This window comes from Sphaeramia orbicularis, chromosome 3 (assembly GCF_902148855.1).
Source record: "Sphaeramia orbicularis chromosome 3, fSphaOr1.1, whole genome shotgun sequence".
NCBI lineage: Eukaryota > Metazoa > Chordata > Actinopteri > Kurtiformes > Apogonidae > Sphaeramia > Sphaeramia orbicularis.
Genome location: NC_043959.1, coordinates 42,871,817 through 42,937,347, shown reverse-complemented (window position 1 = coordinate 42,937,347; position 65,531 = coordinate 42,871,817). Strand labels below are relative to the sequence as shown.

The 65,531-nt window shown below is 36.5% G+C and overlaps 4 protein-coding genes across 6 annotated transcripts in view; 2 read left to right on the top strand and 2 right to left on the bottom strand.

The window, feature by feature from the left end:
- Window positions 1–12,361: 12,361 nt before the first annotated feature.
- kcnk2a (potassium channel, subfamily K, member 2a) lies at window positions 12,362–33,206 on the bottom strand. Its single transcript, XM_030160193.1, has 9 exons — window positions 32,945–33,206; window positions 31,232–31,338; window positions 30,963–31,075; window positions 28,843–28,933; window positions 28,412–28,529; window positions 27,022–27,182; window positions 19,360–19,546; window positions 18,817–18,956; window positions 12,362–13,974 (listed from the first exon to the last, which is right to left on the bottom strand). Coding segments are annotated over exons 1-9 (1,251 nt in total). The 5' UTR covers window positions 32,946–33,206; the 3' UTR covers window positions 12,362–13,641.
- A 14,792-nt stretch (window positions 33,207–47,998) lies between these two features.
- cgref1 (cell growth regulator with EF-hand domain 1) lies at window positions 47,999–55,836 on the top strand. 3 transcript variants are annotated; one of them, XR_003935095.1, is made up of 8 exons: window positions 47,999–48,281; window positions 48,999–49,104; window positions 49,271–49,345; window positions 50,399–50,472; window positions 50,813–50,937; window positions 52,069–52,170; window positions 52,474–54,293; window positions 55,825–55,836. XR_003935095.1 is itself a non-coding variant. In XM_030131271.1 (7 exons), the coding sequence occupies exons 1-7, from the start codon at window positions 48,272–48,274 to the stop codon at window positions 52,750–52,752; spliced, it is 771 nt and encodes a 256-aa protein (XP_029987131.1). In that variant the 5' UTR covers window positions 47,999–48,271; the 3' UTR covers window positions 52,753–54,694. The 3 variants fall into 3 exon arrangements, 1 of the variants encoding a protein (XP_029987131.1); XR_003935096.1 differs by lacking the exon at window positions 55,825–55,836 and having other exon boundaries at window positions 52,474–53,133; window positions 54,025–54,694; XM_030131271.1 differs by lacking the exon at window positions 55,825–55,836 and having other exon boundaries at window positions 52,474–54,694.
- Window positions 55,837–56,089: 253 nt separating this feature from the next.
- Window positions 56,090–58,881, top strand: drc8 (dynein regulatory complex subunit 8). Its single transcript, XM_030129632.1, has 7 exons — window positions 56,090–56,118; window positions 56,220–56,304; window positions 56,935–57,007; window positions 57,278–57,354; window positions 57,669–57,711; window positions 57,998–58,064; window positions 58,224–58,881. The coding sequence occupies exons 1-7, from the start codon at window positions 56,094–56,096 to the stop codon at window positions 58,340–58,342; spliced, it is 489 nt and encodes a 162-aa protein (XP_029985492.1). The 5' UTR covers window positions 56,090–56,093; the 3' UTR covers window positions 58,343–58,881.
- A 493-nt stretch (window positions 58,882–59,374) lies between these two features.
- adpgk2 (ADP-dependent glucokinase 2) overlaps window positions 59,375–65,531 on the bottom strand; it is a 9,230-nt gene continuing 3,073 nt past the window's right edge. The window contains exons 3-7 of the mRNA XM_030126761.1: window positions 64,360–64,550; window positions 64,107–64,203; window positions 63,153–63,289; window positions 62,438–62,574; window positions 59,375–62,137 (exon numbers count right to left, since the gene is read on the bottom strand). Of these exons, the coding sequence (XP_029982621.1) occupies window positions 61,565–62,137; window positions 62,438–62,574; window positions 63,153–63,289; window positions 64,107–64,203; window positions 64,360–64,550 (1,135 nt within the window). The 3' untranslated portion in view covers window positions 59,375–61,564. The remainder of the gene's footprint in view (window positions 62,138–62,437; window positions 62,575–63,152; window positions 63,290–64,106; window positions 64,204–64,359; window positions 64,551–65,531) is intronic.

The following is a 65,531-nucleotide window of genomic DNA, read 5'->3' as shown; positions in this document are numbered from 1 at the left end:
TGCATAGACAAAGTAATTTCAGCTGCTTTTTCTGAACAGTTATAGTTAACATAACTACATTTCTTCATAGTTATTTTTGCTGAGTTCAAGGTCTTCCAGTGTGAAGTCACTGGTAATCTACAAAGCTGTGTTTTCTAAGAAGTTTATCCAATAATGACACATACATTAACTTACATTCAAAACCACTTTTAATAGAGTGATGAGTAAAAACATCATACCTTGTGCCACTTTCTCATCCTTTATAAACTGTCTGTCACTCACTAATGCGTAATCATAATCTATAGTTGGTGCTTTTTAGAGGTAAAGTTGCGCCCCCTTTAATTGTGCCCCATGGGACCTAACTTCACAAAAAATATGAACAACACTCAATAGTGACAGATAAATAATTTTTGAATCCAATTTCAATAATGTGACCATTTACACATGTGATGTTTGTCAGTTTAACTCTTTAAAACCTGATGTGTCATCGCTGACACCCTGTGTATATGCAGTTTGAATGGCTGTAACTCTTTCAGTGTTTGTGCAATTGGAAAAATTCCAACAGTTTCTGAAACCTGAGACATTGCGCTTTATAGGTTTTATTGGGTCATTATGGTAATTTCACTCACACCTGTACTAGAAGCTGGCGAAGACACCGGTTAAGCAGTATTATAACATGCAGTAAATTGTAAATGATTGCTAGATTGTGAAAGATCTGGAAAAGAAAGTGCTGTGGAAAAATGGGCAAACGGACTCACTCGCAGCATATTTTTGAACCTTTTAGTTAGTCAAAATAAGAAAAAAAGTCCAGGTGGACCATTTTAGGTTTAGCGTTTAAAGGGTTAAAAGATAATTTTACCGGTCATGAAAGCTGCAGTTTGTAGAAACATGTAGTTTTTTGTTTAAACAGCTTAATGGAGTGAATCTCTAGTTCCACATGATACATATCACCAACACCAGAACACCCATTACCTTTGCACATTTGAGTTCATCTCTGAATGTGAGGTGAAAGTGTAAAATCAGTATAATCTGGTCATGGAGACACTGAACAGATCATGAACAGATACAGTTAAGGTGGCATCACCTTGTTGACTCTGGTGAGTAGTTTTTATATTTATATATTTTCACTGTCTTATCGTCAGGGTTCGTATGGGTGCCTGAAATCCTTGAAAATGCTTGAATTTCAATGTCGTGTTTTCAAGGTCTGAAAAGTGCTTGAATTTTAGCTCTGTGATGTGATTTATTTATTTATTTTTAATATAAACTCTGCAAGGTTAGATGGCAAAACAAAGCTACTTACAGAGAGGTGATACTTTTTGAAAAATGTGTCCCCGGTGCTCTCAGGTCGACTTCAGATACATTTTTATCTTAATTTTTGTCTTGGTGCGAGTGTGTTTGAAGAACGGCAAGTGGCTTCCCTTTGTTGGGTAAAACTTTGTGTTCTCCTTGGATTTCTTTTGCTCTTATGACACAGAATTTCAGATGTTTACATCATAATACAAGGCATATCTTTTTTTAAATAATCACAAGTATATGTATTCCTGTAGATCTGTATTTTACCCCAGTGATAAGGTGCTGTGCTGGAAAATATTGAAAATGACCCTTAAAAGTGCTTGAATTTGACCTTGACAAATGTGTATGAACCCTGTATAGTTTAACAGTTTTACCACAAGCTGCAACTTTCTTTAACTGTAAAAATATCTCTTAAATTGACAAACATATGTGTAAATGATGTATGATTCAAACAGAGAAAAAAAATTACTCTTCTCTCACAACTGAATGTAATACAAATTTTTCCCACAAAATTCGGTCCCATGGGGCACATTTAGACGGTCAGGGACTTGAACTCTCCATAGATCACATCATACCTCATTAATAAAAACATTTCACATGCATGTTTGGACAAAGACCCCTTTAGCTGTTTTATATCAGCAACACCTTTGCCTTAAAGCGGTTGTTCCCAGCCTTTTTTGGTTCGTGACCCTATTTTAACATCACAAATTTCTGGTGACCGCAGACATTCAAAACAGAGACTTTTTTTTTTTTACTAAAATTAATTTGGTTTTGATCCTGTAATAGTTTGCTATACTATGTGGCAAATAAACATTAATTTTAGACGACATTTAGTCTATATAATGTATATTATTATGAACGGAGGCAGAAAAGCCAGGTGTAGATTATTGCACAAAATGAGAATTTGATTTTCCTTGGTCAGGATATGTACAGTCAGTCCAGCTTGGATTTACAAGGCTGACAATTAATACTGAACAAACAAGAACTGAAACTATGAATTATGAAAGAGCTGTAGCATCTGAAACTGACCACAATGAACATTTGAAAGATAAACAGAACCACAGTGCTTCAGTTTCAGCTTCACAGTTTGTCATGTTTTTTACGTATTGTGATTGTCTCTCTCAATTCACTATATATTTTTTATTAGCAAGTTTGTTTGTTTTTTTTTAATCAATTACTAGAAATTTCAGGTGACCCCATATGAATTCCAGGCGACCCCACGTGGAGTCCCAACCCCAAGGTTGAAAAACACTGCCTTAAAGCATTACATTTTTAGGTTGTCACTCAATCTCTATGCAGCTCAGTATCTCACATTTAATTCACTGAGGCAATTAATTTTATTGTATTGTTATCCTCTGTATTCCGAATTTTTAAATAAAAATCATGTATATTCCTACATTTAATGTTCTGATCATATAAATGTTCATAGAAATTAGAGTAAACTCAAAGATTATTATATCAAAACAGAGAAAACTGAAAAGTGTTTTTTTTCCCTAAAATATATTTTTAATAGAACCTCAAAACAAACATCTACACTACCATTTGTCAAACCACATGGGTTTTATTGATGAATGGGTGTTACAGAACATGATGGTATTTCCTTTTTCACAGTGGAACCTCTGAATGTCCAATAAAGACGCGTCTGATCTGAATTTAACCCTTTCATGCATGAATTGTGAGAACCTTTGTCAAGATTTATTTTTTGAGTGTTTTTATTCCTCCTTAGCCATGAAAAAAACAATGTGATCGAGTTTTTTTTTCTGTGGAGTTACAAAAATATCCATGCATGTAATTTTTGAAGTAAAGAAACATGTGTTTAAAACCCAAAATCAGAAAGTGATATGAAAACAATGAAATAAAAACATTTTAATGCTGCTAATGCTGCTAATGTCTTCTCACATTTTAACATATTCTAATGCTAGTAATTACTCACTTCATGGAGATAATATGCAAAAAAAAAAACTTCTTGTCTAACAAATAACAATTAATTTACACTCAAACATGTTACTGCAGATCAGCTTTATCAAGAACAGCACAGTTACAGTAATTGTATGAATGTCAGTGTATGGGATGGTACATAAGCATCACTGTCTTGGCTGATATGGAACTAAAACAACAAAACCCATTAATATACAAGAGAACAGCTGGAGAATAACTGTCCACTGAAGTGACCTAAGCATGAAAGGGTTAAGGAACTATATTTAATCCAAATTATTGAAATGTATTGATTGGATTAGTGGGTCAAAAGTTATTATACATTTTAGTTCAGTAGATGCTTTTTGTTACCTGTAGCTGTTAAGGTGTTTGAGGGTTAATCTTATTTGCTGTTGCTCATGTATTAAAATAGTTGTGTTATTCTTTACAGTCAGTAAAATCTGGACATCTCTATGTTTTTGCTTTTGTTGGTTGTTTATGCGATGCGCTGGCATATATAATCAGCAGTCTGTTAAATGAAGTGCATGTCCTGGTGGAAAGAAGCTCAGTTTGTGCTATTTGTTGGTTGTGGTGATAACGTAACTGGACACCAGTAACAAAAAGAACAAGAGGTAAGAAATCATAAATGTTAGATAAAGAGAGAATTAATAAATGACTAGAGTAAACTGACTTCTTTCAATCAAATGGTTGTCAAATGGGACTTCTTTTTAAGCTTTTTTTGGATGTTGTTTATTTGCTGTAGCTTTTCTAGATTAACAATAACATATTAATGGTTCAAAAATTACATGAAATAAAAACTTGGTTGATAAATGTCAAATTTTCTTCCGGTAAAACTCTCAAACGTAAGTGAAAGGCTCTTATGAAAATGAATAGACTTCTGAAAAGCAGTATATATCTTTTATTTCTTTCATCTTTCTTTCATGGTTATTGTAAGATAATGGATGAAAATATTCAGAATGAAGAAAACAGCACCAAAGCTCTGTGACAAAAGAGGAAACATTGTAAAAAAAAAAAAAAAAAATCAAATGAAATATAAGAAAATAAAATGATAACCCAGCCATGCAGTCTTATTTCTGACTCACCTCCTCCTCTTTGATGGAGATAGACTATAATATTCAGTTACATTGAAGAGTAGAGGCTGACCGCTGTCCCCAGGCCTTTTTACAGCACCTATTTAGCAGAGAATTACCTTCACATGCACAGAGCTAAGAATAGAAAGCATTACAATAGATCACCATAAAAGCCTGTGGATGCTTCAGCTGATCTGAGTTCTGTATTTACAGTGTTTTGAAACATTAACCCCCTGAGGGAAATCACTTGTTCAAAGATTTGTATTGAACAAGGACAAAACTGCAAAAGGAGGAGCACTTCAATGGGACAAATATAGAGCTTCAGCAATAAATAAATAAATAAATGAATAACTGAATGAATGAATGAATGAATGAATGAATGAATGAATGAATGAATAAATAAATAAATAAATATATTCGGTTATCTGTGTTCCACATATATTTTTGCATCAAAAGTGACAAGCAATATTTAAAGTCAGTATCATTGTTTTAACTCCACAACATCTCCTTTGTCCCAATATTATACTGTTCTTGTTTAGGCAATGAGCCCAAAATGTTATTATTGAGGTGTAATATTGATTCTTTCAGCCTGTTTCTTTTAACTTGTTGTAAAAGAAAGCATGGCAAGTTTCTTTGTGTAGCATCATTCATACACAAAGCAATTCAGAGTGCTTTGCAAAGGCCTGAAAACATATTAAGTTGAGGAAAAATACATTAAAATCATAAAATTAAGACAAAATAGATAAAAGAAGAAAAAACTAGGACAATCAAGGATAATTTGAAGGTAAGTGGCAGGAAACTATATGAGTTTTAAACCAAAACTAACTGTTATTGCCTCAGATGACAGTTTTATGAATATTCTGCTTTTTGTAAAAACCTCTGTACATTTGTATATTTCATTCATTGCTTCATTCATTTGTTCACTTCTGTCCCTCAAGTGAGTCACAGTGATGCCAAAGCGTATAACGGCTACCAACTGACAAAGGCGGGGTGCACCATGGTCATTATCCCCAGTATTAGTCTATTTGTTTAATCAAACCAAATCTTTATGCTGTTATATATTTCTAAAGAACAATAAGATTAGGTGTTTCCAAACTGTACAGTCATGGGAAAAAGTTTTCGGACACAATTACAACTTTACACAATCTCCAAAAAAAAAAAAAAAATTCTTGATATGTGCTGCCCAGGATGCGTTTCATTATTTTACTGAAACATCAAGTTTTGACCTCAATGGAACAGAGCATGTGCAGAAGGACGCATGTACAGTAGGTTTGGAGAATGGAGTTCAATGACTTAAGAGTGATTCATAATATAATATAATATAATATAATATAATATAATATAATATAATATAATATAATATAATATAATATAATATAATATAATATAATATAATATAATATATCCCAAATGCATGGGGTGTTCAAAAACAGTTTTCCACCACTGTAGTAATTTGTGACATAGTTTTAACTCAAGAGTAAGCTTCAAACACTGTCAGTGAGTCTCAATAAAGTTAGAAATACTACAAACTAAGAACAGAATTGAACTGAACTTTAAAGCTGCCTGTGTTTTCCTTCCTCTCAGTCAAACACACATCTGATAGTCATGTAAAAGCAGCTCTATTCAGCATAATGACCTTCTGGCATCATCATCGGTCCTGTGACAGAGTTCTACTGGTTGCAGTTCAGACGGCTGCAGCTGCTTAAATGAGTAAATCTAACAGTGAAATGAGTCAGTGTACTGTAGCTACTGTTGACTCTGCTCTGTACTTCCTGCTTTGATAACTTTTGCTCACGCATCATGAGACCTGCTGCCACTGGCTCACACTCATCACACCAGGAAGTTTTACCACTAATACAGGCTGTGAACTGAGTGGGTGTGAGAGAAGATACCGATTAATCTGTATCCAGATACTTCATAAAGCAGCTTTATCTCTGGATGAGCTGGTCTTCACATTGTAATGACGCTGCCCTTTTCAGCTGTGGCAAGATAGAACTGCCTTAAAAAGTACAACAACTTTTGTGTAAATGTCATCTTTATTAGCTGTTAGCCAGAAATAAAGCAAGCAAAACAAATGTTTTTATTGTCCTTAGTATCTATCAGATGGATTTAAAGCTTTAGTTTAGAATTTTTTGTGTCAGTGGGTTTAGTGCAGGAGTGTGTGGTGTTTTTCTTTTTTTTCACTCAGGCTTAGATAAAGTAAGCACTGGACCACACATTGGACAGTTGAACTGAGATATGACACACATAGAGCTGAAGGAGGTTAGAAAACACAGATATGACACAACAGATCCCTATTTGTGTATTTGTTTGTGTTTACTGTCAGTATAAAATGACTTTTTATTGATTTATTTTGCTTTAACCCATAAGGACCCAGTGTGACTTTTGTTGCAGTTTACAATTGATTTTTTCTCTCTAACCTTTCTTAAAAAGTGATTTATCACCATTTATTATAATATTATCTTCTGAATTTAGCATTTTTCCAGTGAAAATCATCTATTTTCCTATGTTTAATTAACTGATCATGTAAATGTTCATTAAAACTCAGTAAAGTTGGGGGTTATTACATCACAAACAGAGAAAACTGAAAAACAAAGTGTCTTTTTCAGTCCAGTCTCTCATGAACTGAACATAAACCCAGTGTCTCCATCCACTGTCATTGATCCGACTCCATGAGTTTTACTGGCGAATCAATGTGTAGAAGATGACAGTGTTTCCATGGTAACTACGGAGCCTCTGAACAACCAAATGGGTCATATCTGATGACCATGTATAGATGAAAAACTGCCTTTTACACCAATTATTGACATGGATTGATAGGACAAGTAGATGAAGAGTTCAGATCAGCTGATGCTTTTGGTCGACAGTGGATGTTTGGGTCTTTATGGGTTAAAGGCACCATGAGCCTGACTGAGATGGTCTACATACAGTTTAGTTTGTGTTATTTAATTATAAGTCTATTTTTGATCCTCATGCAATAAACCCTCTTGTTCCTAAATACCTCATACAACTTTATTAGAAGTTGCCATATTCACCTGTTTTTATATTTTTAAGTTTCTTTCAGGTCTGTACACACCTGAAAGAAAATCCCTGTTGTATGAGTTGTATTTACTTTGCTACTATATGGAAATCATGAGCACGACAGAACTATTCATCATAAAGTCCAGACGTATTAAGGATGATTCATGATCCTTTAGTTCAGGGGTTGTCAGTAATAATTTAAGTGGGTGTCGATAGAGGAAAATTTCATATGTACAAGTCTGTTGCATCATCACAATTTAGTGGCATTATAATTTAGTCATACATTAATGAATTTATATGTATAAATATATACTAAAGTACCATTGTCAACATTTGCACTATGTAAAGTGAATGACTTCAAAACTGTAATATTTATTAATATTTATTTTTTGTGCAGCTTTTAAAGCAACTTCTCACTGTGCACTTCACTTTGAAACAACTGATGATGCAGGTTGCACTCACGATGTTTATTTCATTTACACAGTTTTCTGAAGTGAGTGTTTGCTGAATTTGACTTAGCATGTTTATACGAGTCCATTATACAAAGAAATGAGAAAATTATCAGATTTACTGAAGATGTTCTTTCGTGTGGTGTAATTGAGTGAGTTATAATCTCTGTTTGTTTTTGTATTTTTTCAGAGGTTTTGAAGGGAGTGACGTGACATCAGTTTTATATATGTGTTCCCATTTCCTCTTATTTTTGATCATCATAAATAAAATCATGTTTGTATTGTTTAATATCTGACCCTTGTTTGTAAAAAAGAAAAAAGAGCTAACATAAGATATTTAATAAATGCTTGAGATATTAAATGATGAAGTAAATGTATTTAAGACAATACAGAGAATAGATTCTCCATCATACAGGAAAGGAGTACTTTCAGGTCATTATTGCATAGTTTGTGAGAATAAACTACATAGTTTATTGCATGTTATTTTATGCAAACCACCATTACACTGACTCTCTGTTTTATGTAGCAGGTACTGCTGTACTTCCCCAAATTTCATGAAATAGGTCAAAATATACAAAAGCAAACTATACAACAATAACACGATATATAATGATAATATAATATGAATGTGTTCTCTGAATTTATAAATGTTGATCTCACCAGAGCCATGTGACCTGCAGAGGAGAGGCTTTAGTCATAAAAGACAGAACTGGGGCAGGAGGGACAGGATGAAAAAGGTGTAAGAGGATGGAGATGGCATAGAAGACATAAGGAGACAAAAATATGAACACAGGATACTTCGACTGTAGAGTCAGTAAAAATGTTGATGTATATCCACAGGATTCTATAAGCACAGTCTCCCAAATCCTCTGCTACTCCTATTGGGAGCTGAACCTATAGACATCTACAGTATTCACCAGAGGGACAGGCTGCAGATGCTCTTAATAACTGCAAAATTAAAAAAAAAAAAAAAAGAAGAAGAAGATAACTTTGAACAGAAAGGAAACATGACCACCTTCTACAGCTCAGTGGAGGCAGAGGCTTAAGCAGGTTCACACAAATGAAGATGAACATTTTTGTTCGAAGATGGAATTGTGTTACAAGATATTTGTGTGTTTGAGTGATATGGGTTGTTATTACTGAACTATTGTCACCATCCTAAAATAATTGCCTGTCATTTTTTGCCGCAAATGACTTTTTTGCCTAAATCATCAAATACTCATTTTTACCTCCGCCAAGGAGGTTATGTTTTTGCCAGGGTTTGTTTGTTTGTTTGTCTGTTTGTTTGTCTGTCCGTTAGTGTGCAACATAACTCAAAAAGTTATGGACAGATTTGGATGAAATTTTCAGGGTTTGTTGGAAATGGGATAAGGAAGAAATGATTAAATTTTGGTGGTGATCGGGGGTGGGGGGGCCCACGGGGGGCGCCACTGATCAGCCTTGGCGGAGGTCTGCGCTCTCCGAGTGCTTCTAGTCTGGTAAAGTTTTTTGTGTTTCCTGAAAAATCGGAAAAAATGACATAGGCAATTATTTTAGGAAAGTGACAATATGTTATTGTTATGGAAAATGATCCAATCTGGCTGAGCCTACTCCATATATATCTTTTAATGTAACTGATATTGGTATTCATTTAAGTGATTCATCAATAGTTCTATGTCAAATATGTAATGTTATAAATTGAGAAAATGAAAAAAAAAAGTGTACATATATATATGTATATATATATATAGAGAGAGAGAGAGATTTTTTTTTTTTTTTTAGATGCATAACACGTGATGTGTTTTTGTATGTTTGGGTCCTGATGAGACACCAGATTTGTTTGGGTCTTGAAATGTAAAAGTTTTGGAATCTGTAATGTACTGTATTTAGTGTAATGTGCACAAATATAATGAGAACAGGATTTAGTAGAAGTTACATGTCTAGAGCCTCTCTGCAGTAGGTGTAGTTGGAGAAACAACGTTTAACTCAACTGGTGTTTATTTAAAGGGTTTATTACCCCACCCCGCAAAGGGGTATTGTTTTTTGGTTCGGTTTGTTTGTCTGTTTGTTAACACTCTAGCAGCAAAACTATTGGTTGAATTCACAAAAAATTAGATTTATAGATTGCCAGTGACCCAGAGTAGATGTCATCACATTTTGGGAAAAGTAGGTCAAAGTTCAAATTTTTTATGAATTTTTAAAATCCTTGTTTTCCCCTATTTATTTATAATGGGTGAAATTTCAAATCTATGCAGCAGCAAAACTACTGGTTGAATTCATACCTCCAATTTTTTTTTTTTTTTTTTAATGAATTTTAAAATCTTCCCATTTACTTATAATGGGTGAAATATGTGCCAGGGGTGGGGTTTGTTGTGCCTGGCACCACTTGTTCTGATTTTATGTTAAGTGAGTTAGATTTCACCTACATTTGCCCCCAGTTTGGAGAAGCAGATCTGCCATAGATGGCAAAAAGACCAATGAACAGGTGTAGATGTGGGTGGCAACCAGATGAGTTTTATCTAGAAAGAATTAATATTAGTTTAAACAAGTTGATGATGGAAATAGAAGAGTTTGTCAGTTTATGTGAGAAATGCATCAGCTTTTAAAACTCCAGATCAGACTGTGAGGTCTGTAAAAACACAACACACACGTTCAGAATTAAAATCTAGTATATTTTCAAGTCATTCATTGTAAAACATGTTTGTTACACTGTGTTTAGATCAGATCATCACTTCTGCAAACTTCATTACAGTGTGTATAAATACTCTACCAGTACAAATGTACAGTATAAAAAATACACAGCCTTCACAATGTGAGTCATAAAAAGCAGAAACTGATCAAAGAGTCAGAGTTAGTTTCATTTAACGCAGCTAAAAAAGATGATTGTGTAAACATGTTTGCTAATAAAGCATTGGAGCAGAGAGAAGGCTTAAAACAGTTTAGTACATCTACTGTTTGTTATTACTGAACCATTCAGACACTTTGCTAATGCAGAGATTAAAAAAAAGCTTTACTAATATGAATCTAGTAAAGTCTAAACCACTGTAGATGGCTTCAGCTTGGATCAAAGTGCCTGCTGGGTTTAAATGGGAACAATTACATAAAAAAATCATAAAAATAAAGAACACAACTGGATCAAATTGCAAACTCAAGTCCTCATAGAATAAAAGGTTTTTCAGTATGGTTCTAAAGGTTTGGGTTGTCATTAGAGGGTCAGATTCTCTTGTTTTCATGTTAAACTTTGAGGTTTAATTTAACGCCGCCTAACATTAAAATCAGAGCCTTCTGTTTGGATGGACTGTTTCGGCTGTGTCTTTAAGGGTTGTTAAATCAAAGTGCATTTTTAACTGCAGGCATGCACACACGAACAGGACAATCATTATGTCTGTGTGTCTGTAATGGTTTACATCAGGAACAAATGTAGTGTTCTACTTATTTTTGATCATCAGTAACACCATTGGTTGGGTTTGACTTGTTACAGGATATTTCAAAGAAGCTTCAGGTCTTTATTTTAATCAGTAAATTAGCAGAACCAATGTGTTGAGAAATAATCATTACAGAGTATTTATGTTATTAATCAGTAACAATGGTGCTTGTATCTAACATTCAGACTGTAAATTCATAAACCACCAACCCTCATCTCCACTATAACCAGTCAATAATCAATCTGAAAGAAATAATCTGGACTCAAACAGTTAGAGTTTCTGAGTCTTAAGGTCTATTTGGCTTTTTTTTTTTGGGTTCATACATAACAAGAAATGCTTCATAAAAACTCTCCCTGTAAAAGGGGAGTTAACAGATGTTTGGCATGACTCAGAAATGATATTCACTGTGACATGTAGCAGCATTATGTTGGTTAGAAGAAAGAAAACTGAAACATCTGTTGGTGAAGCAGAAACTGGCCAGTATGATCCTGTATCATATCATTACACCATCTGAAACAGGGTGAAGTCAAGGGAAGGTTAACATCTGGTCAAAAAAAGTTAAATTATAATAAGCTACACCAAACTTATGTTTTTGGTTACTTCAATTTTCAGGAAAATGTATTTTGAAATGAGAAAAAATTTGTGAAAAAAATTTGTGGAGTTTTATGAGTGTGAATGTTTGGAAAGTGACGAAGTTTTCTGCTGTCATTCTGGGTTCATTTTATAAACTCTCATAAACTAAATTTATTCCAAATACATTGATATTTGACTATTATATTATTTCTGTCATATTCTAAACACACAGTGTTTAAAATTAATAAATGTATAGATCTATGAAAAATACATTTGAATATAATGTTAATATTATTTGTATGTTGTAAATATTGTAAAAAAAAAAATGTATAAGATATTGATAATTGAAATAAAAAAGGTTTAATTTAATGTTTACTTTCGTTGTCATGTTTTTGGCTTTGTCCATCTGTGACGCTGCCATTTGTCAAAACTCTTGCTATTGAGGTGTGACAAAATATTTTTTTCCTCTAGCTAATTATTAGATTGTAAAATAGAGGGTTTAAGGTATACACTGAATATATTTTAGGATGAAAATGTCATAGGAACTTCACTTTTGAGAACTTTGTAATTCTTGCAAAAAATAGCCGTTAATTTTTGTCCATCTGTGACGCAATAGTTTTTGATATTTTTCATTTAAAAATATTTAAAACAAAATTTTGCCCTTTGAGTATGTTTAAAATGGCATTTAGACCTTTCCAATCATGTGTAATATTTGTCTTAATCTTGTCTGGTTCAAAAATTATGAATCCAAAAGTAGTGGACAGTCCATCTGTGATGCCCTTGACCTCACCCAACAACAGACCTGATGCCGTACAAACATGGATCAAACATTAGCCGTAACTCTGAGGTTTAATGTGCCAAAAAAAAAGAAATGTATTATGAGACAGAACAGCCATCATTTATTTTTGTTTTTTTGTTTGTTTGATTTTTGTTTCTAGAAGCCCAAACAGATGAACAGTAAAGCCTGTGGTGTTCTATTAAAACCACTGAAGCAGGTACATTATTTTGGCACAAATAAACTGTGAAAATATACTGTGCTTTGCTTGGCCTGGTTTGGTAAAGTAAAAAGTTTAAGGCACAGCAATGGTTCAACAAAAAGTGCCACTCGATGCACTGATAAAGAAAAAATATATCCTGAAGTAGATGCAGATGATGTTTGGATCACATGCACTTTCTGTCATTTGTCTAAAACTGAGAAAAGCTGGTGGCAAAAAAAAAAAAAAAAAAAAAAAATCAGAAAGAGGACAATTAGTGAATTTCCTTTCCAGATCAATGTTTGGAGTGAAAATATGCACAAAAATAACAACCACTGCTATTTTACTGTATTACAATTTTAAAGTTGTAACCTGACCACTGAACAGGTGAAGTCTAAAGGCCATGATAAATACAGTAAAAACAGTGTCTTCAGGTCTGAAATCCAAACAATATCACATCTATCTTTGTGGTTGAGATCATGTTTACATTCTAGTGTCATGTCGTCTACATTTCACTGTTTAAAGAGCTCAACTTCTGTTTCAGATAACAGTCTTCTGTGATTGTCAGTCTTGTAAAGTCTTTAAAAATTGACTTGTCCTCCTGACTTTTTCACTATTAGGTTGTAAAATACGAAATAGATGTGTTGTATAGTAGTAAATATGATGCATTTCAGTATGGATAACTACATCATTGAGCAATTTCATCCCAAAAATCTTTCCATTCATAAAGATATTTGAAGCTTGTTTTTCTTGTCGCTCTTTGACTCAGAGAAAAAAGATTTGTGATGTTATAAAAATACACTGAAATGTTCTTGAAAAAAGGCTTTGACCGCTCTCCAGATTCTCATTAGTACTTGACTTATGAATTAAAGTGGTTTGTTCAGTTAAAAGGAACAGCTGTGGTCTCATGGATATCAATAATGAAGCCAGTATGAGCGTCTCTTTACTTCAGGTGTTCAATGATTGAGATATCTCCTCTTTCTACATCCACACCATTCATGAGCAGACTGCCGTTTCTTGCCAGAGGTGTTGTCAAACCCTGCTGTCCGACCTCCTTCTCGTTCCTCTCATCGTTAAAGTTGCCCGACATGGTCCTCTTGGCCACCGAGAGCTCCGTAGCAGGACTGAACCCCAGATCAGTGGACAGTTTGCGTTTAATTGATGCGGCACGTTGGAACTTATCGTAGATCTCGATGCTGACACGTCTGCGTGTTTCTTTGAACTCTGCTGAGACGTTCGCTGTCCACTCAGCCGCATGAGCACGGATCTCTCCGACCTACAAGATGACGACGAGAGAAGAAAAAGAAGAGACAGGATGAGAGCAGTGATATATAAAAAGGAGATGCTGCTGTGATAAGCTGATTAACCTGTTTAACCCTGACCATATTTTCAGGGGAAAAACCCCTAAAAAGACAAATCCAAAGTAAATGAAGAATTACTTCACAATAATAAGGTTCATATGAATGTTCTTGGTGTCTATGGACATTTAGAGACCTCACAGAATCTATTCCCATTGTCTAAAATATTGTACAGGGTGGGGAAGCAAAATTTACAATATTTTGAGGCAGGGATTGAAAGACAGTGTATGACCAATTAGTTTATTGAAAGTCATGAGAATTTATTTGCCACAAGAAAACTGACATAATAGAAAATGTTTTTATTCTATGCGTCCTCCTTCTTTCTCAATAACTGCCTTCACACGCTTCCTGAAACTTGCGCAAGCGTTCCTCAAATATTGGGGTGACAACTTCTCCCATTCTTCTTTAATAGTATCTTCCAGACTTTCTCATAATAGTTTTGCTCATAGTCATTCTCTTCTTTCCATTATAAACAGTCTTTATGGACACTCCAACTATTTTTGAAATCTCCTTTGGTGTGACGAGTGCATTCAGCAAATCACACACTCTTTGACGTTTGCTTTCCTGATTACTCAAATGGGCAAAAGTTTCTGAAAAGGTATGGATAATAGTGTTAGGTATGATTATGACATCAATATATGTTTGGTTTCAAAACAATTGACATAGTGCCTGCTGAGAAAAAACAACTAAATGTTCATTGTAAATTTTGCTTCCCCACCCTGTATCTATTACTATGCCTGAGTAAACTGTAACAAACTAAAAGAGAAATTAGAATTTTTTATCCTCGCCTGTTTTTTTCCAGCTGGATTTACGATAACATGCATAAATTAATTGTTCGTGTCGGAGATTTTTAATAGTATATATTTCACCCCACAAAGATTAAAAATCATGTTTGAACATTAAAGTTTGCACTAAAATACACTTTTGATGTACTTCTATTAACATTAGGGTCTAAACTTTGAGCAAAAGTTGAAAAAAACATCCATTGTCCTAATTTATTATATTTTTATAGTAGATGAATATTAACATAATTTTTTCGGCTGATTAGGCTAAAAAGGTTAAATACACTGTTGTCCATAAAGTTGGAATAATAATAAGTGTAACTGACTCAGTGTGTAATCACTGAACCTTGTCAAAGGTGATTACTGATGTGTAGAAACAGGAATAAAAACAGAAATGTCTCTGAAAACAAAATTACTCCAACTGCATGGGCAATAGTGTACGAAGTGAAATGAAATAAAGACAATAAAAAAAAGACAACCTTGCTGGGATTCTACCCTCACACTCCATGTATAACATTTAAGAACATTTAAGTAAAAATTTTAAATACTTTATCCCATAAAGACCCAGTGCTACTTTTGTGGCGGTTCCAAAATATATTTTTTCTCTATATTTAAGCGATTTATCACCATTTATTATAATATTATCCACTGTATTTTGTGTTTTTTCAGTGAACATCAAGTATTTTCCTGTATTTAATTTACTGATCATGTGGATGTTCATAAAAGCTCAGATTAAAGTGTGTGTGTGTGTGTGGGGGGTTATTATATCAAAAACAGAGAAAACTGCAAAATCTATTATTAACTGAATATAAACCCAGTGTCTCCATCTACTGTCATTGATCAAACTCTATGGGTTATACTGTTGAATCAATAGAAGATGACGGTGTTTCCATGTTCACTACAGAGCCATGGGGTCAGGGTCATATCTGATGACCATGAAAAGATGACAAACTGCATTTTACACCAATTCTTTACATGTATTGATAGGATTAGTGGATCAGAAGTTATTAAACATTTTAGATCAGTAAATCGTTTTGGTTGTGGGTTGCTGTTTGGGTCTTTATGGGTTACATGAATGATAAACAAACACCAAAGTATGACATTACTTTCTCTATTTTGAGCCATGAGATGTGGTTCTTTATATTCAGTTTTAAAGTAAATATGTAAAGATATCAGACTTTGTTCAGATGCTTCTGCAGTGTTACATTTCACTATATTTTAGTATGATGTCAAACTTTTAAACTTTGATGAGACTGACTGAGTACTGAAAATGTTGCTTTTTGTTGTGAAAAACCACATCATGTACAATAATAGCTTTACCGTATTATCTGACCAGAAAGTCATCTCAGTTCTATTAAGACAATGTGTCTGTGACCAAAATAAAAATCCACAAAAGATAATTCAATCATGGAACAGTGATACGCTGAAATAACTAACAACATGTACATCAACCAAAGGAAAAGAGTCTGATATTACAACAGATAAACTGATGACATTTTGCTGAGTGTTTTTTTTTTATTTATTTTTTTAAATCTAATGTTAGATGTTTAATTAACTTTACCAGGATGAGTTACTTTCTCTACAAACTGACTTCACCGACTGCACTGCACTGAATCTAATACTGAAATCAGTGCATGGATAAATCAGTTTAGTGGCTCACAGTTATTGCATTAATTCCTTTCCATGTTCATGTAGATGAGTTAAACACCTTAGAGTTTGTTCTGACTAGAATTAAACCTCTCTCCTGCTTTTATTTTTATTTAAATGAGCCGTAAGAGAATTGAGGCCATAAAATGTTTCGATGGAAACAGAACATTTTAGGACATGTTGGTAAAACTTTCTTTTATTTGAAACATTTTTGTCTTTGTTTACAAATCTGACCAGGGTAAGCCACAAAAACCAGCATCCACTGTTCATGTGTCTATTAAAGGCAATAAAGCAGAGTTACAGAAACTGCTATAGCCTAATTAGAATGTTATCAGTGTACACAATTAATATCAAGTCAACTTTTTACCAAAATGTGTGGATGTAATATATGAATGTATTACTGAATAAATTAAAAACTCCAGTAAAACATCTGCATTTTAAGACCTATTGAAGAAAAATATGGGAGAGTTTGGTGGAACCGAGGGATTTTTTACACAAATTTTTATCTCTATGTAGAAGTTAATGGGATATTATCATTATATTAACATATATAACATATCATTTAAAATGCTGTAAAAACAAGAACAAAGAATCCCAGATGCGGCCAGTGGATATGAAAAGTTTCATTCATTTTGGTGCAAAAATCTAATTTTGTTGTGATTGTTGAATCCAGCATCAATACTGTTGGTGCAAACTGAGTGCAGAGTTGGAGCAGTGATGGTTGAAATCTGTAATTCAACAAATAAAACTACAGAATGCAGCTCAGTGGAAGGACATTAATCGCATTTAACTGGTCTTGACATATCTGGAGTCAGTAAGTCATTCCAAATGATGTCTATGTCCCTTGTGTTAAGATTGCTTTAAGGAGGGGATTTTGAAGATAATCCTAAATACTTGAACACATTTTTCCTTTCCACAACTTCACTGGAGTTTTTTTAGAATAATGATATTAAAAAATGGGAGCTGATTTTTATATATATATTTTTTTCTTTTTTTTGCCTTAAATCACATTTTTTCACATCTATTGTTGAGCAGCTCATTTTCGCATCATATCAAGGTCAACGCAAAAAAAAAAAGAAATGTGTGAACACAACCTAAGCATTATCTTTATTTCACAGTCACAAAAACGCGGTTGCAGGCCAGTAATATCTGTGTGTGTGGGATCACAGCAGGACTTCAGCATGAAAAGCCAGGGACATTACAGTGAACACAGACACAGTGGTCAGGTTTTCATCCTTTTAAGGGAATTTATATTGACTAACATGAATTTTGTAGAGACTTAAACAGACATTAACCCTAACCACAACATGCCTAAATTTTAACTTTACCTGAACCCCGACTAAAACAAAACCATTTTTAACCCTCAGATTTAATGACTTACATTTTGGGGATTGAAATATAACTGTGTAAACAGGTTGTATAACATAAAGAAAAGAAAGTATTTTAGGAACCCATTTACCATAATTCTAACCTTATGACAAATAAACCTTCCACAAATGTAATGTAATTTCACTCACATTAAAAGGACATGAGTTTTGTTCCTATAAGGTAGTGGAGTGTCAGCTTAGTCACATCCCCATAAAAGACATCACACACGATGCATCAGCACTAACATGTGTAGATGCCACACACGTATCTTTAATATATCGAATCAGAGATGCTGTATTAAGATGCGTATCACATCTGCCTTACAACTAAGATTCCCAACCCTAGTAGATCCCAAACTGTCATCTAATAATGTTTGTCTTGTGGGTACATCATGTCACGTCATCATATTCTTGAACTCTGTCTTGCTCCCTGAAACATTGTAAGATTAGATTTAATTTTAAATTCAGACTGTAACTTCAGTTCCATTCACACCTGAACCTAAAGCAGATGAAATACCTAATAAATCTAATAACATTAGAAATGATTTCCTCATTCTGGAAGGAAATCTGATTAATTTACATAAAATGTGTAATACCTACTATGCAGACATTTCTAAATGGATTTCCTGACAAACACATCATCACACCAGGTTTGAATGAAATGGTGCGTCTCTCTCTGGAGATGCTCACGGTAATGACCTAAGACTTTATGTGTTCACAGACAGATGATTGGATTAGAAAACAGTCTCATCACTGAAATGAAGTTAAGCACAGGGCAAAAGTTCAGGCTGGGACACAGCACTGAGTGTTACAGTACAGAAGGAGAGACAAAAATAAAACACCAAAAGACACAAAGAGACAGACACTCAGGATGGAGGAAAAACATTCACAGATGGATGACCGTACAAAAAACAAAAAGACACACAAAGACACTATGTGAAGGAATATAAGAACAGCGTCCTACCTCTTCTTTTGTCCTCTTAGAGATGACTCTCAGCCAGTCTCCAATCATGCTGAGGATGGCAGCAAAGTAGGCCAGCCCCACCAGAATCCAGAACCACACTACAGGTTTATAGTAGTCCAGATACTCTATGTCCGACCCACCTAAACACAGACACAGACAGCAGCTGTATTAGGGTGAACACAAACCACCCAACACCTGAAAATAAGTTTTGTTTTGTTATGACACATAGTTTTTATTAGTTATTTATCATTTTGTCATACAGAACATAAAACAACAAACAACAATCAGCAACAGATAATAGTCACAATCTAATAGTAATGATAATTTAGGTTACAGTTACGAAACAACAATCAAGTTACCTAATTATTTCCTTTTTAGAGCAGCAGTTTATAGCATTTCACAGGACTATGAGACAAACCACACATTGATTGTTTTTAAAGAAACTAATCCATTTGCCTCATCTTATTATGTAAAGTTCAGCTTGCAGCCTCAGCATAAATGTTAATTTCTCCAATGAAAATAAGTTTTAAAGTGTGTTTCTACCTGCTACAAAGTCCCCAAACCCGATGGTAGTCAGGGTGATGACCACAAAGTAAAGGGCTTCGAGTGCAGACCAGCCCTCGATGTGTTTAAAGATGGCCGCCGGGAGCGCCACAAACAGTAGGCAGCCAAACAGCACGAACAGTAGCGTGGATATGACTCGGATCTTCGTCTGACTGATGTCCCAGTGCTGCAGGAGAGAGACACACAACTTCAGCTTTACGTGTTCTACTGATCAGTTTGGTCTGTGTGTGATCAGTTCTCTTAATCTCATAGTTTCCTGAAGAGAGATGTTATGTTCCTGTTTGCTTATATTATTTCTCTTGAGTAATAACTGGCTGGTGTGGTAGGAAGCAGACTGTTAGACAGAATCAAATGTGAGTATTCTATCTGTATCTAATTCCTTGAAGAGGGTGGAGAGGTTATACCAGGGGTGAGAAACATGCAACCGACGAGCCAAAACCAGGCCACAAAGGGTCCAATCCGGCCCATGGGATGAATTTGTGAAATGAAAAAATTACACTGAAATTCAAGTATATCAAATTCAGTTTAGTTCAGGAGCCACACACAGAACAATATCATTTCAACTGGACCAGACCAGTACATACTGTGATAATACCATATAACCAATATAAACCCAAACTTTCTCTCTTTGTTTTAGGATAAAAGAGTAAAATTACCTGAAAAAATTTACATTTAGATACTGTCCTTTCACAAAAAATGTGAATAACCTCAACAGATATGAACAACCTGAAATGTCTTAAGACACAGGTGTCAAACATGCGGCCCGGGGGCCAAAACCGGCCTGCCAAAGGTTCCAATCTGGCCCACGAGATGAATTTACAAAGTGCAAAATGCAGAAATTATCCTGAAGATATTAACAGTCAAGGGCATCAAACTCTAAAATAATAGCATAATAACCTAGAAATAATGACTCCAAATTTTCTTCTTGGTTTAATGTGAAAAAATTAATGACATTATGCCTCTAAATAATGGCAACACCAATTTTTCTCTTTGATTTATTGCAAAGAATATTAAATTCTGATATCCTTTAACAAAAAAATGTCAATAACCTGAACAAATATGAACAACCTGGAATGTCGAAAGAAAAATAAGTGCAATTTTAACAATATTCTGCCTGTTTTGTGCCCTGGTAGATCTGATCTGTAATGCACATGTAGAAATCATAAGTTGAGGCACAATATTGATAAAATTGCACCTATTTTTCTTCAGAAATTTCAGTTTTTTTCCAGTTATTCACATCTTTTTTTGTTTTGGATAGAAATAGTTTCATCATTTAATGTTATTTTTTGCACTAAAAAATTTGGAGTTGTCATTATTTATAGGTTATTATGCTATTATTTTAATGGTTCTGGCCCGCTGGAGATCAAATTAGGCTGAATGTGGCCCCTGAAAGAAAATGAGTTTGACACCCCTGTCTTAAGAGAAGTAAATTTTAACAATATTGTGCCTGTTAATGTTTTGTGCATTTGTAGATCCACTGCAATCTGTAAATTGGATTTCACTTGTGTAAATCAGAAGCTCAGGCATAATATTGTTTAAATTGCACATGTTGTTTTAAAAAAGAAATTTCAGGTTGTTCATGTTATTCACATTTTTTTAAGGATAGGTTATGAATGTCAACATTTTCATTTTGCAATTTTACTTTTTCACCCTAAAACATAGAGAAAAGTTAGGAGTTGACATTACTTATAGGTCATTACATTGTTGTTTTACTGGTCTGGCAAGTTTAGATCAAATTAGGCTGTATGTTATGAGGGCCCCTCATAGTATGTGCCCCTGAATTAAAACAAGCTTGTCATCCATGGGTTATACCAGGGGTGTCCAATCCTGGTCCTCGAGATCTACTATCCTGCATGTTTTAGATGTATCCCTCTTGCAACACACCTGATTCAAATGATAAGCCTACCATCAAGCTCTGCAGAAGCCTGATAATGACCGTCAGGTGTGTTGGAAGAGGGACACAACTAAAACATGCAGGATAGTAGCTTCTAGGACCAGGATTGGGCACCCCTGAGGTATACAAATGAGGTTTTTATTAATAATATGTAGAAAAAATGTCCCAAAGCCAGAATTCTGAGTGGAAATTTGGAAATGCCCTTATCTTACAACCTAATAAATAAATAACATACTCTTGCAGGAATGTTCCAGTGCCTCAGAAATACAAGGATATTTGTATAAGACACCAGAAAGTGACTGATCACAAGACTCCAAACCCTCTTCAGATAAACCAAGGCCCAATGCACACATGATATAACACTAACAAAGAGACACTGTTTTCTGGAGGCATATGATCATCATTATCATCATTATCCTCATCACCACTGACCAGCAAGCTCAGAGCTCAAACACAAATAAAACATGATTATTATGTAAATGATGTATAGGATGAAGAGGGGTCATTATTGAACTGGACATGATGAAATTGGATAATAATGACCGACACAATTCATTACTCAATAACCTGATGCCTTTTGGGTGTCTAAGAATCGGGTTATTAAGAGTCTGGTTTAGACCAGCTCTAAAAGTAAAGTATCATGGGATAATTTCTGTTATGATGTGGTGCTGTATAAACAAAATCTCATTGATTGATTGGTTGTGTACAACACTTTGGTCAACTGTGTTGTTTTGAAAGCACTTTATAAATAAAGTTGGGTTGAGTTGAGTTACAAATAAGAATTAAGAATTCAACAAAGCTGCATAATAAATTATTCTTAACATACAAATATGAATACGTCATAAATACTAAAGACAGAATAAAGCTGCTTACACTTTACAACAAGTCCATCATAGTGTTTTTTAGCAGGATGTGATTAATAACTGCTTCAAGGATTGGACAATTATTCTAATAATGGAGAGTATATTTGCACTTGGGTAAGAATAACCACGCAGCAGCTTTTAAAGCACTCACACAAAATATTTAGCATAATAAGTAAATTTGCATGGGTGGATCACAATTTTGCCAATGAAACCAATGCCATATTATCGCTTTTATTAGTAATTTTTCAGCTTTAAAGGCAGCTTAGTTATATTTAGGGAGAGAAATTAGCTGGTTGTCAAAGATTGTGCTTTGATTTAAAATAGATCTTTCACAGCAATAACCACAGCTGCCAAAGGGTTAAATATGTGCAATTCGACATAAGTAACAAATGGTGAAACATCTGATTAGGAATCTATATGACGACTGTTCCAGCTCTCTCTTTAACATATAGTTATTGTATGAACTGCCCCCTGAGGTGTTCACAGTCTTCACTCTGATTTCACAAACACGCTTAACTCGATGAACTTTTGTCCCTGGTGCTCAGGGAAATGTTTGTATTCATCATGAGTCTGTTACGTCCAACACCCTGAGAGCAGCTGAATGAACAAACTGTATATCCAGGGTTCAGGTTTCAGCTCATTTTCAGTATTATAGAGGAAATGATTCACAACAGTAACTTCAACTTTGGAAAGTTGCATACAACCTAAAAGAGCTTTGTTGATTATCATGGGATCTGGAGTTCATTATAGCATGCTAATGCTTATTTCTATTCTATTCTATTCTATTCTATTCTATTCTATTCTATTCTATTCTATTCTATTCATGTACCCATCACCAACATCATCAACGTCACTTTGCTTTTAAAAAGAAATCCTCCATATGCAACATAAAAAACAGTAGAGCACAGACCTGCACCAAGACTTCACAGTCCTGAAATTCCAGTAAACACCCATTTATGTTAAAAATGTCCCATACCCCACTACTCTGACCAAATTTTAGGAAAAGCAATGCCGTTATCTTAATAAACAGACTAATAAACAAACATGAGCAAATATAAAGTTCAGTATCTCCCTGAAGGTGGTGATTAACAATTGATCAGCAATAATCATTTAATAAAGTGTTAAGATCAATTTTTTTTGTCAACGGTGAAACCAAATATCACCCTTAATAAATTAAAAACAAAAAATTAAACCTTTTACAACTTGCCTTAAAGGGAAAGTAATGCATTTCAATTAAACTAATGTTGCTCCAGTACACAAAGCATAGACTGAATGGAACATTGAAATCATGATGTCAACCACTGGACTCTGAACACACACTTTTAAGACATTACCGAAATATTTTAACGAGATCATGTTTTTTTTTTAGCAAAACTAGATATAATCAATGAATGCCACTCATTTATATTTTTTCTTGTCATGACTGTGCACCTCAACACTCTTACTTTGAGAATCAGGAGCTGTTATCAAATAAGTATCAAATATGTGTTGTTCATGTTAAAGCTGCAGGAAACCAGCTACAAAAACTCTAAAAATACACACCATCTACACTTCCAAATCAAAAGGCTAAATATAAATATATGACCTGACACTGTTTCATGCTGTTATAAAAAAGTGAAGCCACTTTTCACTACAATCACGTGTCTGTGTTCAGGTAAAATGTGATCCATGATCAGTGATTCCTTATTTAACCCCTGCCTGTCTGAAAACAGCAGAGACTGGACACAATCTGCTTCATAGGGTAGATTTTCTGTGACATAAAAATACAAGGAAGCAGTAGATGCAGAAGTCTTGTGTCCTCCCAGAAAATCTGAATTACAATATGTTGAAAGTGAATTATGGATTTTTTTATGACACTAAAAAACTATTAAGCCCTGAAGCTTTAAAATGTCCATATTATGTTGAGTAAACAAAATGGGAGCTTCAGTCAAGGATTTGTGGTCATCAGTGTTTCAGCTGGATATGGGATAAGATCTGGGATATTCTTAGTTGAAGTAGTAGTAGTAGTAGTAGTAGTAGTAGTAGTAGTAGTAGTAGTAGTAGTAGTAGTAAGTAGGTAAGTCAGAGCTATGCATTGGATGATGCCTGCAGTGATCATGTTCTTTAATTTTCATCCTAACTGATGCAGTGAGTAGCTTCTCATTTCTTAAACAACCCTCTATTTGATAGAGAGAAAAAAGATTGGAATGCTTCAGTGGAAAAAGGTTATGTGGTCTGATGAGTCCAGATTGACCCTGTTTCAGAGTGGTGGGTGCATCAGTGTGAGAAGAGAGGTGGATGAAGTGATTACCCGTCATGCCTAGTGCCTACAGTATGAGCCTGTGGAGGCAGTGTTATGATCTGGGGTTGATTCGGTTGATCAGAGAGGTATTGAAAAGAGTATGTTAACCCTGAGATGAGGGAAACTCTAGGTTTTCTGTTCCAGAAAGAGAGGTAAGTCAAGCCTCGAGCCTGTTACCATGGTAACTTAGTCCGTGAACATAACCTGCTTGCTGGCAGGTTTTCTATAAGAAACCCTAAGTTTCACCTGTCTCCGATGTGAAACACGTTGTTAGACATGGGTTGTTCACACCAATGATTTAAAAGCACCGTTAATACACAGAGGATTTTCAGACCTCAAATAGATGCACAATCATTTCCTGATGAATATCTGTTAATCAAATATCTTTCTATTTCTATCTATTTGGGGTAGGACATTTTAAGCTCAGCTTCTTCCCATTACTCTTCCTTCTTCCTACTTCCACCCATTTCAGACATATTTTATTCCTACTTATGTTCGAAATAAAGTTTATCATTACCATTACCAATTCAATCTTATAGCATCGATGTCGAGGTATCTTCACTACTATCTTGAAAATGACAGCATATGTCACAGTATACAGCAGCTAATAATAATAATGCCATTCTCTGCACTATTGAGATCATTTGTCATCCAGTACACATCATCACAAATGTGGGAGCCAAGTGACCTGGCTCTGTACATGACTCCTGCATACTCTACTGAATACCACTTTGTATCCCCTGTATGCTTGAATTAGGACTTCTTGTTCCAGTGCAGTGAAATAAATGGCATGCTTGTTGTCAGCAGTTGCCATGGTGAATCCAGGTATCGAGGCTCCATTGAAGATGGCTTTGTATTGTGGTTTGTGCTTGTGCCTAATTCTGGGTAAACAGAGTTAATTGAACTAATTCAAAGCCACTGTTCTGGAACCGTATACTCAGAGTTTCTCAGCTCAGAGTAAGTCAACTTGGAGTTTAGGATTAGACTCAGAGTTTGTTGAACCTGTTTTCTGGAATACCCCCCAGGTCTAGGTTCAGCAACATTATGTGTCTATAGAATGTTGTGACACTACATACTGTATGTTCATCAAAACAATGCACCAGTGAATATAGGCTGCAATCAACGTTAAAGGTGGTTCAAAGAACCATTAGTGTGTGGGACTTTTTTAGGACTGGCTATTTATGTTTAAAACATCTGGTCAGTGATTAACAAGTCTTGCAGATTCAACATGTGTTAAAGAAGCAGTAAATGTATTAAAACAAACAAGGTAAGTAAAAGCTTCACACAGGTCTCAGGTGCAGAGTCAGCTTTAGTGCGTTACAGGATGAGGGGTGGTAAATAAAGGATGCACTGTGCATCATTACATAGCTAGATGTGGTGAGTATGCTCTATAAATAAATCTAACGTAGTTTGGATATTTCTGAATCTGTTTTATTTATATTGCACAATATATTTGGGTGAATTAAACCGGTGCTTCCCATGCTGTAAATCAATTATGCTAATATTGGATTTTCTGTATCCATGAGGTGAATTTCTTAATTTGTCTGGAGGTTAATTTATTTACCTCAATTCACCTTGATTACTTTCCCACAAAATGATATCCTCATATACACAAATGAAAATGAAATTAGCAGTTTTCACCCTCTGCATATATTTCAGGTAAATCAACTCAATCACATTTTGGCCTAAAACCTTTTTTTTTTTTTTTTACAAAATCATTGAGGTTATTGTTCATAGTGCTCTGATGTGAATTATCTATATTCTACAGACAAACAGCCACCTACAGAGCGAACATTAACCTAACTAACAGCTCTCCTATGTGTGCCTGTCATGCTGGCAGCCAGACGTTAGTCTGGTTTTGTCTGTCTTTTATGTTTGTTTGTCACTTCCTGTTTTATTTTGTTAAGTTTCCCCTCATGTGTCTTGTCTGTCGTCTTTACTTCCTGTTCCCTGATCGTTCTTACCTTTCACCTGATTACCTGTCTCCGCCCTGACTTGCTCCACCTGTGTCTAGTTGTCTTCCCTCCCTTTTGTGTATTTAAACCCTGTCTCTTCCCCCTGTCAGTCGCCAGTTTGTTACTCTTGCAGTACTTACCAGCGTTCTGATCTTGTCTGTCTGTTTTTGGATTCCTGTTTTTGACCCGTTTTTGCTTACCCGGTTTTGCCTACTGCCTGCTCCCTGTCGGTTTTTTCTGCCTCATCTGATTCCCCGGTTCTGATCGCCTTGCCTGACTTTTGGTACGTGAGTTATTTGTCTTACCCTTATGTTCTGTCGCCTGAGTAATAGCTTGCCTGTGTATGACCTGTTTCCGTCCCTGACCTCCCTTTGCTTCTCCCCAGTCGGGAAAAAGACCCCGCTAACCACACGGGGAGACGGGTTGTCGTTCTCGGTCCGGAGGACTGATTCGAAGAGGAAATTACCACCTATTATCCTCAAGATTTTGTCAATAATATTTTTCCTACACCTGTGTGTGTGATTAATAAATTCTTTGAACTTAACATCTTGACTCTGAGTTCTGCTTTTGGATTCTGTGCCTGTACTAGCGCCATTACAGTGCCTGTCTGCTTCTATCTGTATGTAGTACATGTTTGTGCAGACTCACCACAAACATCTTCTCCACTCTGGCAATTCCTTTGCCAAATATGGTGCCGAGCTGATCCCCAACACCAGCCAAAAGAAAACCAAACAGAGGTATCCCTAATAAAGCATAGACAATGCAGAAGATTCTTCCACCTTCAGTGTGTGGAGAGATGTTCCCAAAACCTGCAAAGATGAAATGAAAGCATTACAAGAGCTAAATATTTCACAATTAAACACCTCAGTCCTTAATAGTTACAGTGCAAGTGATGCTTTGGTTAAAATAATGACAAAGCTTCTCTGAATCTAGAGGCAACTTTTTAAATTAGTTTTAAACTATGATGACATTTTTCCAGCAGCCACTTCATGTTGTTCATCTGACCGCTATAAGATTAATTTCTTATGATTAAATTCATCATTTTGAGCCGTATGACAACACTGGGTGGCCTTACATTTCAGTAAAGCTTGGTAGATATTGGATTTTATTTATTTATAAAGCACTTACTAGAATTTCATCACCTTAGATCAGTATGTTACTATTGTTAATGTGTGCAACTCAAGAGCATGATTTTATTACATTGAACCAGCTGTTTTTACTGATCTCATGAGTAAAACTGGAGTTTTATTCATTAACCTTGCTTTATATTAAGTTCCATTTTCCATTTTAATTTTCACTGTGTGTTACTTTTAGCTGTTGTTGTGTCGGAATCCTTTGCCTTACATTTAATCTGTCTCATAGATGTTAATGGTTCCAGCTTTCCTTCATTCTTTCCTAAATTAGACTTAGGTTTTGTTTTTTTTCCATGTTTCAGTTTTATTGCTCTCATCACTATTATCTCCAGTATTGCTATGCTATGAATTAAATCTTTACCTCAATGTAATATGAGATTAGATAAGGGTTGAATGCATGAAATTTTAATTAATTTGTTTGTTTAGTATCCTTGGATTAATCTTCCAAATAATAACTCTACAACTAAGTGTGAGTGGCAGTGTGTCCACTTCTAAAGGTATAGCAACATTTTAATAACAAGTGACAATGAAAAAAGATGAACATATAGAAGATGACAGATTCACAAGGATAATGTAAATAGACCGTCTGTAAAGAGGCACATAGGACAGTTCAAGCATGGAAATTGCCTTGTACACTAGTTTGATTATATGCAGGAAATAACATCCATGAAAGGAAACTTATCCATTTCCAACAGCAGCACAGAAGTAAGTCATGCTACATAACTTATATAACAGCTTTCTACAGAGGCTTTTACATAGAAACATGAAAAACTCATATGCAGTTAACATGAGACACACAGGAATGTGATAAATAATATGCCTGAAGGTGATACACAGAACAAAGCTACTGGATCACTGATTGTTTTTATTATCTGTGAGTGTTTGTGTTGGTGTGCAAATCCCACCAATCGTTGTGATGACAGTCCCAGCAAAGAAGAAGGCGGAGCTCCGGTCCCACATGCTGCTGTGGTTGGTCAGAGGTCCTGCAGGGTTTACTCCTGAACGCATTGCAGTCACTATATTCTGCAGAGACAGAGAAAGACTATTTCATTCATCATATTAACACACAAATTTTTTTCACTAGTTTTTGACATAGTTGAGGCGAAACAGTGTAATTTTGAGTGTGGTGAGGAAATATCTTATGACCTATGAGATAACTAAATCTCATGCATGTGAAAGTCTCAGCAGGCTTTACTGGTTCAGAACTGGGAGAAGCACTGGTTTAACTGGAGATAAAACATCCTCCTTGTATTCATGAACACTGCTGGAGCTGTCCATGGTGCTGATTCTACACTGGCATAATTATAACTGTGTGTTTGAGGGAGGTGTGTCTCACCTTCACCAGCTCCTCCATTTCACTGTGGTTCACACAGGAGTGTCTGGACAGAAACTCCAGCTTCTGGGACAGGATGGACAGACGCTGGGCACTGAGAGACAGAGAGAGAGACAATGATACTGAGAAAAATATACATTTCACCATGTGTTTTCACATTCCTCAGCGTACACACATTCTCAAAACACCAAGGTCTTATATTTTTCTTACAAAGACAAAAGCAAAGTACTATCTATATAACTCTAGATTGGGAGTAATAATACCTTTATCTAGGAGGGGTCAAGCTGCAGAGAATCAATCACTAGTATACTGTTAATATTTCAAAACACTTTAACCATGATGGAAATACACTGTTGTTCATGAAGATGGAATGAAATACTTTCACCTCCTCTCATGAAATGATTCATTAATGATAGATAATGTGTGAGTGGGATTCAGTATGTAACCATTGCATCTGGCCAAAGGTGATTACTGATGTGTATAAATAGGAATAAAGACGAATGTGTCTGAAAACAAAATTACTCCAACGTTAGTGGCAACAGTATATTATTTGTTGGTATAAATAGATGCTTGGCCCCAGGGCAATCCATGACAAAGAAAGAAACATTTAAAAAATGTTTTTGTTTTTTTTTTAAGTGTTTTTTTGGTGGTTTGGAGCAAATAAACCACACTGTGAGGTGCTGTCAGAAGGGGATGATACAGGCTATGTTACACAAGACAGACCTTTTTTTTTTTTTTTTTTTTACAACTAATTATGTCTTTTCCTTGTATGGAAACATTCTACATCACACAGCTCATTTCACATAACTCAGTCAGTGTTTCCTTCTCTTGTGAGCATTAACTCCTCTTTTAAAAATCTTAAAACCACTTCAAGTCAGTGGAGTGACAGCAATCTTCTCACTGTTAAAAAAAAAAAAAAAGAAAAGAAAGCTCTGCGATGACACTTAAATAGAAAACCTCTCTAAAAGGTCCCCTTGTCATTTGACTTACACCATTCCTGTCTATGAAACAATATCTCTTTAAAGAAATGAAAAGTTAAAGAGTATAACAGGTGATGAGAAAAAAGAAAACAAGATGGTGGTCTGTGGAATAGGTAAATATGATAAAGTAAATGACTTAATCCTGTTATTTGGGCTCAGAGGATAAATATACAGCACTTGTTGCTTGATGTTTTAAACAAACCTTTCAAACGTCACCCCTTCTCAAAGAACAAGGAGGCAATGACAGTGGATGAGTGAGCTAGAGAGTCTATGAGGAGAAAGAGCAGCATTAGTGTGAAAAAAGATGTGAAACTGTGCATCTTGACAGCACAACAGAGGGGGAAAGCCATGAAAAATAAATCGCAAAATGTATATTTATTTCATGCACTGAAGAAGGCAAAATGCAACCTATTTGATGGTTTTATATAGAAAAATTAAATTAAATTCAGGAATCTTCAATCACTAAAAAAATTAGGCAGCATTTTTTGGTCATGTGACCTAGCTCAAGCGTGAGTCTAAGATTCCCTTTGAGCCTTTATTAAACTGACCCAGTGAAGACAGAAAGGACACAAGGGAAAGAGAGAGTATGGGAATAACATACAAGAATGATCCTCAGACCAGAATCACTGTCTATGTGGGATGTGCTCTACTGGGTGGGCCACCAGGGCACCAGGTTTTATTACTATTATTTAAGTTTTAGTTATTCATTTATTTTAGGAAAAACATATATAGTTTACTTTTAACAAATGTTGAAGACACTTGACTAAATTAAGCTAACATTCACCTGAAACTAATGATGTAGCTTCATTTACATCGTATATTACAACATTTTATTGTTCTATATTGTATTACATATGGATGTTAGAGCTCAATTTTCCAAAGACCTTTGACCTCATTCACTGACGTGTTTAATGTTAATTATTTTTACATCTTGAAAATCCTACTAATGTTAACATTTACAATTAAATGTAACCAGTCCATGAGGTGTTCTTTACAGTATAATGGTGATGAATACTGATTGGACAGGCCCCCTGGGAGTTTGGCCTTGGGCCCAACTGGCTCTGCAATCACCACTGAGTGTAAAGAACAGATGGTTTAACTGTCAGTCAGTCAATGGGGCAGATGTATAATTAAGCTGCCTACCTCTCATGAGGCTTCTCCAGAGATCTGAAGACTTCTGCTCCCATCACCAGGTACAGAACCACCAAAAGAAAGAGGGCTGTCACCGTCTTCCTTTTCATCACTGTGGCAACCACCTACAACACTTGAGCTGATCAGTCGATTACATGCATTCAGTAGGTGAACTGACAGTCTGTGATAATTAGTTCAGTTTCCCCACAGTGTCAAAAAGCCCCTGTAAAAATAACAAACTATGCTGGCAATCACAACATGGATTTTTGTTTTGCATTTACCTCACTCTCCTCTCGGGGAGTCATTGTGATTGGCTTTGTGGAGAAGGAGAGGCGGGGCTTGGTGTTTTGAGTGGCGGATTTAGGATCCAATAAGTCTGGAGCTGCCACTGTCAGAAGATAGAAGAAAATGTCATTAAAATGTCTCCTCCATTTCTTTCCACACACACTTACTCCAGTTTAGCACATTTGGTTATTAATTTTAGAAACCTCTAAATATATCACCTTGGATCTTTCAATCCCATCAAAAGCCTGAATAACACATAGGTGTTTAGGCAAGTCCTATGCCTTTTATTTTATAATGCCGGGTCACATGTCATCTCTGTTTTTACTGTAACTGGTTGGTGCTCTGATAATCATGAAACATGAAGTGAAGAAGTGAGAGCGGTGTGCATCATTAATGACACAAGCTTTGTGTAGCTGACACATTAGGCTTTTAAAGACACAAAAGTGAGGGAGCATAGGTGGGGTTAGGGCTCTTTTCAGTGAATGTAAATGCTTTTAAGCAGCTAAGTGAGTGTAATGTGATTTAGCTGTGAAGACAAGAGTTCTGTAAAGCAGATCAGGTGCCCGAACCGACTGAATGGAATGAGTTGAAAAAGAGAACAGAAGCAAAAAGGAACTGATGGAGAGGGTCAGGAGGTGGGAGTCTGCACATAAATCACTCCCAGACACAGTAGGACACAGGCACAAGAAAAACGGTTTATACAGGCAGTGATAGGCTCTAACAATTTGTACATTTACCGATATAATGGATAATTTCATTGCAGAACTACTGTTTAAGAATCACTGAACCACAATGAGCACACTGCCAACTATATATATATACATACATACATACATATATATATATATATATATATATATATATATATATATATATATATATATATATATATATATATATATATATATATATAAAATCTTTAGTCATATATTTTTTTCGCTATAAAATAAATAAAATAAAACTGCATGGACTTTCATTGTTTAACAGATTAAGAATAGACATAAATGAATAAAACAGATGGCCTCACTGTCTATTAGAAGCATTCCACATCTGTGTGTGTCTTTCTAATCTCCATTTTGTCTCTTTCAGATTCAGATATTTGTTATTTATCCCTAACTGGGAAAGTTAAGGAGATTGTAGATAGATAGATAGATAGATAGATAGATAGATAGATAGATAGATAGATAGATAGATAGATAGATAGATAGATAGATAGATAGATAGATAGATAGATAGATAGATAGATTGATTGATTGATTGATTGATTGATTGAACATCAAACTGAAAGTGATCAGTAAATGTGAAATCAAGCTTCAAACTATTTAACTTATCAAGGGTTTTTCTAAGAGTTTTATTTTCATTTGTTATTTTTCCTTCACTGTCAGTATTTCTAAGGCTAGTATTGGCACAGATACTCTGGCTGCAAATTCCTCCAGTTTGTAAAACGTTCTCTCAGCGTCAATCAACCAATCTATCTCTGAATCTGACCTCCTAAAATGAGGAGCAAAATAAGGTTACTGAAGTTCAGGTGAATTGACTCTATTAAATGTTTGCTAAAGCTTGTATAGTTTTTTTTTGCGGCCCATCTCAGCGCAGAAGTTGAAAAGTTTAGCTGCGTACATATTGAATGAATTAAAAACATGCAGTCAGTGGATTTCAGCGCTCTAAACCTTCTGGAGCTCCATCAGGTTGTCTCTGTCTGTACTTACTCCTTGCTGTTATCCAATGCCCTCCGCTCTCCTCTTCTCCTCATCCGACGCTCTCTCTGCCTTTCGGGGAATTTTTCCTCCTCTGCGTTTCTCCTCCCTGCGGTGCTGAAGCTGCGGGACGGACAGGAGCTCCGTTTTCCTTCTGCTGCCCTCCTCCTCTCTCACAGCCGGTCGGACTGTGGACAGGCAAATAAGCTGTCCGGTCTCCACCAGTGACACCACAGAACTGTCCGCGTACTTCTGCTGTGTCCCATCCACTCTGCCCCTGCGCGCACCCGCTTTTGAACGCACTGGCAGGAGACCACACCGAGAGGCCAAAGGAGGAGGAGGAGGAGGAGGAGGAGGAGGAGGAGGAGGAGGAAGAGGAGGAGAGAGGAAGGGGAGGAAGAGGAGGAGAGAGGAAGAAGAGGAGGAAGAGGAGGAGAGAGGAGGGGAGAGGAAGAAGAGGAGGAAGAAGAGGAGAGATGAAGAAGAGGAGAGAGGAGGAAGAGGAGGTCGAGGAGGAAGAGGAGGAGAGAGGAGGAAGAGGAGGAGAGAGGAAGAAGAGGAGGAAGAGGAGGAGAGAGGAGGAAGAGGAGGAGAGAGGAAGAAGAGGAGGAAGAGGAGGAGAGAGGAAGAAGAGGAGGAAGAGGAGGAGAGAGGAGGAAGAGGAGGTCGAGGAGGAAGAGGAGGAGAGAGGAGAGAGAGGAGGAAGAGGAGGAGAGAGGAAGAAGAGGAGGAGAGAGGAGAGAGAGGAGGAAGAGGAGGAGAGAGGAGGAGAGAGGAAAGGCAAAGGGGTGGAGGTGAGGACACAGGGAGGTGGATCCTACACCTCACTGGGGTTCACAGGACCTGAGAACCTTTAACAAACCCCAAAGTCTCAGGCTATATGCTCGTCCACTAAACTTAAAGTGGCATCAAACTGAATATTGTATGTACTGAAATATATGATCATATATGATCATACATGAGGAGATAACGAGACCACCAGTTCCAGAGTAAAATATGACCATCTCAGAGTTTGGCCATTTGGTGAGTGAATAAGTACATGCAGATTTTATAGTGAAACATATTTATTTGGTGATGAAAGTACATTTTATGCCTAAAGTGCTTGTAGATAAAATTCAGACTTATAGCCCAATAGATGTAACGGTAGTTTCTCAGGTAAAATATTATTACACTGTTGCCAGCAAAGTTAGAATGATTTTGTTTTCAGACACATTTCTCTTTTTTTTCCTGTTTACTTACATCAGTAGTCACCTTTAACCAGGTGCAATGAATACATACTGAGCCCCAGTTACATTTGATCTGTTAATGATAAATGATATATTACAATTTTTTAATGAGAAGTAAATATCTTTTATTCCAAATTTATGGCCGAACAGTATATTTTCCCTCTGCTTACCTCAGATCATTCTAAAAGAATGGCTGACAGGCTGAGTTTTAACACTTCTATAAAGAGAACCATCCACTTACATGCAATGAAGAACATTTAATTGGCTTTTATAATTTTTCATAATACCTACGTGCATAAAGAAAAAAACAACAACAGTGTTTTCTTTAGACCTACAATATATATTCTTTGTACAAAACCTGGCTATGACCATACCCATCGCTTAGAGTTATGGTAGGTCTTTTTGGCATGATGGCCTCTGTTTTTATGTCATTAATCTGTTATAATTTACCCCTGTATGTGTTATAACTCACCAAACAAGTAGAAAAGGAACACTATTTATGTGACATTAACTCACAAGGATGTTCTAGTTTTGGTGATTTGGTGAAGTTTGGTGAAGTTTATGCTTTCTATTAAACTGATGGTTGTTTAAAATCAGAAGCTACTCACTCATCAATTAGGGTTAGGGTTAAAGAACATGTTGCATCTTAAACATATTTATCACTGCAGTAATTATCCAATGGAAAACTCTTACTTTTTGATGAGTTAAATTAAGCCAGTCACTTATTTTATTTGGTCAAACAGAGTACTGTATACATAATGTACTTAAATTTATGTAACTGCTAATGCTTTGGTGATACTGTATGTGAACGGTCAGACCATTAAACCTCATTGACCTCCTGTTTTAGTGACCTGATTAAACCTGCTATAGTATTATCTAATGATGAAATGATGCGTCCTTTTGTTATGCATTATTGGCTAGTTATACTTTGGATTATTATATTGTCCGCTAGAGGAAATGAAGAATATCTTCAATTTAAATAAGTGTTTTTATTCCTTTGGAAAAACAACACAACCCTTTGTTTGCCGCATGTGTTCATTCTGTAGCATGAGTCTGCCGTGGAAATGTTTGACCAATATAGATATTGTAAACATACACAGAGAACATTTACGTGGTTTATTATCATACTCATTCCCTGCAATCAAACACAATGTATTTGCTCAAGGATATTGATCTATAATGTCATGTTCAGACATTTTATGTGTTTTTATGGAAAGAACAGATCACTTCCACGTGTGTGTCTGGGTGGTTGAAAGAGACATAAACATGGCTGAGGGGAAGTTAACTGCTACCACTAGAGCGTAACACAGCTCAGATGTTTGGGGCTGGAGCCCCTGGTTGAAGTCAAAGCCACTGGAGTTCTGACGCGATGAAGTTGTGCCAGGAATTTCTATCCCTCGACCTCCTGGTGTGACAGCAGTTCAGTCGGAAGTCTAAAGACAGACAAATAAGTCACAGCAACAAAAGAGACAAATATATACATTTGTAGGGGTTATATATTTGTTTTATGTATGCAATTTTTCTTTACAATGTCATCCTACTTAAAATAATTTGCATGATGATCTACAAATTGAACAGTTTGTTTTATGAGTTGTGTTTTCTGCTAATTTCTGGGGTCATAAACGCCTTTTACGTGCTATCATCCATCTATCATGCTCCATTGCTCTTGCTCTGTTTCTTTTCCATCCCTCCCTTTCTTTGTCTCTTAGCTTCTGATGAGAAATTAATAGTCTAAATGTTATGTTTCCACCTTATGACTCAAACATCTAAAAATTAATTACATACTTATTTATTGAGCTAAAGATAGATATTATGTGTGTCCTCTGCATGTGATTAAGTGTTTCTGAATGTCTGATGTCCTTTTGTGTTGGTAGGTCAGCGTGGTTTAATTAATCTTTGAATGGATTCACTCTTGCATGTATGACATGTTTGTAGTATGTATGTATGTTCTTTGACATCCCTCATTTTGTTTGTGTGTATGTCTTGCCTCACCTGTCTAAATTTGTCGCTACGCCTGCTGCTTTGTGTGGGTAGACATGCGGATCAGACCTCTATAGGAGATTTGTTTGGTGGCTCACATGGTATTCAGAACCTGCTGATCACTACGCTATGTTTTTTCTTTAATCACAAACATTCTGTTACATTTTATATGGTCTAACTGTTTCCCTTTCATATCACGTCAAAACTTTTTTTTGGGTTTATTGATCTTTTTTTGAGCAATGTAACAAACATAGAAATGGAATTACAGTGCATACATTCTACATTGCCTTTTATATTGTTTTCCCCATGCCCAAACCAACCCCAAGCCCCTCCAAGGGGGGCCATCAAAACTTTCTTCAAATTTCATTTTACACTTCAGTCCATATACTTCAGAGATTAATTTGATGTGAACAAATATAAATAAATGATGACTTTAGCACAATTTTTATCCCGGTTCAATGAAAAATGAGCCATTAGTGACCCTCAAAACACGTACTAATGATGAAATTTAATGCATTTGGAGTAAACCTTCAGGATTTTGTAGTTTCCCATGAAGTTTCCAAGGTTACCCATTGTTGGATTAGGTGCCAAATAGGTCACAAAGCTGTTTTTATGGTGTCACCAACCATAAAGTAAAGTTCGAAGAATATGAAATGTGCTTGTTCGTATTCTGGCAAAAATGACCTTTCATCATATTGTTATCCAAGTGGTCTCAGAGGACATGGAACCTCTATATCTACTCTTTTCCTGTGTTTTCATATTGTAGAAATTCTACCTTATGTCCAGAGTTTGCCTAATGGCAGGTGTTTTCAGGTAGGAAGGTTAGAGATATGTGAACGACGGCTGTAATTGAATCACTGATCAGATTCTGTCAGATGCAACCATGACACAAATCTAATGCCTCTTCCATATCTTAATATGGAGACACCATGATACAGTGTCAGGTCATCTGGTGTTTATTTTCAGATTCTGGTGTTTTTTTTCTGTTTGATGTCAACTCTGGAAGCAATCAGTAAATGTTGACCTCAGCAAACCCACAGAGAAACAAAAAAGAATGTCAAGATGTAACAAGGCAAAAAGACATTAAGACAAAGCAAAACCAAGCACCATGGGGCTACTTCTCTGCCATTTTGGTCTGAGACCATCTCTCAAATAGTACCAGAGTTTCATCTGTGTCATCCAATGGCTTTGCCTTTGCTATTATCAAAGACGTTATACATCTGTATAGTTATGAGACCATCTTCTTCAGTTAGAGTAGGAGTCCCCAATACATTCTAATATCATAATAATAGTAATAATGTCAGGTCTTTAGCAGGGAAACAGTGTCCAGTAAATCATATAGTTCACTGTGCACAATATAGATATCGGTGAAATGCATTTGATCCTGTCGATATGTTTACAAGAAGCTGGATGTAGACACCATCAAGTTCTTCTAATAGAGCTTCAAGGTCCGGGTTTCGGTACCATTTTAAGAGAATAACACTCTCTATGCTAGCTCTGAAGGAGACAAACTTGTGGCAGCATCAGTACATGTCAGAAACACTGAACACTGGCTCCCCAGTGAAATTAACTGATACTATTCATCTGTTAAAGTGGTCATCTAAGATAAAAATAGTACTGTTTTACTGTAGATTGAATTATTATTTCAGTTGTGTTCTACGTGTCTGTGTGAGCAGATCATTTTTATAATCTTGCTTAATGATAGCCCGGTCTGTCTGGTGTATAATAAACACTGATGCAGATACTTAGTCACAGTTAATTAACAGAGCAGTGACCAAATATAGAACTCATTTCATCTTATTTTGCCATCATTTATTATTACTGTCAAAAGAATTAAAAGTTCAAATACAGATTTGCAGCTATGGAATGTAAATTAACTACAAAAAAAACAAAAAAACAAATTTAAACTTTTCTTGTCTCACAATATAACAGATGACATGAACTTTGGTGCATTCAGTGTCCACTGTAGTTGAAACACAAGAGCTGCAAATATTTAGTCTCTTCGTTCTTCATTCTCTTCAGTCTCAGCTCTAAATACTTGAAACCCCTTCAAAGTTATGTCGTGTCTCTTACGGTTGTTTTTTAAGAACAAATGTCTCTAGGATGGGTCACATTCTGTCAAATTAATTGTTGAAAGATTTTTTTTCTAGACCATGATAAGGTTCACTAAAAATTATACCTCAGATACTTTTACAACATCTAACTAAAAATGAAAAGAAGGAATCAGACACAGATCTCCTCAAGTAATCATGTGATCTTAAAATCCATTTACTACTTGGTCTGTAGTGATCTGTTGGGGTTTTTTTAGAGTTTTTTCTCTGATAACCAACAATTTTTACTAACTTGACTTGTTTTGCCTTAAAAAGGGTCTTCTACTGATTATTGCTCTCTAGGAGTGACAACATAAGTATATTTTGGTTAAGTATTGTGACAAGATTTACAAGTTTGGAAATCACAAAATCACTGCAGGATCATGTGGACATCTGATTATCATGTTAACGAAGTGAAACAACAACAGCTAATGTGCCTTCATGTACAATTGTGGTCTGTAATTGTGTGCAGCTGTGTTTACACCAATTTATCAACTCCTCAAAACATAACTAATAACACTGAGTACACACAGAATCTATCATCAGTCTAAAATAAAACACTGATGACTGATGCTTTCCAGTCATTCACAGTATTTTTATAGAGAAAAAAACATTCTTATCTAGCAGTTTAAATAATAACTGAGTTCTTTCTCTGTTCATTTTAATAATAGAAGATGAGAGAAATGAAACACCGAGACCCAAGACAAATAAGACTAGAGGGATGGAGAACATGATGGCACAATATGCACAGATGGAAACTTTCTTCTTTCTGTGGAAAACAACTGTGCTCCCTCCTGACCTTTTGTGAAATTTCCATGACAACCTGGCCATTTCCACTACTAACAAATTCACTGTTTAGTGCATTTGTCCCTGACTTTATATAAGTCAGGGGCACATAGAGCAGAATAGAATAGAATAGAATAGAATAGAATAGAATAGAATAGAATAGAATAGAATAGAATAGAATAGACATTGTAAAATACCATTGTACAGTGCAGTTAAATTTCACTGTGTGTGAGAATGTGTGGCCAAATTCTAGTATTTTTATATATTTAGCATTACTTTTCTAAAGTGCCCTTTGGTTAGCACTTGCAGCTTTAAATGCCTTTCTTTAAATGCCTTTCTTTAATTTTAGAGTTAACTTTAGGCTTGGAAAATTCCGCTGTAGTGGTGAAGACGGTCAGTGAATGTCCTTATAAAACTATTACCTAATTGCCACAAACATGTGTATATTGTTTGTTGGTTTCTGCAGGCAGTAAACAGAGCCTACAGGCATATATTTGTATACTGTATATATGTGTGTATTGCAGATTCAATCCAAATATATAAAGCTTTATTTAAGTAGGAGAGAGTTGTTCTCAGGTGATTGGTCCTGACAGCATTGTGCCCCCTCAGATGCCTGTGGAGAAATTACCCGGTGTCCAGCAATTAGATGCCAATGAAGCAGAACTGACCTGTGTGTGTGTGTGTGTGTGTGTGTGTGTGTGTGTGTACACACTATGTGCTACGAGTATGTAAGAGAAACATCCTCTCTGTGCCTCTGTGTGACTCTGATTCGAGTAGAAACAGAGTTCCAGCTTCCTCTGGTTGTAATGACCTAAAAGCCAGAAGAATTAGTTTGTGGAATGTGACAACAACTCTTTAAAACAAATGTATAGTACGGAGCTGTGTGTATGTGGGTGCAATCCACGCATTCAGGCACAAAATGTTTGGTCCAAACACTTTGTCCACCTCAAACCGTGCAAGACATTCATAAACAGGATGGGGGGGTAAAGTTTCCTCCTTAACCTAGTAACACATGTACCAATGACACCAGCAGTGCTCAGCTCCACCTCCACTACACGACATTCAGAGGGCAAATACTGATATGACATGACTGAGTACCAAGATGCACATGATAAGAAATAAAAATAGTTTTACTGATGCTATAGTAACCTTGTATAACACACAAGCCTTGTGAAAGGACGATGTCTCCTGTGTGAGTATAACTGTTCAGAGAGTCTAAATGGACAGCAATGAGTGTTAATGTTGCCTTTATTACGGTAATCGCCTGTTGATGTTATATTGGGGCACAGGGTTAAATATAGCTCACATAGTTTTGACTGTCGGGGCCACAAAATACTGGAACCTAATCCTCGTTACATAACTGAGTGGGGGACAGGACAGAATGTGGGACGTTGTGGTCAGTGTGCATGTGTGTGCATGTGTGAGTATGCATGCGAGTGCACTTGGACTATGCTAAAGACAAACACAGTCATGCATTTGCGTGACATGGCACTAAAAATGGTCAGAAAATACCAACTTCAACAAAAAAGGAAAATACTACAAAATATTTCATATGTTGATGTCACAGGATATACACTGTTTGCCCACTGGAGAAGTTGGAATACAATATTTTTACCTCTTTTTACCAAATTATTGTGACAATGTGATTTATTCTTGATAAAGTGTAACGGGGACTCAGTATGTAAGCATTCCCCTTTGCCCTTCTTCTCTTTGTGCAAATTAATTTAACTTCTGGAAACTTAATTAGCCCACACAATAGCCTTCTATTATGTTTAATTTAAGCTGTTTTTTTTTTTTTTTTTTTTTTTTTTTTTTACAGTACTGTACACATGTCTTAGCCCATCATCAGGTTGGTTGCTCATAAAGTTGGAATGAAGTATTTTTATCTCTTCTGATGAAATGATTGTGACAATGTGATTTATTCTTGGTACAGTGTAACTGGGACTCTGTATATAATCACTGAACTGGCTCAAAGGTGATTACTGACGAGTTTAAATAGGAATAAATAGAGAAATGTTTGTGGGAACAAAAAGTATTCCACATTAACAAGAGTTTCATAAACAGCATGTTAGCCAAAGCCATTTAGTTGTAGTAATTTTTGTACTGTGCACATATTTCCTGTATTTCTGTATTTTCGTGCTCATGTCAACTATGCAAAATCAGTGGAGTTGAATGGTTTTTGCACAGTTCAGTACGCACATAAGAGTGAATGTCAACAAGTGTTAGAAGTCAGTTTCAGTCCAAATGCATAATATTGTCATTTCACAAACTAATCATAAAAAAAAAGATCCCAGTTTGTTGTCATGCCACCAAAGTAGCATAATTAGCTCCTGTGAGCTACTAGTTGCTGCTTACAATAATAGTAATGGATTAGATTTCTATAGTAGTTCTGTAGTAGTATATAGTATAGCTTTTCAAGGCACTCAAAGCGCTTTACATTATTGATCCATTATTCATTTGCTCTCACATTCCCACCCTGGCAGTAAGCTGCCCTGGGACAGGCTGACGGGGGTGTGGCTGCCAATTCACGCCAAACAGCCCCTCTAACCACCACCGACACATATGCATTCATACACCAGTATGAGTGACACTGGAGGCGAGGCAAGAGAGGGATTTGAAGCGCCAACCCTTTGGTTATTGGATGACTCGCTCTACCTTCTGAGCCATGGCCACTTAGTATCCCAGGGTGTCAACTATGACACCAGAAGAGATGAGCTCAAAACTAGATGAGACAACCTGTAAATACTGTGTTAAATCATGATGAAACTGATCAAGGTGCTGCTGTTGCCCTGCATGTCCAAACACATCATGATGTTAAAGTGTCCTTGAGCAAGACACTGAACCCCAAGTTGCTGTTTCACTGTTGTGTGAATGTTTTTGTGTGTGAACAGGTGAATGCAAAATGCTTTGAGTGCCATAAAACTAGGAAGGTGTCATATACTGTAAGTACAAGTCTGTTCTCCATACTTTATTAGAGCAGCTCCACTCCTGCTTCTTCTTCATTTGTGTTTATTAGCAGTTACATATACTAATGCCTATCTGTTTACTAATGAAATCTAATAACAAGCCATTTGTTTTATAGTAATAGCTATATAGGCATATTATTAAATATATTAAGGATCTCTAAATTAGATTTCAAAAAGACAAAGTATCAGTGATGATGTAAGCTAACATTAACAGATAAAAACACGAGAATTATGTTGAGTCTAAATAGCAGAGTAAACTGGTTTGGATTTCACCCTGATATAGGGGACCATTAATGACACCGAGTTCACTTGGTATCACATATGTATTTCTACTGTCTCAGACTTAATCTCAGAGGCTTTAACAAAGAAATACTGAGTGGAGGTTGATGTTAGGACAGTTGAGGAGGAGACGGGGTTAGCATCTGCACAGGACGATGATCAAAGTACACCCCAGAAGGGGAAAAAAAGTGTTAAAAATAGATGTATGTGGCTAAAAAAAAAAAAAAAAAGCACAGTATTCACCTTCATGTGCATAGGAAAACAAAACACATCAGCAACAGAATAGTTCATAGGCTAGCAAGTGGAATATACTGTGGCCAGCATAATGTATAATACAATACTGTGTAAAAGTCTTGAGACACCATTAGGTTTGTTGTTTGAGCAACGTTGTGACTATAGTTATGTATTTGTCAGTCTTTGTATCAAGATACATACAACTGTAATACACAGGAAAAATGCAAACAGCATTAAAACAAAATATGAATATTACAGATGTATGATAGATATGCTCTGCACAGTGATGAGGGATAAAAGAAAAGTTTAAGGAAAAACTTTGGGACTTTCTGAAGGATGGTATAATACGCCACAAGATGAAGGTCATACTAAATACTGACATTACCTGTAGAAGCCATTTACATCTGAATTTATTTTGTTTGAATTCCTTCATTTCTTGTTTTTCCAAAGAGGTTGATAAATATGTGAATTCATTAAACCCTTAAAAGAACAAAGCCAAAAGTGACCTGAGACTTTTGCATAGTACTGTACACACAATAGAAACACTGACATTTTAAAGGAAACCCTATAAATAAGTGGACTCCTACCTCTGTAGATACTGTTAGGTATTAAAACATGTTCTCATTTTCAGGTGATTATACACTAAGGACAACATAATTATGAGTATTATATTTTGATTTACATCCCTCTTAAATCTGTGCACATTCAACTACATAAACAAAAAAAAAAAAAATCTAAATAAAACATTCTTGTGCATCAGGTGTATTTTCAGATTCAGAAAACTTTATTTATCCCATACGGCAATTCATTTGCAGCTTACCACAGACAACAGTCAATATTCAAAGTACAATGTGACAAACATAAGTCAGCATACAAATACAAGATCATAGGAAGGCAACTACAATAAATGCTTTAAATAATCAACAATAAATAATCAATAAATACCAATGCAGGCTAATACACAAAAAGACCCTGTAGGTTCTGCTAACATTAAAAAAAATCTCATGTAAAATGACTAAAATGACTGTTGTCAGAGTTTAAAAGTGTGATAGCTGAAGGAATAAAAGATTTTGAATATCTGTTGGTTCTCCTCTGAGGTGCATGGTAATGCCGGCCTGAAGGCATCAAAGACAAACTATTTTGATGCGAATGTCACAGGAGCTGAATGCTTTGTGTCTGGGCAACAATCCACTATTAGTTACCTTAATTCATGTGATCTCATATCAGAGTAAGCCTAATTATCATAATATTAGAGCAACTCCTTAAGCGTTGTGTGATCCATTAAAACTACACTGCAGCCTCATGGTTACATTCATTACATCACATCCCCTTTTTTTATCTGTTGCCTGCTGTGCGTGAGAATAAAATTAGCTGTCTTTTAATGAAATGCATCACTATCACATACATATACATGCACACACGGCAACATCTTATGTTAACAATTACAGACTAATCTCTCTTCCTGTAAGTGAGTGTCAATAGGATGTTTATGTACCAGCCAGCTGTAAACTAATGAACCACCACAGAGCTGTGGCACTCCCTGAGTCACGCACAGAGATGTTGAAGTGTGTATTTGAGCTGAGCTTGACTGACCTCTCCACTCATAGCTACAACACAAGAAGTTTCCAGTGGAAAGGAAAATACTTCTACTTGACCTCAATTAATGTGTGTGAGTGTGCACATGGTTGGTTTTTATCTTGGGCTAAACTAAAGACTAAATAACTGGTCTAACCACGATGATTCTGTCTGCAGTATTGTAGTACGAACACTTCCAATTCCTTCACTACTGTTTCAAATGCACTTTTGACCAGACAATGCAAACAAACCCCTAAATTAAAACATGCCACTAAACTGATGGTTAAATGTGAACTGTGGTTCCCTTCAAGCACAGTCCTTGAAGGACAAAATCCAGACTGCAACAATATGGCTTTTTTTTCCTTTGGGATCAATTATTATATCAGAAATGATGACATCAGGAGCCAATACAATGACATTGGTTCAGTATTGTTACTCTCAACACATCTAGTTGGATGGAGGAAAATATGTATCTAAAAAAGAAACACAAAGTGTGGCATTTTGCTTTGAATTAATCTACTCTTATTTCACTTATTTTCACTCTGATATACCTCAGTCTGTGTCATGTTTTATTTTTTTTTACTGTATATTTCTCTGTTTATATCTGTATTATAAAAGCCAAGTGGCCTCTCTGTGCATGCATGCATGCATGCATGTGAGCATGTGTGTGTGTCTCGGGAATCGCACAAAATCCGTAAAGAGCTGACTGCTGCAGTTTGGCATACTCATGTATTTTTGGTCAAGGAAGACAGTAGCAAAAATGACAAGTTGATAGGACCAATATTTTGGGAGATAGTAGTAATTTTGGAATACAATATCCTTACAATCATGTTGCTATGCCCAGAACACTTTAGCAGTGACTGCTGGACAAATGCGATACAGCATGCACAAACACACAACAGCATAAAAAGTACCACATCTAGAACCTGTGGATCTCCATGGGTCAACGTGCTAGTTTCTATTTGATGCAATATTTATGTAACACAGTACAGTGCAAAAGTCTTAGGTCACCTTTAGTTTTGTTATTTTTGCAGGGTTGAAATGAGAATATATATTTATTTTTCAGTCTCTTTTCTTCAGATGCAACAAGGAAATACAGGAAATATGCACACAGCCTTAAAGACCCACAAAAATCTGAACTAAATCGGTTGTAAAGGTTAAAGTCAGTACTTAGTGTGACCCCTGACCCCATGACAGGAGGCAGCACAAGGAGAAACATCTGACATGTGTTGAATTAAACTGTGGTATAAAACATCAGAAAATGAATGCAATAAATCTCGATGCGTTGAAGGAAAACTGCCCCTCAGGGATTCATGAAAAGGTCTGGAATGTAATTGTGAAATGAACATTCATCCGTTCTACATGATCCATAGACCAGACACTGCCCAAGAGCCAGAAGATCAGTCTGAAAATTACACAACACAGCTGTGACATAATACCTTGACCTCTTAACAATGTATGTGTGTTTATTAAATGACAGATGGAGCAATATAATGATTTAATATACAGCTTACATTCATTAAATGTTCTAGACAACATACAGTCACTTCCTACTAACATTTAATTTACGCATATGCATAAAATGACGTTTCTATAGTTTGTGACATCCTTTTTCTTGTTAAACTTTTACACAGGTGAGAGTAAGTGACTAAAGAAAGAGTTACTGGGACATCTTGTGGTCAAATAAAGGCAGTGCATTTGAGTTTGTCTTTTGGGTTTGCATAATGCAAGACAAACTTCAGTGTGTGTTAAAATATAATCTTTCTGTTTTCAGTAAAAATTCAGAATCCAACCAGAGATAATGTATATGTAAATGTTTAGTCCCTAAATCATTCATAATTCTCTTTCTTAATAATTAAAGTCATGATGCCACCATGTTTTTAGATGAAGGAAAAAAACATAAAAAATGGAAATTTTCAATATACTACATGCAAAGTATATTGTGTTGAACCGTTACAGCGTGTTAAATGTCACTGCTCAGCAAACATTAATTTGTATGCATTATTATTATTATTTGTATGTGCAGTGTTAAATACACTCATACCGCTGAGCACAAAAAAATGAGAACAATTTTACATTTATTTGAGTGGGTTTCAATAGCTCATTTTATACAGTGTATTTTAGACTTACTGTAGAAGCTGAAAATGACAAGATAAATAAAAATGTACAATAGAGCCAAAATTCATCAGCAAAAATGAAAATGTCCAAAACAGCCCCCAAGGGTTACATGAATATGAAAGCGTTTTCTTTGCATTATACGAGATCTGAAGTACTTTTTAAAATATTTTTACCATATGTTTTTTTTTTTTTTTTTTTTTTTTTTTTTTTGTAAATAAATGCAGTAAATGTGAATACTTTTTGGAACTGAGGAGAAATGTCAGTAATTCGTAAGATACACATTAACCCTTTCATGCATGAAATATGAGAACCTTAATCAAGATTTTTTTTCCTGAGTGTTTTTATTCCTCTTTAGGCATGAAAAAAACCCAATGTGATTGAATTATTATTATTATTATTGTTATTATTAGTTTTTTTTTTGTTGTTTTTTTTTTTTTTTTTTAATCAACCTGTTTTTCATGGAGTTACAAAAATGTCCACTCAGCTACACTATGAATTTTATTGTTGAAGCAAAGAAACATGTATTTAAAACCCAATATCATCAAGTGATAGGAAAACAGTGAAATGAAACCATGTTTAATGCAGCTCATCTGATGTTTTCTCACATTTTAACATATTCTAATACTAGTTATTACTCACTTCATGGAGATAATATGCAAAAAAAAAAAAAAAAAAAAATTAATAACTGATTTCCACTCAAGAACCAATCAAGAACAGCAAAGTTACAATAATGGTATGAATTCCAGCTTATGAGATAATGCATAAGTGTCCACTGTGTTGGTTGATATGGAACTAAAACAACAAAACCCATGAATATACAAGAGTCAAGATGTAGAGCACAGATGTCAAACATGTGGCCCGGGGGCCAAATCCGGCCCGCCAAAGGGTTCAGTCCAGCCCTTGGGATGAATTTGTGACATGCAAAAATTACACTAAGACATTAACAAACCTTTTAGTTCAGGTTCCACATTCAGACCAATTCAATCTCAAGTGGGTCAGAACCAGTAAAATACTATCATAAGAACATATAAATAATGACAACTCCATTTTTTTCCCTTTGTAAATGTAAATATTTTTATGTATTTCCATTAAAACAAAGTATAATTTCACAAAAAATGTAAATAACCTGAACAAATATCAAATAACAACCTGAAATGTCTTAAGAGAAATTAGTACAATTTTAACAAAATTCCACCTGTTACTAAATGTTTTGCGTATTTGTAGATCCACTGTGATCTGTAAGTTATAATGTACATGTGTAAATGATAAACTGAGGCAGAATATTGTTAAAATTACACTTATTTTTTTCAGTTTGTTCATGTTATTCACATCTTTTGAAAGGGTAGTTTGTAGATGTAAACCTTTTCATGATGTAAAGTTACTTTTTTCGCTCTAAAACATAGAGAAAAGGTTGGAGTTGACATTATTTATATATTATTATGTTATTATTTTACTGGTTCAGCCCACTTCAGGTCAAATTTAGCTGAATGTGGCCCCTGAACTAAAATGAGTTTGACACCCCTGCTGTAGAGTAACTGTCCACTGTAGTGACCACTATGCGTGAAAGGGTTCATGTTGTTTTTACTCAAATACACTTCTAGAGCGAAATGAAAAAATAGGACAGTGTCTATTTTTCTGGTGGGCTAGTATTTTTTCCGCAGCTGTATATTCCATAAATACCGCGGATGCCTTTGTCTGTTAAAGTGCTTTCTACGGTGCGTCCACAGTGCGTGTGCGTCCACAGTGTGCGTCCACAGTGCGTGTGCGTCCTACGGCTCCTCACGTACGACCCACACCGGCTGCCGTGCCAGCTGGGACGTGGCGTGACGGAAACCCCGGATAAAGAAGCACAAAGAGAGGCTCCGTGCGCAAGCTCACTGACACGACGGCGGCACTACCCTTCCACGTGGACCCTGTAATCGACCAAAACACTGTCCGGACTCCGTGGCGGCCCACGGAGCGCGCGTGCAGCCGCCGTTGCGCAGTGCAGACCGGGAGGCGCGAGCAGGGCGGTGCGGGACAGAGGTTCTGTCAAGACATGAACCCATAAACGACACCGGAACAGAAAGTGTCCACTCATAAACTATGCACAAAGGTAGGTTAGATTCTGACAGACTGTGTTCATCCAGATTATTCAGAGTTCAGTAAATATAGAATCTGCGTCTGGCTCCTTCAGTCTAATAACCCTTCACCTGTGTTTATCAGAAACCATCTGTGTTCAGGACAGAAGTATGTGCAGGTTGTATCCCAGTGCAGTGGGTTGTGTATGTGTTTTAGCATCACTGCTGCTCCGGTGGATGCTGCAGGTTATTATTCAGTGCATTTCACTGAGGAAAAAAATCAACCCAGAAAACTAACATCTGGGTTTTGAAACAGGTCAGACTTATTCACTAAAGTATGGGAGTATTTATATTTTCATCAGTGGGATCACACTCTCCCATGGACATCTGAGCTACTGAGCTATAAATAGATGTTTAAATTGATTTTAGCAGAAAGAGCCATAATGTTCATCATCTGTAGGCTGTCATCTGTTGTAGGGCTGGTACTGCATACTACTTAAGAGAATGTTTGTATGTAAGTTGTTGATGTAACATTTGTTATGGCTAACAATAATTTTTGACAATAATGTATGAATATCTTGAGAAAATTTATACCAGATATTTCTTCTTAATTCTCAATCACACTAAGATCCAGGTTAATAAATATATGTTAATAGCATAGATTGGATGAGTTTTAACTGCCTTAAAAGACTGATTGTCGTTATGTAAAGATACAGTGTGACGTGGGTTATAATATATGTCTGTTCCTGTAGGTGTGTTCATGGAGTCTCACCTGAGGGAGTTTGTCCCACATACTCTGTGTCTTTTCCTTCTCATACACCTGTGTCTGGCTGCACCGGGTTTACCTGGGACACAAGGGTAATCCAAACCCCCTACTACATGTGAAAAAAACAATACTATGGGAAGAGTAATCATGTTTTTGGTGATTCATCATGTTCTGTTTTTGATAGGACTGGAAACAACAAAAGCTATTTCTTTTCTTTTACGTTCTGTCTTTATTAATTTTTTTCTCTTCATCTCTCAGGGGGGATTCTGTTGATTCTCATCCACCTTCCACGGCACTGATCAATCCCTTTGGTTCTGGAGAGGAGGACCGTAGGTGAGTTGGACAGTGTGCTGCTGTTGGCATCCACCTTTTTAAAGCTAGAAGTTAAATCTGTTAAGGCTAGACACCAAACAATATAATGTCTTCACCCAGGTGACTGAGCTGCTATAGTCTGGCTGTTCTGTGGACTTTGGCTGCTGTGTTGTGCTTATGATGTGTTCTGCACTGTGCACTGACAAGATTACATGTGCAATAACACTGCTTTATCTGCCAACTGTGAACCGTTTAAAGATTAACGCACACAGGACAACATAAGTCATCCTCACACATATTACACTGATGCATCCTCGTCAGGATCTCAGTTCACATCTCTGTTGGGCAGTGGAACATACTGACCCACATGCATTCATTATACAAAATGAGGGACACAGCCTGTTTTATAGGTTTTATGGGTCATAATATGTGGTGTTACTGACAACATGACTGTAATGGTCTTTCCACAAGCTCATAAGATTAATAGATGTGTACATTACTCTCCAATACTATCTATTTTGAGTGCATGACCAGACATACAGCTGTGGAGACCTGCAGATTCTTCCCTCAACAAATGACACATATTACTTTAATATAGGGAGAATTCTGTGTGGTCTGAAGTGATATAAAACACTACTGTGCAGAAGTGTAGGTAATTTCACATCTAAGGTGAGTTAGACTTAGGGTTAGGTTTTGTGTTTTTTCCATGGGTGAGCATAGTGTTGTATCATGATCATTATTTTATGTTCAAGGTAGGAACTAAAATATCCTCATATATAAACCTTAGTGTAAGTAGCCTGAAAGGAAATAATCCTGCTACACCACCTACACCATGAACACAAAGCAGCAGAATACCTCACCAATGTCTAGTCACAATCTGTTTAATGATAGCTCTGATTGGTTTCTGAAACTATTATGCAAAAACTCCTAGGCAAATGAAGAACCATCACTCGAAACCTTTAGGTCATGTTGAGTCATCTGCTCAGGCATACTTTTAAGCAGTCCTGCCATCTTGTGGCTAAAGATCATGCAAGTTTTTTACTTAAAATGTACTATGTTGTGTGTTTGTGACAGGTTGCTGCAGAGTTATATTCAGTCCAGTCTGAAGGATGGCCAAGGAGGACCTGAGATCAACACCTGGGAGCAAGGTACAAGTGTTTCCTACATATAAACATGGACACAGGGCTTTCCTGATGATGATTTCTATCATTACAAGGTGTAATTATACAATAGATACAGAGTAGACACATATTAAGTGAAACACTGAAAAGCAATAAGCTGTTGATTTGTTCTGTCTGATGACCACAGATTTCCTTAAGATGTTGTTCTGAGATACTGGCAGGATGTCTTCTTCTATGCAGTTAATGTTCCTGAAATGATTATTGTTTAGAATTGTTTTGCACTGGGTCATGCCGTGTATGTTTAACACTATAGTACATATAGAAATAAACTCTGTATTTAACTCATTCTTCTTCTGCTTTGTGCCAGAGGTGTTCTTCCTGTTTCGTCTTTATGACTATGATCGCAGTGGGTTCTTGGATGGCTTGGAGATGATGAAACTACTTTCGGATTATAACTCCCATCATACACCTGGGGAACAACCCAATGATCTGGTAAGGTGTAGGTGTGTGTGTTGTGTTTGTATGAATCTTATGGTTTTATGTAAATCAGAAGAGAAGAATGCAGGTTATTTTATTAGTGTAGCATGCTTGTATTTCCAGCCTTGTAACTATCATACTAACAACCGCAGCATTATATCTGCTGTGAAAACTAGAAAAACAAACTTCTTTTCTTAAATATATGTATAGGTATTTTGTGAAATGTCATGTTTTACGAAATCTCTGCCGAGGGGTATGAGTTATAGATATTGTTGAAACTATTTATATGCCTCTTTTTTAATTTCTTATACATTGGTTTGAGCTGACCCATTGGTCAAACTACTAAACCTATGTGTGCGGAGCTATAGAGCTGAAGTTTACAAATTAATGAGGCTGTAAAAAGGAGAAATGGAGTACATACCATGCATTCCAAAACCCATGCTATTTATTCTCCATTTATGTATCCCAAAGGTCAAATGCAGTATGCCAAAAACACAAGTTTCAAAGCATGCTTTTCAGGTTATTGTCACCAATAATTTTTGATGATATTTGTTTGAGTCAGAATCTAAGATGCAATGTTATGATTCCTCAGTATGTCTCAATTAAATGCAGACTACATGCAGCAGGACACACTTGAAAGAGCAGTGGCAGCATTTTCTGAAAGTGAAAAAAAACAAAACAAAAAAGCAGTTGCTTGGAAACAACACATCGCGATTCTCAAAAAAGAAACTAGCACCATTAGTCTGCATTTCACGCTCACTTTTGCAGAACATTTTATTTTGTGTCTGTTTATGTCAAAATGAGCATAATTAAAACCAAGTGTATCCAGATGCTTTCACTCATAGATAAACTCTGTAGCAGATTTTGTTCCTAAACCATCTATGCTTAGTTTGTAGGAGGCAGGACAACCACACACGCAGATATGTGGACTCAAACAAAACCCCGTCAGAGTTCTTATGCATTGGATGTTTTGACAGTGGGACACCCCTGAGCCCTTATTCATTTGCCAGGAATGCACTCTAAGTCTATGAGTGCTGAGTTTTGGACTGGGTCTAGTGTTTTCCACATGTAGTCTTAAAACCTGCATATTTTCTGGTATGTTGTGTTAAGTTCATTGTGTATTCATGTGCTCTTTCCTGAGTTTAGGTTGTGTCCATGGTTGATTTTTTACTCCAGACTCAGGATCTAAACCAGGATGGGCTGTTGGCCCCATCTGAGCTGCTTTCTCCTTCATTACCTCACACACAGGTACAGTAACTGTCCACTAAAAATACACACACTTGAACTCCTTTATCATATTTAAGTCATGACAAAACAGAAAACTGTACAATTAAGTGTTCCCTATTGATGGTTTTGGACAAATACTGCATTTATAGTTGTGCAGTAATAGGTAATAAAGTTTAATTTTACAACTTGAAGAATTGTTTTTCATTTTGCAACATCAGCAGATGGTGGATTTAGATTTTAGGCTTTAATTTTACTTCAGTGAGTTTGATTTCCAGCTTTGTTTGTAGTTGACATTTGTGCCATTAATTTACTTTCTACATAAAGGGCTCCAGCAATAATGAAGTACCTCATCAAGAAGTGGCAGTGGATGACGAGCCTTTAAACCCTGAGGAGGTGGGCAGAGCAGCAGAGCAGGAAGAGGCAGTTCAACATGATCCAGAGCCTCAGGAGGAAGCACAGTCTCAACAGGAAGTAAAGACAGAAGAAGATAACCCTCCACAGCCATTAGAGGAGCAGAATAGACAACAAATCCCAGAAGCTGCAGCAGCAGAGGAGGAGCAGCACCATGAAGTCCCTGTACACCAAGGGCAGCCAGAGATATGAGTGCACACAACTAAAACACACACATGCTGGTTCCGTCCAATCCCTCCCTCCGTCTGCTGGTCCTATGGTTCAGCCTGTGGAAGACTGACTCCAAAATAGCACTCCAACTAAAAGGACTTCCTATTTAATCTTTATGTCCACAAAATGGTCTTCATCTGGACCTGAACTCCAAGTTATTGCCATCCATTTTATTATGCACTCATTACATTGTACTGTTTTATTGCCCCTCAAATCATTTGTGTCCTTAAAGTTTTGCATTTAATGAATATTGAGATCATGATTGAAAGTATTCCAAAGACAAATGGTAGAAAAATGACAAAAGTCCTGAATTCAAAATGCAGTATTATCAAAATACTTAAAGCCATTATTAATATAATTTTAGTCCGCATAGCCGGTAATAAGTCGGACCTGTTCCCAGTGAGGGTTGGACTCCACCAAGACTGCCCTTTGTCACTGGTTCCATTCATAACTGTTATGGACAGAATTTCTAGGCACAGCCAGGTGGTGGAGGGGGTTGAGTTCAGTGGTGGGAGGATCTCTGCTTTTTGGGGATGATGTGGTCCTCTTAGCTTCATTGAACAACAACCTCCAGCTCTTGCTGGGGTGGCACACAGCCTAGTGTGAAGCGGCTGGGATGAAGATCAGCACCTCTGAGTCTGGGGCCATGGTCCTCAGCCTGAAAAGGGTAGAGTGCCCACTCCGGGTTGGGGAGGAAGTCCTGCCTCAGGCGTAGGAGTTTAAGTATCTCGGGATCTTGTTCACAAGTGAGGGTAGGATGGAGTGGGAGATTGACAGGTGGATCAGGGCGGCGTCTGCAGTAATGCGGACGCTAAACCAGTCCATTGTGGTGAAGAGGGAGCAAAGACAAAAGGCGAAGCTCTCGATTTACTGGTCCATCTACATTCCAACCCTCCCCTGTGGTCATGAGCTCTGGGTAAAGAACAAGGTCGCGAGTGCAAGTGGCCAAAATCAGTTTTCTCCACGGAGTGTCTGGGCTCAGCCTTAGAAATGGGGAGAGGAGCTCAGACATCCGGGAGGGACTTAGAGTAGAGCCCCTGCTCCTCCACATCGAGAGGAGCCAGCTGAGGTGGTTCAGGCATCTAGTGAGGATGCCTCCTGGACGCCTCCCTGGGGAGGTGTTTTGGGCACGTCTGTCCAGGAGGAAACCTCGGGGTCGACCCAGGACACGCTGGAGGGATTATATCTCTCGGCTGGCCTGGGAACACCTCGGGATTCCCCCAGATGGGCCACGACCCGGACCCAGATAAACAGATGAAGACAGTATGGTATTTCTTTATAATTATTACTTTTTCTCCCAAGAAATGAAACAGCTGATCATCAATTTAAAATATGTTGTTGAATGTTTCATTTGCTTTAGATTTTGTTCATCAGTCTTCACATAATTTGTGCTTTTCTATGTAGAGATGTTGCTTTCACCACCACTGGATTACGTTGGTACCAAATTGTGGACTGAAAATGTCAGCCTCCTCAATTATATTGTAAACACTCAACAGCCTTAATGTGTCTAATCTTTCTTAAGTGTACTGGATTTTTTTAGTTTTGTTTTTTAATGTACAACTTGGTCTCGTCAGTGCCATAAAATTCAATTTGATTTTAAGAATTTATAAAAACTAAATTACTGAATAGAATAAAAATTACCAGGTTTCTTCCTGATTTGCTGGGAACCATGTCTTTACAGGAGTAGTGTGTTACTGTTATCATTTCTCTGTGTCTGTATCTGAAGGACTTAACTGTTAATGGTGTTAATGATGTGTTTTTGTTGTTTTGTTTTGGGGTTTTTTTCAAAAACAAAAAGGGTATTTAAGGTTGGAGGAAATAAAGAAAGCATTTCTTTACCCTTCTGTTTCATTCAGGTTTTGCTGAAATCGAAACAAAGTTTAAAGCATACATAAATACAGAATTAAACTGTATATTAGAAACAGCTGAGTGATTCTCTAAGCAAGTTTGTGTTGTTTCTTCTGCTTCTTCTTTTGTTTTTTTTAAATTGAAAATATATAAACAACATGGCATCAGTATTAAAGAACATCCAAAGGCATGGGTGCAACCAGGATTACATACATAGACCTGAACAACAGTCAACATCCAATAAAGAGTGCAAATTTTGGAGAGGAAAAAAAGGAGGTGGGGGGCTAGGGCTTGTACAAATCATATTCTTCAATGACTGACATAAGCTCTAGCTTCTGCTTTTTTTTTGCTTTTTTTTTTTGAATATACAAACAACTTGGCATCTGTATTAAAGAACATGCAAAGGCATTGATGCAGACAGGACTACATACATAAATATCAACAACCACTGAAATAAAATAAGGACTGCAAATTTTGGAGAAAGGCTCTAGAGCAGTGTTTTTCAACCTTGGGGTCGGGTCCTCACATGGGGTCACCTGGAATTCAAATGGAGTCGCCTGAAATTTCTTATAATTGATAAAAATAAAAATTTAATCACTAACAAAAAATATATGGTGAGTTCAGAGAGACAATCCCAATACATAAAAGACATGTTGAACTGTGAGTGTGAAACTGAAGCACTGTGGTACTATTTATCTTTCAAATGTTCATTGTGGTCAGTTTCAGATGCTGCAGCTCTTTCATAATTCATAGTTTGAGTTCTTGTTTGTTCAGTATTAATTGTCAGCCTTGTAAATCCAAGCTGGACTGACTGTACATATCCTGACCAAGGAAAATAAAATCCTCACTTTGTGCAGTAATCTACACCTGGCTTTTCTGCCTCCATCCATAATAATATACATTATATAGACTAAATGTCAACTAAAATTAATGTTTATTTGCAACATAGTAGAGGAAACTATTACATGATTAAAAACAAATTAATTCTAGCAAAAAAAAAAAAAAAAAAAAAAAAAATCTCTGTTTTGAATGTCTGGGGTTGCCAGAAATGTGTGATGTTAACATTGGGGTCACTATAGCCAAAAAAAGTTGGGAACCACTGCTCTAGAGAGTCATAAGTGAACTTTGTTTTGGCATTCCTGTATTACTCTCCATATATGCATGTTTTCTGATTCAGTGGGATCTTTAGATATATGGATGCCCAAGTATTTCACTGAGAATTTAATAGGAATACTATTAGCTTAATAGCTTCTGTTAACTGACAGCGTTGGATTGACATCAGCTCACATTTATTCAGGTTTAATTTTAATCCTGATGCATTAGAGAAGAATTGAACAGTTTTCAGAATTTTGGGAATTTATGACACATATTTTGTGAAGATTGTAGTGTCATCTGCCAATTGACTCTTCTTCTTCTGCTTCTTCTCCAAACGCTAGCCGGTTGCTAGGCAACAGAGTAACAATCATACAGAAAACATGGCGGAGAAAAAGCCGAGCGCAGGTTAGTGCAGTGGCATGTTATCTCATATGTGTAGTTAACTAACTTGCTAATTCCAGCCCTTCTTTTGGTTTCCCCTTCTTGTAAATGTATTTCTTTGTCAGAGGGCCTGGTGTCTAACATCCATAAGAAGATCCGAGCAGCTTTTGAGTCGTTTGACCATAATTCCAACAACACTGTAGATGTCCGGTGAGATGGATCCTCTTCTCATACTTTGGGTCGCAAACCATTGCTTCAAACGGCTCTGATTAAGTAAAGGTGTATTGGGCGGGGGCTGGGGGGGTCTTCGTGGGTGCGATCTATCTATCTATCTATCTATCTATCTATCTATCTATCTATCTATCTATCTATCTATCTATCTATCTATCTATCTATCTATCTATCTATCTATCTATCTATCTATCTATCTATCTATCTATCCATCTATCTATCTATCTATCTATCTATCTATCTATCTATCTATCTATCTAGTCCTTCAGGAGCAGATCCTGGTTCAGGTCTGTCCTACTTTTCAGGTCTTATGGTTGTTTTAGTTTGTTGGACTCTGTCTGTATGTCTGTCTTCTCTCTCTCAAATTTAACTCAAGCCCCAAATGCCCAGGTCTAACTACACCCATGCTTCAAATGCTTTAGCATCTGAGTACTTCATGTAAACAGTTTAATTATAATTCATCTTTAATGATCTTTAATTTTCAAGCTTTAACCATAGAATGACATAGGTTATATATTATATAGTAGTGAAATATAACTTGTATTTTAACATGGAGTTTGTTTGTTTTTTATTTTAATGGGGATATTCTATTGTTTTACTTGATTTCAGGGAGATTGACACCATCATCTATTCCCTTGGCTGCTTCCCCACTAAAGCAGATCTACATGACTTCATAGCTGAGGTGAAATTATTATCTCTTTGGTTACGATTAAATACAGTCAAGTAATGCAATAGTCAAAGAATTAGAGACTTTTTTTCAGGTGTATAATTATTAGAATAACAAGATTATAATATTTCATGGATCAGACATGCTACCTAACTCTAAAATGGCATCTAATTTTCTAACATACTACTAAATGTTGTCCACAGATATTATTATTTATTTTGTATTTGGAGCATTTTTAGCATGTTATTTAGAGGCAATCGTTGCATCTGTGTTGTGTTCAACCAGGTGGAAGAGGACCAGACAGGATATATCCATTTGGAGAGGTTCCTCCCAGTCATGACGAAAGTCTTGTTAGAGCGCAAGTAAGGCATTTCCTTTGGTTTGTGACCACATTCGCTGCTTTTTCAGCTTCTGTAAAGGTTGTTAAAATTCTAATGGTAGCAAATATCATCAATTTAATCAATATTTTCTAAAAACATTCTTTACATTGCAGACTTGTAGTTAAACATCTAAAAAAGGAACCTTAGAACTCATATAACAGTGAACTTAGTATGCTCAAGTCCATAGTGTCTTTCTTCAATTTATTATGCACATTAAGCCTCACTGTATTAATTTACTATATATTACCTGTCACAAACATAAATAGCATGACTGATGACTGGTGTGATTGTATTAGGTTTCCTCCTATCCGTGAAGAAAAGATTCTCCAGGCCTTTGAGGTGAGAGCAGCTACCTTTATTTATATTCTCTTGAATTATTCTGTGGTATAAGAGCTGCGCAAAGTTACATGTAAATCAGGATTATCATTATTATTATTATTATTATTATTATTATTATTATTATTATTATTGGTATAATTATATTACAATACTTTCTAGTTAGGTATGTAGTGTATGTATCAAGTCTTTGTGATGAAGGAGTTACTGTATCTGAATGTAACTACATCAGTGTATCATAGTTTGGTTCAAGCATAGAGATACATGTAAAGTGGCCCTGTGTTGTCAGGTTCTGGACAAACAAAAGAAAGGATACTTGGAGCCTGAGGAGCTGACAAAATACATGACAGAGGAAGGTAGAACAGAGCCTTTTCTAGTTTACTCTGTGAAGTGAACATATAGGTGTGTTAGCATCGCACAACCCAGTAAATGATCTCCCCATGTGTCTACAGAGCCTGCATCTACCGTTGGTTTGAACTTATGCGTGTGTTGTTCCTGTGCTTGCCCTAAACCAGGTGAACCCTTCACTCAGGAGGAGATGGATGAGATGCTGACAGCACTCGCTGATAGTGAGAAGAACTTAATCTACTACAAAGACATCCTCTACCAGCTGACTATAGACCCTGAGAAGTAAAGAGTATATGTCTATGAGTGTATTACGAAAGATTTGTCATAAAACTCTTTGTGTTCAGCAGTGCATACAGCCTCTGCATCTCTGTAGCCACTCCATTAGAAGCAGTATTGTATACCACTGTCTTAGAGGTAGTACAGTCTCCACCTGGATTTGAATAAGCAAACACTTAAGAGCCTTCCATTGGATATTTACTGCGCTGACTAATATGTTTCAGCTGAGGCAAGTTATCTGACCCTCAACTGATGCGGTTAGCACCTTCTCATTTTTAAAATAACCATCAATTTAATAAAGAGTATAAAAATTGGAGAATATTGAAATTCATCAGGCTCATCTAGCTTGTGAAGTAGTTCAGAAAGCATGGGAAATCAGTTCTCCATCCTCTATATAAGATCGTGGCCAATACCTAATGTAACTATGGGCAGAAATAAATGTTGATATTCATTACGTAAGCTTCGTGTAGCATAACAATGCAGCCAATGCAACCTGTAATCAAACCTAAAGGTGGTCTGAGAAAATATTGTGTGGGACTTTTTTTGGCCATCCAGTGTATTTGATTTTGATCAATGTTTAAAACATAAAAAAACTCTATAAAATAGTGGTGTCTCTTAAAATCCTGACTTTATGATATTAAGTGGTAAATAAAATAAAATGTTTCTAAGTAAATGTCTGTTATTTAAATTCTTTTCTTTTAAATATTTTGTAAATTTTCTTTGACTGATTAGTGTATCAGAAATATTAGGTGTTTATAACAAATCCCATTTGCAGCAAATATCCCTCCCTTTATGAAATGATACAAAATGAAATTAAGCAACCATGTGTTGTTAAATGACTGTGATAAAGAAGCCATGATGTGACAAACCCGAACAGTGTTTTGGAAAGTTTTATACTCAGTGGATTGCAATAATATATCTAACCCAAATACTTTAAGTGTCCCATGTATTTGCTTGATAATGTAGTCTGCAGCCATGATGGGTTATGAGCCCTATTAATAAATTGCCCCCATTCATATGCAATAAACAAACAAAGCAGTGATTTGGTTGCTCAATCAGTGTAGCATTTTATCTGAGACAACACTGCACTGAATTAATAACATGCATGAAACAGTCACACAGAGCTTTGAAACATGGATGAAACAACTTATCTAAAGCTTAGATAAGTATATGATATGGCAGCAAACACAAGCAGTTTTCTACATGAGCATACATGCATGCGTTGTTTTCAGTTCACAGTAAAAACATGACCCGTTACTCTTGGCTTCCAGTCAAGAAAGTGTAAGAAAGTGACTCAAGGGGAAAAAAACATGAACATAAGCCTACAGTAATAGAAAAGTTTGTATTAAACATTCCCTTTTTTGCTAAAACACCAAAAATCTAGACAGTGTAAGGCTCATTTCCCTTCAGGGTAATCAAATAGTAACCCATCAGTACAGTCTCATTTCACAGAGAAAAGATTTAAAGGGATTCTTGTATCTTTCAGTTCTTCTTTTGACCTCACACCTGCTGCACTGGAACAAAGGATATTCCACTTTAAGTAAAATCTGCTACTCAACAGGGAAAATTTTAAAAATGAATGAACAATGTAGAAACAAAGAGAAACAAGTCATCCATGAACAACTCAAGTTAGCTCTGAAGGAATGTTTGATTTGTACAGTCAGAGAAACAGCATAGTGGGCATCATTCCTGTTTAAGTCCAGCCAGTTCATTAAATACAGTTTCGAATGGAAGTGATTAAAATCCTGACACCAGCTAACAGTAGTGACAAAAGCATAGTGTAAAACAAACATGTCAAAATACGCAAATTTATACTTGGCCGGAGGAAAAAAAAAATCTGACTTCTGATCTTGTGAGATGATGATGAAACGCTGAAAAATCATTTTAAGTGTGGTCCACTACTCCATGGATTCTGGTATTGTGGTAGCTGCATGGTTTAGAAATCGAGCTTCAAGTTGCTAACACACTCTTTCTCAGATGTGTCTAATTATAAATAAAGTGGTGCTCTACTATATCCAGCCATGTCATGTGAGAAAGGGCTGCCATCGACTTCTCTACAGCAGTGTTCTCTGAGGCAGTCCACTCTGGTTTGGTCCACAACCAGACAAACGATGAGCATAAGGAACAAAGTAGATATGTGACACGGACATGTTTTAGCAGGAAACAAAATAAAACAAGGACAGAGGTAGAGAGGACACTGTCAACACCCAGATACCATGAGTGGTCTTTTTAAACATTATTTTTGCATTAATGCACTGCAACTGACACACAGAGGAATGACAGCCTTAAAGAGAAGCAAACGCATCCAAACCAGTCTGCAAAGTTTTCACATATATTGGGAAGAATAGGAGGTGACGCTTAATCCCCAGAACCAGCCTTGGACTTAAAATCTCCTTGTCCTTGAGAGTGAGACAGAGGAGGGAGGAAGCAGGATAGAGCAGACTCATTACGGGCCTCAGATTTGACCTTCCAGTACAGTCTGTGTCCAGTAAAACATTTAGGTAACTGATAAAAAGCATAGGAGGTGCACTTTTTACTGGTACAACCAAGACTGGGCAAAGGATAAAGAAATTTCAGTGGTGGCACAGCTAGACTGGACATGTTTACTGCATAGAGATTTAAATGAAAAAAGTTTTATGCTACAGTCGTTTGACACCACACTAGCCATGTGATGTATTTAAAGTCTGATACATGATTCAAACATGTGCTACCCTAGGCGGTGTCTGCATGACTTCATCCAAACCTCATCCCTCTGTGTCTCATCCTGAATGAAGGGCCAAGTGTTGTAAGGCCTTAAGTACAGAAATGAAGTCAGACGATGGGCTCAATGACTTGGCAACACTGAACTGCTGAACCAGAGGGAAAAAACTGGCTGTAAATCATTTTGCACTTCATCCAAAACAGTGCATATACATATTTGGATATGTAAATACAGTAATAAATGAATTCACTCATTTTATTATATTCAGTCTAAAAATCTTAAATCCACTTATTCAAAATCTCTTTAACCTGAAATCTGATGATTTGACTGATTGCCAATCCCATGTTGCCCATCTTCTGACTCCTAAAAGTATTAAGAGTTCTCTTTATCCTTTAAGGGTGACAGCATGAGCCCATACCCATCACAATCATTGTTTACCACAATGGTCAATTTGCATCACGGCTTAGTCTCGAGTCACATTGTTTGCCAACATCTTGTTAGCGCAACACACAAATAGACCATTAAGTGTATTTAGATCTGTAGGACGAGGCCGGCAGCAGAGATGTTGTCCCCACCTCCTGCAGTTTGGAAAACTTCAGTGCACACCAGCACAGGTGCCACGCAGATCTCATAGTCTTCCTCCTCCCAGCAGCTGACGGGCCTGGTTTCTTTCAGAGGGATACGCTGGCTACCCTCCTGCCGGCTCACAGAGAAGGAGTCGTCCATGATGAGCCTCGCTTTACTGGGGTCAATGTCATTAGATCCACAGACATGTCGGTTAGCTGTGAGAGAGGCTTTGGCGGTGGCTGACATGGTGTTCTTCCACTGAGACCCTCGCGTTACAATCATGGCCTGAAAGGCCAGTGTGTGAACATGAAGTCGAGTCAGTGGCTTCCCCTTCGCTTTAGCATCGTTTGTGCCATCTTCTGTACTGGCAGCATTAGCGTCGCTGTAGCGCTGGTTGAGAATGCGATAGACCTCCCTCATCTGATCAAGGACTGTAGCTACGCGGGGGTTTGGGTCTGACAAAACTGTGATGTTGGAGCCTTTAAGGAGACTGAGAAGGTTGGGAAGCTCCTGTTCATTCATCCCCAAAGAGTCAGCCTAAGAAAGCACATTAAAGAAATCATTAAACTGACCTAAATTTCATTGTGCTTCTATGAAAATTCTCAATTCTCAATTCACACTGATAGGATCCTAGTATATGGGCAACAAGAATTTGTCAGTAGAAGCCATACAAACATATAAATACTTAAGTATTAAGATGGAATAACAAGGCAAAAGTAAAAACAAAACAGCATTTTTGCTAGGTCACAGATTTAGTAGTTTACAAATGTGCCATCAGTGTTTCTAATATGTATCCAACTTGGAACCTCATTTCCTCCAGGGCTCAGGTATACATACATGGGGGATGACATAATGAAGCAGGTCTTCCATTATACTCTCTTCTACAAAGCTGGCCATCTCAAAATGCACTCCGATTGGGGCAGATGAAGAGGACAGGAGGTCAGCCAGACGAGACAGGAGAGTATCACGTTCACCTGAAATGAACAAAACAGAAAGTTAGACAAAAGAAGACAGAATCGAGCATAAAAGGAAATATAAGACAAACAGGATGACGGAAGCAGGATAACTGAAATGGAAGGAGGCAAAGGGACAAGACAGAAGAATCATGTGACAAATGTGAACTGCCCAACAGTCAGGGCAAATTCTCAGAGTAACTTCATTTATGATCAAAATACTGTCTTCCGCTGACAGATTAACTGAGCTCCAATATCTGAGTGACATGATGTCAAACAGTGCAAATGATTTTATTTTTAATTTCTGTGAATGGAAAATGATTAGCTCTACATGTCTTAATTCAAATAACTGACAAAACAAAATGAAAAATATGTACAATACTAATGAAATTATCCCGCATAATCTGTAGGTGATTTTAAAGGAAAACAACACTAATTTCTACTTCGATATGAGCCGTTTGACATGTCAAGACTTGAATAGTCTAACTAAAGATTCCTCACATGCTTTTAGAAAAACACAAATCTTTTGCAGATGTTTAGAATCTTGTATATCACGTAAATTAATAATGATTGAAAGATTTTCATGGTTTTCCTTTTACCTGACTGGAAGGGGAAGTTGTCCATCATCTGCAGTCCGCCCACCACCAGCAGATCTGGCTGGAAACTTTCAAGTTTTTCAGCAAAGTCCTCCATGGAGGCCAAGTAGGGGTTATGGTCATCACTGTGGACGATATACCTATAGACCACACCAACAAAAGAAAAGACACATATCCAAACTTAGTTTGCTGCCCATGGTACAAGCATCTAAAGTCAGGTCAATAAGTATTTGGACAGTGACACCAACTTTTCTTCTGAACACCACAGTAGATCTGAAATGAAATAATCAAGATGTGATTGCAATCTAGAATTCTCACCTTTAATTCAAGGCTTTTAACAAAAATATTCTATTTCTGTTTAGGTTTTACAACCATTTTTGTACAATATCACTCCATTTTCGAGGCTATGTTGAGGCTGGTCACAGTTATTACATATTCACCTCATCGCAGCTATGTGTGCTTATTGGAGTTATTTTCCATATTAATAATTTCCAGGTTGATAAGACTAAAAGAAAAAGTAATAAACGTATCATATTTCATCACTCTACCATTTTCCAACTTTTGAGATTTGCCAAGCATTGTTTAATATCACCCTGTTAGCCCCCCGCCCATCTCAAGACATTAAACATCTATCAGTATCTGCTATTATGAGTAATGTGTATATTTCAGAAATTTGTTAATTTAAAATACTAAGCCCTGCACAGTTTTTGTTTACAAAGCCTAAAGAGAAAACATAACTGCATTTTACAATTTGTGTCCTCCAGTGCTGAATGCCAATAAATAGCACTTTTTCATTAGGTAACAACTGTTTGACCCGTACCATAGTAGTGATGTCAAATGAAAGTGCTTAACAAATATCACTGCCACTGTCAACTAAGCTTTCCTGATCTGTCAATGGATAGCACAAAGCTCCCTTCAATATTCCAAACATCCGACAAATGCTAAACTCACACATACCTGTTAGCTCTGCGTGAGGTGTAGTGTCCCCACTGAGCACCAGATGGATACTCCATAATCAGATGAATGTCTGGTTCTTCAACTACAGCCCCCGCCACTGTACAGGAAAACAGCAGGACAGTAAAACAGAAAGAACAGAGAGTACAATAAAAAGTTAATCAGACACCATGAAAAGTGAAGTGTGAAAGAAAACAAGATTTATAGAAAATCACTATACAGTGAGGAAACAAATGGGTGCACAAGGTGTGTGTACCTGTGATGTGTTGGGAAAGGACATCATTGAAGTCAGAACTGAAGCTCCCCCCTAACAACACATCACATCCTTCTTTTGCCATGCGACCAGCCATTACTGGAGCATTTCCTCCTACTGCCCATCTGTTTCCAGGTAAGTCCCGGGAGGCTTCAACCAGTTCGCTAAAGAGGGTGTCATTTAGCATAAAACGCCTACAAAAGGAGGAAAGTGACAACAAATAATTATATAATATCAGCAGAAAAAAATCCTCCCTTTCATAATCAAAAATGTTGTAAAGCCTTTATGAATTTTTATAAACAACCTAAATTAAATAAAAAGTTTTACATTTTGTCAGAGGCGCCTTGCTATTGTTTGTTCAAAATCTCAGCATTCATTCATTTTCTGAACTGCTTAATCCTTAAGAGGGTCACAGGGTCCTGGAGTCTATCCTAGCTACCATCGGGCAAAGGCGGGGTAGGTGGTTCATTGCTGACATATACAGACAAACTACCATTCTGGAATGGAAGCTGGAGCATACAGACATGGAGAAAAGCTGGAACCCCCCCACCAGCTGATGCTGGAATCAAACCCAGGACCTTCTTGCTGTAGGGCGACAGTACTAACCACAACATCACCGTGTCGTCTTATTTGAATACAAAATGACACAGCAAGCAAACCTACTTCTTACAATACTAAAACTGATAAGGTTATAATTGTCTTGTATAAAGACAGCAGCCTTTTTATGTCATGAAAGTACTGTAGGTCTGAAGTGTTAAACATACTGACGTATCCAGGCTGGTTTGAAAAAAATAGATACGTCAAGTTTAAAGAAAATTCAACTTTGAAACATGAAGTAACATACAAAAAAGCGACCTAACATGTCCCAATATGAGTCCTGTCAGCAGAGAGGAGGAGTACTGAGACTAGACACTGAAGAGCCATTTAAACAAAGAGGCCCTTTGGCAAAATATCATAGTTTATTCACCCTTAATGCTAGAATTACACCCATTACATAAAAAGAAATAAAAAATGCCAGTGTTGTGAAAGGCGTTCCTGGTAAACATGAGACAGAGACAACATGCAAGATATTTTGTGACATTGGCCTAGATAGCTAAACATGAGCATTATGTGTATTAATGATTGTCCTCCTGAAATGAAGCAGAAGCAGAGCTCATTGGTAAACAATGGCCTGG

Bases quoted from the DNA above. Each gene is read 5' to 3' on its own strand.
- kcnk2a (XM_030160193.1), bottom strand. The intron at 28,934-30,962 runs GTAGGCAGCTTA...TCTGTCTCTCAG, and splicing joins CTGGAGAAGCCTCATGAGAG to TGCCCAGCGTCTGTCCATCC. The intron at 18,957-19,359 runs GTAGAAACACAC...GTCTGTGTTTAG, and splicing joins GTTTGGGGACTTTGTAGCAG to GTGGGTCGGACATAGAGTAT.
- drc8 (XM_030129632.1), top strand. From the start codon at position 56,094: ATGGCGGAGAAAAAGCCGAGCGCAG. The intron at 56,305-56,934 runs GTGAGATGGATC...ACTTGATTTCAG, and splicing joins AACAACACTGTAGATGTCCG to GGAGATTGACACCATCATCT. The intron at 57,355-57,668 runs GTAAGGCATTTC...TGATTGTATTAG, and splicing joins AAAGTCTTGTTAGAGCGCAA to GTTTCCTCCTATCCGTGAAG.
- cgref1 (XM_030131271.1), top strand. The intron at 49,105-49,270 runs GTAATCCAAACC...TTCATCTCTCAG, and splicing joins GGTTTACCTGGGACACAAGG to GGGGGATTCTGTTGATTCTC. The intron at 50,938-52,068 runs GTAAGGTGTAGG...TCCTGAGTTTAG, and splicing joins GGGAACAACCCAATGATCTG to GTTGTGTCCATGGTTGATTT.